The 71072-nt window shown below is 35.1% G+C and overlaps 7 protein-coding genes and 3 pseudogenes across 8 annotated transcripts; 6 read left to right on the forward strand and 4 right to left on the reverse strand.

Annotated features, from left to right (window-relative positions):
• Positions 1-105: 105 nt before the first annotated feature.
• Positions 106-7093, reverse strand: LOC143538220 (twinkle homolog protein, chloroplastic/mitochondrial-like; annotated as a pseudogene).
• A 5311-nt stretch (positions 7094-12404) lies between these two features.
• Positions 12405-13394, forward strand: LOC143538170 (uncharacterized). The gene is made up of 6 exons (XM_077031780.1): positions 12405-12489; positions 12571-12620; positions 12723-12787; positions 12875-12966; positions 13055-13126; positions 13242-13394. The coding sequence occupies exons 1-6, from the start codon at positions 12460-12462 to the stop codon at positions 13278-13280; spliced, it is 348 nt and encodes a 115-aa protein (XP_076887895.1). The 5' UTR covers positions 12405-12459; the 3' UTR covers positions 13281-13394.
• A 3774-nt stretch (positions 13395-17168) lies between these two features.
• LOC143538172 (two-pore potassium channel 3-like) lies at positions 17169-19692 on the forward strand. Its single transcript, XM_077031781.1, has 2 exons — positions 17169-18345; positions 19367-19692. The coding sequence occupies exons 1-2, from the start codon at positions 17210-17212 to the stop codon at positions 19515-19517; spliced, it is 1287 nt and encodes a 428-aa protein (XP_076887896.1). The 5' UTR covers positions 17169-17209; the 3' UTR covers positions 19518-19692.
• A 10114-nt stretch (positions 19693-29806) lies between these two features.
• Positions 29807-35595, forward strand: LOC143538173 (protein REDUCED WALL ACETYLATION 3-like; annotated as a pseudogene). Its single transcript, XR_013136209.1, has 16 exons — positions 29807-29899; positions 30787-30878; positions 30951-31088; positions 31182-31238; positions 31311-31383; positions 31484-31642; positions 31735-31884; positions 32435-32690; positions 33297-33412; positions 33495-33581; positions 34275-34363; positions 34470-34532; positions 34631-34687; positions 34775-34871; positions 34961-35122; positions 35449-35595. The product of XR_013136209.1 is annotated as a protein REDUCED WALL ACETYLATION 3-like (transcript).
• Positions 35596-37275: 1680 nt separating this feature from the next.
• Positions 37276-38821, forward strand: LOC143538174 (putative purine permease 10; annotated as a pseudogene).
• Positions 38822-46300: 7479 nt separating this feature from the next.
• Positions 46301-47572, forward strand: LOC143538177 (putative purine permease 10). The gene is made up of 2 exons (XM_077031784.1): positions 46301-46872; positions 47023-47572. Exons 1-2 carry the CDS (start codon positions 46347-46349, stop codon positions 47517-47519), a joined length of 1023 nt encoding a protein of 340 aa, XP_076887899.1. The 5' UTR covers positions 46301-46346; the 3' UTR covers positions 47520-47572.
• A 1171-nt stretch (positions 47573-48743) lies between these two features.
• Positions 48744-52289, forward strand: LOC143538176 (putative purine permease 10). Its single transcript, XM_077031783.1, has 3 exons — positions 48744-48817; positions 50991-51578; positions 51714-52289. The coding sequence occupies exons 1-3, from the start codon at positions 48781-48783 to the stop codon at positions 52208-52210; spliced, it is 1122 nt and encodes a 373-aa protein (XP_076887898.1). The 5' UTR covers positions 48744-48780; the 3' UTR covers positions 52211-52289.
• A 2005-nt stretch (positions 52290-54294) lies between these two features.
• Positions 54295-59787, reverse strand: LOC143538202 (replication protein A 32 kDa subunit A-like). The gene is made up of 11 exons (XM_077031808.1): positions 59623-59787; positions 58806-58922; positions 58132-58235; positions 58015-58056; positions 57086-57166; positions 56801-56879; positions 56684-56734; positions 56489-56550; positions 55694-55762; positions 55563-55591; positions 54295-54302 (listed from the first exon to the last, which is right to left on the reverse strand). Exons 1-11 carry the CDS (start codon positions 59785-59787, stop codon positions 54295-54297), a joined length of 807 nt encoding a protein of 268 aa, XP_076887923.1.
• Positions 59788-61690: 1903 nt separating this feature from the next.
• On the reverse strand, positions 61691-62622 carry LOC143538178 (replication protein A 32 kDa subunit A-like). The gene is made up of 5 exons (XM_077031785.1): positions 62528-62622; positions 62342-62437; positions 62167-62246; positions 61906-61974; positions 61691-61808 (listed from the first exon to the last, which is right to left on the reverse strand). The coding sequence occupies exons 1-5, from the start codon at positions 62546-62548 to the stop codon at positions 61724-61726; spliced, it is 351 nt and encodes a 116-aa protein (XP_076887900.1). The 5' UTR covers positions 62549-62622; the 3' UTR covers positions 61691-61723.
• A 2623-nt stretch (positions 62623-65245) lies between these two features.
• LOC143538179 (THO complex subunit 7A-like) lies at positions 65246-70491 on the reverse strand. The gene is made up of 2 exons (XM_077031786.1): positions 69901-70491; positions 65246-65433 (listed from the first exon to the last, which is right to left on the reverse strand). Exons 1-2 carry the CDS (start codon positions 70489-70491, stop codon positions 65296-65298), a joined length of 729 nt encoding a protein of 242 aa, XP_076887901.1. The 3' UTR covers positions 65246-65295.
• Between the last annotated feature and the right edge of the window lie 581 nt (positions 70492-71072).

A 71072-nucleotide genomic window follows, 5' to 3' on the forward strand; every position in this document is an offset into this window, starting at 1 on the left:
TGTTAAATATGATTAAAAGGATATAATAAACCAAAATTGGATGTGTTATGCAATGCTATACACTTTGTTGACTTTTGACCTGTTAACCAGAAAAAAAGTACTCACAGGTTGGAAGGTCGTTGATGATCAAGCTCATTGTAAGGGTCAATGACGAGCCCGTTAACACCGTATCTAAGGACTGCAGCTTTGGCAAGCTCAAGCACCCATTTGGTACTTGGTAAGCAATCATTCTCACAACTATTATTATTATCACCTTTAACTTTTAGTAAATAACAATTTAATGAAAAGAAAATTGATAAACATATAATGATGAGTGAACTTACCGTATAAGATGAAAAGTGTCACTCAACCATTTCTTTTCCAACCTCCAATTCCTCTAGACCTCATTCTCTCAACCGATTTTCCATACCTACGGTACAAATATTTTAGGCTTTTAAGCATGTATTATGAAAAACATATTATATTTTATAGGAAATGAGAGCAGTTGATTATAGAGCAGTTGAAACGGGACCCACCTCACGTCAAAAAACGGCTTCTTTATGTGCTTTTCTAGAAGCTTCCTTCCCATGCTCTCTAACCTTAAGGTAGAGATATAAAATTAACCACTTATCAGTAATGTATACTCATCTACATAACTTTTACTATATTCATGGAGGCATGCAAATTACTGCATATAACAAATACTATAATGCAAAAATGAAAGAAAGATGGGGTCGTTTAAAAAGCTCATGACTCTCTTGATATCGGCTTGATCGGTAAACGAGCCAGCCCTAGCCAAATTCGGCTTGCTCGTGGCTCGCTCGTTTGACGAAAAACCTATATTCACACACATGCTCGCAGCATGTGCGCATATATATAGTAACATAAACCCGTATGACATTTTGAATGAAAAGATTAAAAAATCTTTAATACCGAAAATTCTCGTTTCGCTTGTTTCAAAGTAAAACCCAAATTTACCACACACACACACACAAATTATACCCCCAAACTTTTATATATACAAATTATGAATTTTGTTGTTTATAAATTCTGCATTACAAATATTACTTTTGTTGGGTGATCAAAGGGATTGTACAGCAACCACAAGTGCGAGATGTGTGTTTGATCAGAAACAAAGTGATCGGCTCTTTTCATTAATTGTTAATAGAAATAGAGGAAAGCAAAGATTCTTTATAACCATATCAGTATATCTAACCAAGCTCTTCTAAACCCACTTAACATTAACGTACCATATAACTAGAAAACAAGACTCAATAAAACAAATAAAAAAAACATGCTGAACTAAAAGACTCCTGTTGCTGGCAAGAAATAACCAACTCTGACCTGTGACCCGTTAACCGCGCTGACACAGGGCGAACCCAAGCTTAACACTTTAGCTCATTAAGATAAACGAGCTGAGCCCTATATGAAAATAATGAAAAATGCAGTCAAGGAAGAAGCATACATTGTTTTCCATAGAGCAGAGTGCAAATTTCCAACCAACACTTCGATTAAGATTACAGAACAATGCATCAATCCACTCGCTTCTTTCCTGAATTCGGTACTCCCCCGTCACTACGGTCAACTCTCCCGGCACAACCTGTGTGCGGGCCACATCATTACAAGATAATTAACGGGTAATTAAACAAACAAATAACCAATTGCACCTATTTTATTTAGAGGTGGCAATTTCTACTTATAAATTGGTGTAATACTTTACATCTAATGGATAAAATTTAAACCTTGCTTAAATGGAAAAAATATCGCCCAAACTTGCTTAAATTAATAACCACTGTTAATAATATAAGGTTTTATAATCATTCATGGCACTATTATTTATATAAAGTAAAAGAATTGGCAAAAAAGTGTTCTGAATGGGAACATTTCACTTAAACGATTTTGCTAGCTGCAAATAACATCAAGTTTCAAAATCACCCAATTGCTGTAAAACTTTTTATAAATGTCAAAAACCAAGTGACATATATTAATATGAAACTTGCTTTATTGGCACAATATTAAAAACTTGATTACCATTTTATTATTTTATCCCATTCTGGATTAAGATTAAAAGGGCAATTAACGTACATTATATAAATCATCCAACGCTTTCCATCCGGTTGAAATCCCTAGCTCAGTACCAAAACGTTTGATGATAATAAGCATCAATTTCACCAAAGTAATCCTAAAGTTGAGTAAACCTTTAATAGGGTACAACTCAGCAGATTCAATAGCTTCCCTCAATACAGCGGGACCCATGAACATGAGAACCTCATTAGCATCTTTGAAACGTTCATTCTCGTTTTTTACTTGGCCATGTGACTCGCCAGCACCTATTTATTAAAATTTTATTAAAATAAGTTAAGGTGTTATTGTAAATCACGTCCTTTAGTGGTGACAAGCAAGATCAGCATTGGCCTTAATGAAAGTCAACCTTTCTTTGCCGAGGCGCCGTGAAAAGCTCTTCAGCTAAGGCTTGACCAGGAGCATCTCCATCGGTGGCGAGTATTATGCGAGACGCCTACAACATAGCAATAATTATGGTGATCTTAAAACTTTGAAAATTATATATGTGGCAAAATGGGTTGACCCGCGACCACTTTGTTGCTCGTTTTAAAAGTTTTAAAAATAAATATTTTGTTAGATATGATTGCAAAATCTTCATTATTATAACAGTAATCCATACCAATAAATAAACTGACTTAAATGGTTTAATGAATTCTTGAAAGATAAGATAAACCTTTGGTGAATTGTGACCAATTTGACCTGTTCCCTTTTCAGTTACATATTTATTTGACCCGTTAGAGATAGAAACAAGGCCCAAATCGACCAATTCTTAAGTAAAGAGATTTGGTTTGCAGTCTATATATAGATGTAAATCAAAATAAAAAATAGAAAGTAGTAAACATACCTTTTCAAAATACTCTTTGCAGTTCCATAAATATTGGTACTTTTTGTCCTATGCTCATAAAATGAAACACGGTTAACATATTACAAGAAGCAGGGGCAAACAAAATAAAAAATATATCAGAAAAACATTTGTCTATGATTTCAAACCATAATCTATAACACCTACCAAATCTTTATGCTATAACGCATGAAAAGACTAATACTTCACGAAAATATCCATCAAGAAAACACGAAAAATGACAGAATTCAAATTTTAATGTTAAATTAACCTTTTCTAGACACGGCAAATCTTTAGATGAAACTTGTGCAGGAGCACCATCAGGGACACTCACACAGTTCCTGAAACCTGCTTCTTCCATTGCGAGTTTGTCCATTTCACCCTCAACCTATGATGGTAATAAAATAACTAAATCAGTAAACAAAAAAGACAAAAATAAAACGTCAAAGAGTTGTACATTTGTAAATAAATGTGTTACAAGATGAAAATATTACAATGATAATATCACTTGCTCCTTCTATATCATCCAGCCCATATAATATTTTTTCAGTATCAGCTTCCTGCAAATTATAAGTAGAACCATCATAAGCTTCTTTTTTACTAAAAGTGCACCTTTTATCATGCATATATCGATGATACATACATACTGTGTATGTATGTGTGTGTGTGTGCATGCATATATAGAGAGAAGGAATCATGAGAAAACTAAAAAGATGAAAAACCACTAACCATTCAAAAATTTTCACCTCTTTTTATTATAAGGTTAGAAATGCAAGAAAAGAAATAAAAATAAAAAATGTAATTCACGAAGTTACATAAGTAGAAGTTACATATATGTAACTTCGTGTGCTGCATATTTTATTTTACTTTTGTATCTTTTTACGTTTCTAACCTTACAATAAAAAGAAGTGAAAAAATAAAAAATTATTAGTAGTAGTTTTCTCGGTTTTCTCATGATCTCTTTGTGTGCGTGTAGAGAGGGAGAGAGAGAGAGAGAGAGAGAGAGAGAGAGAGAGAGCTAACCTGCCAAAAACTCTTTGGAAGACCCCGGTACTTGCAACTAATAAGTTCCCCCTTTCGTTTATAAGTAAACGCAATATAAAGCTGCCAAAACAATATTGAGCATTAGTTATAGATAGCACTCATATAGGTGTGTAAACAAGCTGCTCGTAGGCTACTCAAGATCGGCTTGTTAAAAGCTCGAATCAAGCCAAGATCAAGCCTGAAAATAAGCTTGATCAATAAACGAGCCCGAGCATGAGCTTCACCTACCGAGCTCGAGTATTATACACTATTTATTATCATATATAAAAATATGAGAAAAATAATTAAATATATACACAATTTTTAATTATATATATAAGAATTATTTAAAAATTATATAATTAATTAATAAATAATAGATGACCTGAGCTCGAGCTTGAGAAGACTACTCACAAGCCGAGCTCAAGCTCAGGCTCGTTTACACCTCATCTGAGTCAACTCAAATTAAACCTATGGCAGGTCTATTTGGGTTTACTCAAATTGAAAAACTGGTCAAATGGGTTACTATTATTAAACGTCTGAGAACTTAAATGGGCTCAAATGGGTTAGCACCATCTATAAGCATTATTTGTCTCAATAATAAACTGATTTTGAATAAAACAACTAAGGAAATTTTATGGGCACTTTAATCCCTTTCACTTTAACCTAACACTTTTATATTTCATTTCTCCCTTTGACCCTAAAGAAAAACATAAATTGACTCACCCATAAGTAAAAGGGTATGTTTTATACCTGATCTTTAGAGTATCTTTGCATGACATTATTTCTCCTTAACGTCTTTTGAGATATCATTCTTTCAGCAAAATATTCATGTAACTGAAACACGCAAATATGATAATATCAAGCATATTATGTTTCTGTATATCTGATTATTCAGGGTCAAAATAGTCATTTACATCGCGACTCAAAGGTTCCAACTCCAATTCTTGAACTGTGATTCTCCTAACGGGTTTCACTTTAGGCGTCATTTTATTCATCATGCTGTAACTTGATTTAATATCCGCTGAACCCTGCAACACCATAAAACAGCTAAACATTTAAAGGAAAAAAGTAGAAAAGAATAAAATATATAAATTTAAGTATTACACGTGTTCTTCCAACCCATCCACATTTGGCTCTAAAACATTTCCAAACAGCTGAATTTCTACAACATTTTCATAATAAGAAGGAAATGAGATGTGTTAGAATTTAGAAAAGTATAAAAAAAATTAATAAGATTTTTGTAAAATGAGGTAACTTACCCATCTTCAGAAATGAGGAAAGCGAGTGACGTCTCCTTGGAGTCCCCACCTTTACACTGTTGAAATAGAAGTAGTTATTTTTATGAACAATTATTATGACGATAAATGACAAAAAGAGCTTATCAAATCTGATAATCAATTATAGCAACTTGAAGTCGCAATAATCACCTTTTGGTGTTTTTGCTCATTTAATGTTAGTTTCATACTTGCTACAAGCCTAAAGCAAACTGAATAATCAAGTAAAAACTAATATTACTTACTCATCTCTCTTTTTCACTCCATTTCAAAGACTTTTCACCCAGAATTTTGTTCTTAATATACTATTAATAAAAAGAGATAATTACTGAAACTATATCAGACATATGATAAATATATTTACGTAATGTTCATTTGTCACACACAAATAACTGACAAAGACTTTGCATACCATGGGGCAGATAAAGCGATATTCGACCCCGGGCCTGCAATGTTTACAGGGAATTCCCATTTCCTCCAATTTAAATTTAAGCTGCTTTAACTGATGCGTATCAACTGTTTCATCATCAGATTTCTCCAAATATTCTTCAGGAACTATAACAAAAGAAGAAGTAACAATATTATTATTATCGGCATTCCAAATGGGAAATACTCAATAACACGTATCGAATAATGTTTTTAGATAAAAAAAACTTCCAAAGTTGCTTTCTTGTAAAAGTAAATAATTCATAAACCAGTAGGTGTCCTTAAATAAGTAACAATATGTGTATGTAACACAACCTTAATACCACAAACCTTAAAAGCACTAATGTTGCAGATGCACAATATATTTGGCAACTTGTGTAATAACATAAGATGATGCGGCTCAACCAGATGTAGTCATCAAGTGATTCTTGAATCAACACCAAAAATTTAATTTAAAAAAAAAACATTGACGTACTCTACATTTGTAACAACTTTGAAGTTAACAGTCTTCACAATCACAATGATCTTAAAACAACTACGGAACCGATGCTAAAGGTTAGAATACTCAAAATCCCTATATCATAAATGTTTACACCAGCATGTCTGTCAGATCATATGGTGATGCTAAATGTATACACCAATGTGCTTGTCACATAATTAGGGTGCAAACAAGCCGAGTTGCTCGTGAGCTACTCGAGATCGGCTCATTAAAAAGCTCAATCGAGCTGAGCTTAAACGAGCCTGAGCTTGAGCCTAAAAGTAACCTCGTTTAACGAAGGAGCTCGAGCTTCGGTTATCAAGCTCGAGCCAGCTTGCGAGACTAAACAGGCCTGTCATTTATTAAATATTATTATTATATATTAATATACATATTAATATATATATATACATATATATATTAATATATATAGTTATGAAAAATTAACTACATAATATATAGTGTGTTATATATAAAATTATAATTGAAAAAAATATAAAAAATAATTAATAAATAGTAAATGAGCCAAGCTCCAAAAACTACTCACGAGCCGAACTTGAGCTTTAGAAATAGATATCAAAGCAAGCCGAGCTTTGTGTAAGTTAAACAAGCCAAGCTCCCGGCTCGGCTCATTTCGACTCCTAACATAATACAGGTCGCATTATGTCAAAACCAGATGTGGCACAGCAGACATCCTATTTGGCTTTGTGACAAATTATAAAAATCAAGTTTAACAAATGCAGTAGGGTTAGAGATAAGTAATATACCTGGTGTGGGGATGGAGGCATGAGTAGAGAAGGATGAATTACGAGACAAAATAAGGAAATTAGGGTTTGAATTTGGGGGAAAACGATAGGAAATGAATCTATTGGCGGGAAAGATGTGGGATTTAGGGTTTGAAAAATTGAAGGAAGAAGTGGGTTTAAAAAGGTTGGAGGCCATAAGAGTAACAGCAGTGTTGGAGACAAGGAGACGATGGAGAGGCTTCCGATGCCGGAGAAGCATGGTTGGTTAGTTACTGTGGAGTGGAAGGTTAAGGTTGTTGAAAGAGGCAGATGACCATTTTGGGTGCCTTGTTAGCTAAACAATCTGGTTAAAATGTTTTGCAAAACTATATTGTTAGCTACCACACTTGGAGTGCATAACTCTTTAGAGTAACGTATTGAGGTGGGTTTAGGTTTCGAACCGAGAATCTAAAGTTTAGTTCAAATATTTCATCGTCAATATTCACCCAAATTGTCACAGGTGAGAATTGAACTTAGGTCTCCATTGGATAACCCAAGTCTCTTAACACTATTAGGGGAGGGCGTGCGCACAAAAGGCGAATCAAGTTTAGCAATTGAAATATAAACAGTGTCAATGTGAGTGTGTCATTGTTTGTATTTCGAAATCAGGTATAGCAATCTCTCTTATCCTAATTTCATTTAGTAAGAGAGATGGCATTTGTGTGTGGAAAAGAGGGGAGAGAGAGAGTTGAAGCAGTCAAGTGGAATGTTGCCTGTTGTTTAAGTGATTTTAACTAATTATCTATTCATATTCATATAATTAATTAAAAATCACTACTTTTTTTCTCTTATTTTCAGTTAAGTAATATTTTTGTCTATATATTTATCATTATTAATTCTCTCTCATCCAATCACAACCATTTGTATAAAATATTAAAAAATTATACCTTGTGAGCAACATAAACCTAAATTTAACTTTCTCACATAACATTATTTTTCTCTTCTGCTCACAACCACTTGTAATCATACCATATAACTTAAAAAACTCACGAACATTTTTATAGGAAAGTGGCTGGGAATGCTCTTTAAAGTAATATATGAGATAAATGACATGAAATTATGAGATTGGTGGGGAATCGATACCTTGAGTAACTACCCCTCTTACCCTTAGTTTTCTTAATGTCATGACCCAGTGCATTGCATCGCGCATGTTGGTTCTGTGTATGAACCCATCGCGTTGCAGCGGTGCACTAATGTGGGTTTGGTTGGTACCATAATAAAACCCAAAATATAAATCCGTCGAATTAACATATAAAAAAAATTAAAATATTTAAAATGACATTTATCGATCGGCATAACTAGGGCGTTGGTAAAACCTAAAGTGTAAGATCCCGTTCCCGGTAACCCTACTTTGGTGCTGAATTTACTTATAAACACAGTTCTAAAATCAGAATTAATTAAAAACTTTTCGCGGAATACTTAATATTAAACATTCTTACATAACATAAGTACTTGTCTTAACAAAATACATTAAGTCTTAAACAATAACATAAACGACACGTGAATCTTCCGTCTTCGATGCCAGTCTCCATCCATTTGCCAGGTGTCCCACCTTAAGCAACATGCCTCATCCTACTCACCTGCGTGCACACTAAAAGTCAGCTACACTGAGTGAGTTCTAGTTAATCAATTAACATACATTACATTCATACCATACTCATACGTGTCCGGAGATACGTATTTATACCTTGTTTACTATCACTTCTTTCGTACTACTTTACATATATGCATACGTTCTTACATACTTTATTTCATGAAACCCTATGGTATACCATAAGCTATTCTATCTTAAACATCATAGATATTATAAGGGTCTAGTCCCTAACATCACAGATATTGTAAGGGTCTGGCCCCTAACATCACAGATATTATGAGGGTCTGGTCCCTAACATTACAGATATTATAAGGGTCTGGTCCTTTCTGTCTCGAATAACCATACCTTTATCATGCGTGCATACCTTACATATCTTCTGGTTATAAATATATATACGTACTCGTTCATACAATCATTATGTAACAATACATTCAATACACAATCATACACGTATCATACACTTACCAATCAAGTAAGTGTATTATCTACTACATAGGAGTATGCACACAGCCCCGGAAACATAACAAATACAGGTGCTAGAACTCACCTGGAGTCGGGTTCTCTCGCTGTTAATGGTAATGTCCTTCCTTAGTTGCGCACGGCTAACTGTACAACACATTACGCGTGTCAATTATCCATTACTACTACTTCCTACATCTAAGTTAGTGAAACCCTCAACTGACGGGGGTCCGGGGGCAGCGCCCCTGGTAGCGGGGTCTAGGGGCGGCAGCCCCTAGCAGGGTTAAAGGGGCAGAGCCCCTGGCTGGGGTTCACTAACAGTCCTTTAACAAAAATGCATCAGAAAATGAATTTTATGAAATTTCGCATGGAAGAATTTCGCTTCGCATGACTTTTTCGCTTCGCATGGAATTTCGCTTCGCATGACTGTGCGATGCGAAAATATTGATTTCACTTCGCATGGCTGTGCGATGTGAAATTCCTGCCTTTCGTCGTTTTTACCATTTTAAAGCCATTTTTCTCCTTATTTCCTCCTTATGACCCAATTCTACTCTTTTTATAGGTTTTGGGTTGTACCAACTTTGTATACCCGTGTTTCTCATAGTCCAGACGTCACCTTTTTGTTCTATAATACACCCGTGAGGCTAAAACTTACCAAGTTCATGTTTTTCTTACATTTCACAACCCGATTTATCATTACATCGGTTTACATGTCGATTATAACCATAAAACTTAACGACCCTTTGGCCGAAGCTTACCTTTTTGTTCCGGATTCGGTTCAGATCTGGACAACCCCAAATATCTGGACGTTTTCTTGATGTTTGAGATACTCGAACACCAAGATCTTCCTTGCTTTAGCCTGGATTTGGATTCGGGTATTGAGAGAAAATGTGTGTGTTCTTGAGTGTGTGTGTATGTGGTGAAAGGGAAGAAAGTGGTGAAAGGAATGAGGGGTTGGGTTTATATAGGGGACTATGAGCCCCACAACCCACTCACACTTCTAATTTCATTTACTATCCAAACATTAACACACCCAATAAAGTTAACGACACACAGTTAATTATAGAAATTTATGTTATTTATAATTATCAGAAAAGCGGATGTTACATAAAGGTTGGAACCCGGGCGTTCGTAAAATCTAACGGATAAGTCGATGCGAATCGGTAAGAATTGATATATACATTACGGTATAACCAATATTGGTAAAACCCAAACGTTAAAACCTAATATTAAATTCGTCAAATAACATATAAAAAGACTAACATATAAACAAAAAAAATATTTCAAACGACGTTTATTCAATCGGAAAAACCTAAGCATTGGTAAAACCTTGTTGTTATTGGGCGTTGCAGCGGTGAGTCAACGTGAATTTAGTCGGTTTATGTTATGTTTGTTACGTTACCATAACTTAGGCAAAAGGATCGATAAAGCCTAGACGTTGGTAAAATCCGGGTGTTGATAAAACCCAAGCGTTGTCCGTCCTGAATGCTACGGCGATGAGTCAACACAAATAATTGTTTGCTTATCAAACTAACAAAAAAGACAAAAATGTATGAATCACTAAGGTGCTATCACTTGACCCAATTAAACTTGGCTGACCAAAATCCTTATTTATTCTAATTAGATAATAGATAATTTGGTACTTATAATATTTTGATTAATAAAAAATTAAGTAAACATATATGAGTTTTATGAGGTGCTTTTTTAAGTACTAAGAAAGGAACTTAACGTTTATTTGGTATGACGTAATGGAACGAAGAATATAAGTTTAGTGAATAATTAGTGAATCATTCAGTGAAAAGTTTGTTTATGTTTGTTCGTTTATTTAAACAAGAAATTTTGTTTTATTACTTAAAGTCTTAAACAAAAGAACATGAACAAAGCCACTGCTCGTTCGATTGTGTTCGTGAGCATTCGGTGACGTGCTCATGAAAGTTCGTTCATGTTATTCATTAAAGCTTTTTGAGTGTTTACTTATTTCATTTAATCATTTTATGTTATTTAATTTATTACCCTAACATAAAGTGGGAATTCATATTTTCACATTTTTCTCATTCTTCGACATTAATCTACAGGCTCCGTTGATTTTATTTGTATTTTAATGAATGAAATCTAACAATAGGTAAGTGTTGGTTAAACACATCGACTACCAAGCACCCCCCAACGCCACCTGCGATTCGCTGAAATTCAAAGCCACAAGTCTCCGTCTCCGAGCGAAACCAATGGTATATTCTCTAATCTTCCTTCGTCAAATCATTGATATGCATATATGTGTAGTGTACGTTTATAATTTATTATATATGGATTATTGTATATAATTCAACAACAAGCTAAAGCTATGTAGGGTTACCATTAGCATTCATACGAATTCCATGAATCTGTTTGCGCTTAATTGCCTTTTATTCGATTCTTCATCGTTAGGGCTGTAACCGCTGCTGTGCAGTAATTTAGGAACATTAATAGAGTGCTAAAATGATGAATTCTAACAACCAAAACCTCATTTTTTTTGTTTTTTTAAATTAAGGATACTTATAAGGCTGCTGTGTTAATGCTGGATTCTCACTTCTCTTTCGTTCGGTTTCTTTCTCATATACAAGATTTCTATGTGTTTCATAAAGAATAATAAATGCAGTCTAACTTATAAACTATAAATTACGAGGTGACTAACATGAGCCCATTATATCTTTGGTTGTATGTTAGCTTATTGATTGATGTTCTTTCTTTCATAATTTACTGAAAATTTTGTCATTTCATAAATCAAATTTTAAGCTGTGTATGGCCCTATCTATGGCTGTATTCGAGCCGATTCGAGCCGCTGGGCTTGAGCTTGAACTTAAACGAGCTGAAAAATCAAGCTCAAGCTCATCGATTAGAGCCGATTATTTTTTTTTCTTTTTATTTATTTATCTGCTTATTTACAGATATTGATATGCAAACAACAAAAGTATAATTTTTAACAATTTATATAATATTATAACTAGAGAATTTAGAACATTATATGTTTTATTTTTGTTCTTTTTTTGTATAATGTTTTAAAGCTCGAGTGGCATAATATTTGTATTATTTTTATTTTTTTTTTCTTATTTTGGTAGGCTATTATTATTATATATTAAAATTTGGGGTTTAATTTAAACGAGCCAAGCCAAACCAAGACAGAACAACGAGCTGAGCCAACCCTGGCTCGAGCTCGTCTAGAAATTGAGCCGAGCTTTTTTCGAGCAAGCCACGAACTTTTTGAATAACCCTAGCCCAATCTACCCTAATTGTAGCATTCATTATGATATTAATTGAATTGGAGGATTCTGAGATTTGTGCTAATATTCTTAGTCAATTATTGTTCTTCTGCTGCAAATCAAATTATGTTTTGATAAACTAATCAATTAGGTTGTTAGTTAAGCATCGATCTCAATCCAACACTATCCATACTTAGAGTTAGTTTCAGCTCATATTACGGTTCGCTGCTATTGACTGATTAATTATGCTTGGTTGTATTGCAGGCTGACCCGGAACTTGAAGCTATAAGACAAAGAAGAATGCAAGAACTCATGGCTCAAAGTGGTGGTGTAAGTCAAAGTATTATTATTAATCGGCTGATTTTGTTCATTTTTTTTGTTTGCAGTAACCATGAAATTTGTGTATAACAGGGAAGTCAGCAAACACCCGAGCAGCAGAAAGCACAGGAGGAAGCAAAAAGGTTATTTCCTTGAATTTGTAACATTATTTGCTTCATATTCTTTTATAAGTTATGTTTTATTAGTTTTGTTAGCTGATTTGAACTTGTTACAAACTCATCCAGCGAGGCAGATGAGCGAAGGCAAATGATGCTTAGTCAGTTATTATCATCTCAAGCACGTGAAAGACGTTAGTTTCGCCTTTGACTTTCCTGCAAAGTTGACTTTTCAAATTTAACAACGCTATTTGACTAAATGTATGTTTGACTTTATGCAGTTGTCCGCATAGCATTAGTGAAACCCGAGAAGGCCCGAGGAGTTGAAGATGTTATTCTAAGGGCTGCCCAAATGGGTCAGATTGTAGAAAAGGTAGTTGAAATTATAAACGGTTTACGTTTTAATTTCATCAGTAAATGTTTTATCGAAAATATTGATTATATGTATAACTAAAATGTAGGTTTCTGAAGAGAAGCTTATATCATTGTTGGAGCAAATAAACACCCAAACAACCAAACAAACCAAAGTTACTGTAAGTTTTATCCCTTAACTTGGATTGTTGTAACCAAACAAACCACATGTTTACTAAATTAGACTGATTAACTGAAAACTGAATTTGAGTTTGTTTGTTATTTAATGCTCTTCAGATTCAGAGGCGTCGAAGTGTGCTTGATGATGATGATTAGGGTTTTTAATGTGAATTTGGTGGTATGTTTGATGGTTGTTATTGACTTGGTTCCTTACCCTTGTGGGTAGTGTTTATTTAACTTGAAAAACTTTTGTTTGTGATTGTTTAAGGCTTAAATATTATGTAATTCTTATGAATATGATTCCATTCAGAGTGTGCATGCTTGTGGTGTGACTGAGTCATTTACCAGTTGGTAACTCTTTTCTTTTTGGTCAATGTAAAGCTGACATTTTTGGTTCGAGTCGGGTTAGGCTAGCCTACATTGTTTTTTTATTTTCAATTTTGTTTCAAATTCGATTATATATAATTGTTCTTACATCATTTCTAACGGTGTGAGGCTATGAGGTGTACATGAGGCGCAAGTCAAACTTGTATATGTGCGCAACTCCTATACATGCGGATTTTGTGCATAGGAAGGTTATACATAATGCTTTTAGGCTGCACAAAGAGGTTATTAATTTATTAAATTGCAGACATTGACTGGTTTATTTTTAGCTTTTTTTTTTTTTAATTTATCTACTAAATCAGGTAGAAATTAAAAGACTAGTAAATATTTTCAGTGTCTCTGCATTACATCACTTTTCTGATCTGTTTTCTCTGGGTAGATTTGGATATTTCCAAAACTTCTTTTTTTGCTAGGATATGATGTATAGAATTGGCAAAGCTTCACATTGATCTGTATGTTTTAAAAATGTTTTGTGATCATCAAGTGGGTAAAACAATATAGCTAATTAGCTCGATTTATGATATAATAATTTAATTGTTTACAAAAAATCTAGGGACATGGAAATTATGGAATGCTGTTGACAATCTATTGACTATGCTTGTCTATGTGGAGGTCGGTTTGGGGCGGTTTTTGGTCAAACCCATAGCCATAATCGATATGCCGGTTAACAGATAACCATAACCAATTAGTTATGGCGGTTTCGGTTAATCGGTTTTGTAGGTTATAGTGAGTCGGTTATGAGTTGGTTAACCGTGACCAAAACATTGTAATTAGAAACAAAACAAGATTTGTTAGAAACCTTAAAACAGTGAATAATCCAAGCAGGGCCGGCTTCAAGTAGGGCCGTCCAAACCACTCGACGCTCGAACTCGCTCGCCGCTTGCTCGGAAAATGCTCGTTCTTTTTTTCGCTCGATTGTAAACGAGCCGCTCTGCTCGGTTCGATTTGTAAATGAGCCAAGCAACGAGCAAAGGTCTGCTCGGTTCGATTCGGCTCGAATATTTTTAATTTCAATTATATATGAACAAATATATAAATATACAGACAACAAACATAAAATATAGGTATACAATTTTTTAAAACCCTTTAAAATTGTTCCTATTCCGTTAATTTTATAGTTTTATTAGTTTGATTCAAGTTTTCAGAATACTAAAAGTTTGTTTACATGTTAGTTATAGCTCACTTCAAACTTCTTTCGCCTAAAAATTTACAACCTATTATACGTTTGTCTAAAAAGTACCAATTTGTTTACAAAATATATTATTTACAGCCTTCAAAACTTGTTTTTTATTGAAAACTTTAAAGTAAAAAGAAATTAAAAATGCTCGAAATCGCTCGATATTCGTTCGAAAAATGATCGGTTCGATTTTGGCTCGTTTTGTTTTTTGCTCGGTTCGAATTTCAGCCGTTCGGTTCGGTTCGGTTGTAAATGAGCCAAGCAACGAGCAAGCCTTCGCTCGGTTCGGCTCGGCTCGTGAACAGCCCTAGCTTGAAGAAAGCAAAACAAATTTTGGGTCGACGGCGAAAATTTTTTTGGGCCTTAATTAAAAGAAGTATTTTGTTGGGTTTAAACAGTCTGATTTTTATATGGGCTTACTTGGTTATAATTTGGGTTGTGTAAAAAATTTTTTTATAAAAAAAGGCTTAAGTATGTCTCAAGTGAGTGTAGAACCCACAATCTCTTAATTGTGGATGATACCCATTTGCCACTAGACCAAGCAAGTAGTTATGTAATTGTGTTTAAACATTAAATATACATATTGTTTTTAATAAAAATACATATAATTAAAAAAAAAAAAAAGAATCTGGGTCTAGCGGGATGTCGGGCCTGTGGCCGTCGACCACCCGACCACACCCATGGGCCGGCCCTGAATCCAAGCTACAATCCGGTATACATCAGTTTTGGTAGTTAGATTACAATAAAAAAATTCAATACACATACAATAGTGAATAATCCAAGTTGCAACATCCGCTCCCTCAACATCATTGATTATGGATTATATCTAAATGATATTTTTGATAATATCTTATTGGAATCAATTGATATTTATAATATTTAATTAAACGAAAGCAACATGCACGGGAAAATTATGGAATATGGCAAATTGATATTAATTAGATTAGATATATTGATTGTGAAGATAAATATGGAACCACCAATATAATCAACGCAATAGACGTAGAGATAGGTTACGGATCATTGTATGAAGCCGAAGAGTCACTAAATCTCCCACTCATGCAATAGTTCCAAGTTTTTGAACCCCTATTTCTTGACTCACAATTAAATTAAATAAATGTAGCGGTTCGGTTATGGCGGGTTTGAATATATCGTTAACCAAAACCGACCGGCAGTTGACGGTTTTCAAAAGTTCATTAACCCGACCCACCGGTTACATCGGTTATCGATTAAAATCGGTTTGGTTATGTCGGTTGTGGTTCGGTTAATGGTTATGATGGTTAATATGCTCACCCCTACTTGGGGCTTATGATGATCCATGGATTCAGATAATACACCTAACCAAAGCAAAATGATTTGCAAGACTAGCAAACCGTTAGCATTGTCATAGTGATAACGAATTTCTTCCTGCAACCAAGCTCCGGTTCAATAACAAGCTTTTGGTTTCCTCAGAAGTTATCGGATTATACTTCGAGACCCTGCATGAGCAATGCATCCTAAAAAAAGTAGAAAAATATTGTATGCCTACATCATTTTACACAAAGCATTCTTTAGAAAATGATTTCCACTTGTTCATCGACAAGTAAATGAAGATGCAATGAAACATTTCATAGCTTATAAACGAATATCGATGAGCATAATTCAAGAGTCCACATAACCAACCTTGATGACTGGTTTTTTAAGGTAAAATTCGGGAAATACCGGTACCGTACCGATCCCGAAAACTCAAAACCTTGGTACCGATTCGGTACCGACGGTACCAAATCAGTACCGATTTCGGTACCATACCGATTTTTGCTCATCCTTAATATCATGTTCATATCATATTCATTATATATTAACCTTTAGCTCATTCAATGATATCAATGTATCGGGTACTTGTGGTTCAGCTTTTTGCCACCTTCTATCGTCCAGCATATCGTATTCCGATCTAGTTCGGCCTTACATGATTCCGGCTCATGATTCGAAGTTTTCGAACTATACCAATATCAGGTATTATCCCTTTCACACACAATGTAGAGAAAACCATTACAAGTATATACATACTTAGTTACATTATTTGACCGCCAAATCAAATATCATACCCCAGACGATGTATATACATACACATCTTTGTAGATTTATATAATGTAAGTAGGCCCACTTGTCCAACAAATCGACCCCACTTTCACTGAAACCTGGACCTTAAAACCCAAAAGGGATACGTCAATACACACCCACATTATTATTATACCAAAACACAAACCATAGTTAAATACAAACCCCACGTTCTACGCCAAAATACATTATTCACAAATACATACAGATGTCAATTATCACTTCTACGTGTTAATAATAATAATCAGCATTTGAATTATTCTATTCTCTCTTCCTCCCGATTTGTCTCCGTCAATCCCGTTTGAATCTTCATCTTCATCATCACTAGCATCTGTCTGATTCTCCTATTACAGCAGCACGGCCGTATTAACATCGGCAACCACCGTATGCCACCACTAACCTCCGCCGATTAAAACCTTTTCCGGCGATGGATAAAGAACCACTACTCTCAACCAACACCCCCAAATCACCATCCATACTCTGCACTCTCCCTGAAGACGATGAAATCTCGATTCCGGTAACCCTAACCCCTTCTGAACTCAAAGACATGCTCATATTCGGCTCTCCCAGAGAACCCGGTATAACACTCGTCGACGCCTTAGCCTTATCTATTAATAATAATATTAATACTCAACGCCCGTTAGTTTCTGATTCAGGTTCATTAGTAAACCCTAATTTTGATCTAGGCCAGCCCACACCCACACCCACAACACCTCAATGGTTATCAGATCCCAATTATTCATTTGGGAAGACTAATTTACACCGCTCCAAAACCGCCCCTGCCATGGCGGCTATTAATGATTTTGAACACCTGTCTGAAGCTAAACCGCCTCAGTCGAGCTCGTCGGCTATCGTTCGACAGGCGGTTTTGCTTTTGATTTTGTATTTGTCGCTTGGTGTGGTTATTTATTGGTATAACAGGGAGCATTTCGTGGCTTCTGAGACTCATGTGGTCGTTGACGCGCTTTATTTTTGCATAGTTACGATGTGCACGATTGGGTACGGGGATATAACACCGAATACGGTTGTGACGAAGCTGTTTTCGATTATGTTTGTGTTGGTTGGATTTGGGTTTATTGATATCTTGCTTAGTGGGATGGTTAGTTATGTTCTTGATTTGCAAGAGACTCATTTATTGCAGTCGTTAAAGAACGGGAACAACGATGTGGATCACCCGTCGTATATTATTGATGTTAAGAAGGGGAGGATGAGGATACGGATGAAAGTGGCGTTAGCTTTAGGGGTTGTGGTTCTTTGTATTGGTGTTGGTGTTGGTGTTATGCATTATGTTGAGAGGCTAAACTGGCTTGATTCGTTTTATCTTTCGGTTATGTCGGTTACTACTGTTGGGTATGGTGATCGGGCGTTTAGGTCGATGGTGGGTCGGATCTTTGCTTCGGTTTGGTTGCTTGTGTCGACTCTTGCGGTGGCTCGAGCCTTTCTTTATTTGGCTGAGGCTCGGGTGGATAAGAGGCATCGGAGGATGGCTAAATGGGTTCTTGACCAAGGGTTGACCGTGTCTCAGTTTTTGGCTGCAGATATTGATAACAACGGCTACGTGAGGTAAACTATTCGTTTTTAATTTGGTCTTTTTTACACTATTCGTATTTAGTTTGTTAATATTTTGTTGAATGTTAGATTCACTATCGGCATATATCATATATCTTATGTATGCGGCATTGTTAGCATACTAGATTATGATACATAGCTTCAAAGTTGTAAAAGAGTATGCAATGCTAAAAATAGGTGGATTTAATTATTTTGAGTTTCGTGTTCAGCATTTTGAAGTCGTTTCTTTTTAGTGATTATATCTACTAAGTGTCAGTAATAATATTTAACTTCAGTTTTCTTCGCATGATCAAGGTTATTATATATGAATGAAATAGGAGTATATAGTAGAATTTTGTGACTCAAATTAAGAAAAAACGATTTACGTGTTGAAGAGAAACTAAACTACTAAAGTATGAAGAGTTTTCTTGGAACAAACCAGTGCAAAAGAGATGAGGAAAGTAGGAATATTTTTAAGCGAATCTACCTTTTCATACCGTTTTAAAGAGTTGTATGAATATATATGATATTGTTTTGTGTCCTGTTTTATTTTGACATATCCATGGTCCTGTTAGACGATTTTTGGTACTGAGAGCGTTTTAGACCTTGTCAAATGCATACACATGATGTGACTCGACTCTCGAGTATGTTCAAAAAGTATGATTAACTATGGTCACCCGTTTCCCTGATAATGCAAAATACAATTCTAATTAACTTTAATGAATCGAATTTATCTATAATATAATATTTCTTCACTCTATTTGTATAATTCTCCAATAAAGAATCTTAACTTATAAAATTTACTAACTTTTAATACTTACGATTGTCTAATAAAAATATAGAAAACCAACCGCCCTTGTAAAATGTCGGTTACACCATGGTCTATAGTTAATGTCAAACATAAGATTCTGGATGTTTATTATAAACCGGCAAAGAAAAAGTACATAGAATATTAGCGCATGATAATTTGTTAACTATCTACTTACTCTGATGCTTGTTTACTAGATTCTAAATTTAAATATCTACATGGTTTCAGCAAATCAGAATTTGTGATATACAAGCTAAAGGAAATGGGAAAGATTTCAGAGAAAGACATATTACAAATATGCAAAATATTTGATCGGCTTGATACCGGAAACTGTGGGAAGATCACGCTAGCTGATCTTATGCATACTCCCCATCACTAGAAACAATCCTGATCATTTGAAAAATCCAAATGGCGGCCTGGCCTGGCCCGTTGGGTGCAGCAGTTGGATCTTGAGAGTTGTAGATAAGTAAAGCCCAGCCTTAGACGGGGCTCTTTATTTATTGTTATAATTTTGGTACCGTTTTATTTATATTGTAGCGAACTGAGGATCAACTCTCGTGATGTGCTTACCGAGTGTATCCTATGCAAGTAAGCAGTGTTAAAATACATGTTTGGAAGTTTTTTTTCTTTCTATTTTTTCAAATCATTTATATTTCCATTAAATTCTAATTGTTTGCTGATGTCTTGTCATAGATTTTGCATAAGCATTGGGACAAGTTGGATAAAAATGTTAGATGTGTTGGATCATAGAAAACTGATGATCCCTGGTTGGATCATACTCGCGCCCTTGAGCTTGGGGTGTTTAGGGCCAGTTTTTGGGTTGTTTGGTGAAAATTTTATAGCTAATTCATATTAGATTTCAAAGACCAGAATTGAGTCCTGTTCCGGTTCGGGTTAACATGAATTATGAGAAAATAAAAATAAAGATCTTAAATATAGAAACGAAACTTTTAAAAGCTCTCTGGTTGCTCCTCACCTCTTTTCAAGCTACCGGATTATCTTATTTGTAAATAGAGGCTTATCAAGCATTTGACCCGAATTTACGGGTATAGGTCTCACCAAACCCAGATAATCCTTAATCGGGCTATAATATCTCATTATATTAAAAATGAATCACACCAAATATTTGATATGAAAATTCTATAAAATAAGAATACACTAAAAATTAATATTTGATTTTTTTAAAAAAAATATTGTTTATAATAAACAATTTTATAGTAAAAAAAATAAACGGGTCATGGATAGCTTTAAAAGGGTTATAATACTTATTTATTTGTGAAACTCTTTCATCATCAAACCTTAAATATATTATTAACTAGGGATGAGCTCGGTACCATACAAGTACCGACTGGTACCTAAAATACTGATCCCAAAATTTACAAATTCTTGGTACCGGTACCGAAATATCCGGTTCGGTATCGGTACGGTACCGGTATTGAAGGTAAAAATTCAGGAAATCCCGGTACCGTACCGGTACCATACTGATCCCGAAACTCAAAACTTTGGTACCGACAGTACCAAATCGGTACCGAATTTGCTCATCCCTATTATTAACTTCCTTACAATATATAAAATTAAAATTCAAAAAAATATATAAATATTATAAATGGAAAAAACAACCCTCGTAATATGGGGGATAAAAGCTAGTAAATTATATATATATATATATATATAACAAATTAAAAATATAAGTTTATTAAGAAATTAATGATTATATAATTCAACATTGAATATTACTGTGGAAAGCTACAAATGCAAGTTCAACTTGAAAACCAAATTAGGAATTCGTTTTGTTGAATCGCTTTCGTACATCGAATTTGTGTTCATTAATTAGAGCGGTTCACTTTGGATTTTCATGTTTTTCCGACTGATTCAAATATGAGTGTTTTTGCTAGAGTTAACGGATTACAAGTAAAATGATTTAGTAGTTTGTGACGCTACACAGCTATATGTCACGCACCACCTAATTACACAACATTTTTCGCATCATCCGGATCATTCCGAAACCATAAAGAAGCATCTAGAACCCCGGTACACTCCGGAACCATCCGGAACGGCCCGGTACACTCCGGAACAGCCCGGCACTCTCGGGAAGACTCCAGAACTCTCCGGAACAGCCCAGCACTCTCTGGAACTCTCCAGAACAACCCGGATCATTGTGGAACAGCCCGGTACTCTCTATAACTCTCCAGAACAGCCTAGTACGTGCTACATCAGCCCAGAAGAACCAAGACACTTCTAGGCCTACGAAGAAGATTCAAGGTGCTAGAAATCTCTAGAAATCATACCTAGATATTTTGTATGGAATAATCTAGAATGGAACTCTCTATATCTTGATGTAGTAGTATAAATAGATGTTATGGGGTCTCATTTGAGATCACCCAAGACTTGTAACACTAAAAGCCTTGTACTCTTATATTCCTAGTAATATAAACCATCTTTCTTGTATACTTGTTTCAAGTATCACAAGCACCTTTCTCTTGTTTATATACAAGAACCAACACTCGTGTTTTCACGAACCAACGTTTCTTTCTAAGTCTTCCGCTGCAAAACACTATAACCTTAACCATTTAGGCTTACTTAGACCAAGTTCTAAGGCCGCAAGCGAGTCAAAAAGATAACTCCGCGACATATAGCTATTGTGCGAAGACTAAGATTGAACTTGCTTGTTAAACAAGTTTCAGAGTAACTTGAGCTCGGTTGACCTTAAGCAAATAGTAATTTTGACTCACTTGACATAAAGTAGATCTATTTTTCTTTTTTTCCCCTCTCTTTTGAGGTGGCATTATATTCACATGCATAAATTACAAGGTGCAAAGAGATATATATATAAAAAAATCTTGAACATCAAAGTATCAAACTTGCACCACTTCTTCCGTCCAACTAAATTTTCTTTGACCTTAACAACATCCATAGGAAAGTTCGAACTTTTACCACCACAGCCACCACCAAACCTCCTTTACCACCACCGCCCATCTCCACCTCCACCTCCACATTCATCACCAAATTTGACCCGCCTCTCCCCATTGTCGACGAACATCACCACCCCTGTGACATCTGCCTAAATCCGACCCGACCCAGGTACCCGTTTTCGAATCCGATTCTTTTTTTATGATTTAAAATTTGATTATTAATCTTTGTAAAATTTAACATTAAATAAATTATATATATATTTTTATATTACTTACTAATGATAATAATTCCTTTCCGCCGTTCCGCCCCCCTTTTTTTTCTTGTCGCCGTCCCGCCCCTCTTTCTTGTCGCCGTCCCGCCTCTCTCTTTCTTGTCGCCGTCCCGCCTCTTTCTCTCTCTTGTTGCCGTCCCGCCCCTCTGCTTAACCCTTAAGCCTGAAACCCCTTTTTCTGGTTCTTCCCGCCTAAGGATGTCTGCGCAGCTCCACGCGCCAGACTCCTTACAAGGAAGCCTGCGTGAAGACCAGCTGTTCCTGCGATACGTGAGGCGAACTGTTCCCGCGACGCGCCAAGGATTGTAGTTCTTCCCGCGACGTGCTAAGGATTGTAGTTCTTCCCGCGACGCGCTAAGGATTTTAGTTCTTCCCGCGACGCGCTAAGGATTGTAGTTCTTCCCGCGGCGCGCGAAGGATTGTTGTTCTTCCCGCGGCGCGCTAAGGATTGTTCTGTCTGCCTTCGCCCTCGCGCGCGCTCGAGTCTTCTTGCGCTAGACCTTAAGTCTTTTCTTCAGTTTAAGTCAGCCTGTATGCTTTTGAAATATCTTATCTTTTGTATGAGCACTGTAGGTCAGTTCCGACATCTGTCCGAAAAGCCACTTTCGGCGCAGCATGCGCACCAATCCTATTGGTTGACAGAAAAAGTGACTGGCATAATCTTTTGAAATCTTCTTTTGCATGTCTTGAACAGTGCTTTATCTGACACCTCCCATGCTTTGATCTGTAACCTGTCAGCTTTCCCCATCCCCTGCAGCTGCCACCATATCTTTTGATATCTTTTGCTTTTGGCTTCTTGTGCTTTTTAATATCTTTTGCTTGATTTGATAAGATCTTTTCCCCTTTTAAGGGATTGTGTTCCCTTGGGTTTTCCTATAAATTAAGCTAATTTCTTGTTTATTAACACTACACACACTACACTTAAACACTCCCCAAATCTCTCTTCCTTTGCTCTCTGCCGAAGATCTTCAGCGACGCCACTCCTCTCTTTGCCTCCGTCTTCTCTTCTGTTCTGCCCAGAATCTCGGTAAATATAAATATATATATTTTGTTTTAATTTGTTTAACTAACAAAAATCAATACTTACTGCATATATTCAAGACATAAAAACCAATCGTTAAACCAATAACCTCTTATTTATAGGTTAACTTGGGCTTGTTAAAAATTTGGATTCTTGCATTATCTTTCAACGCACCGTTTACAAGTGAGTAATCTCGTACTTAATCCCCTTACCGCGTATTGACGACCTCTTTGATCAACTCCAAGGTGCCTCTTGTTTCTCCAAAATAGATCTCCGTTCTGGCTATCACCAGTTGCGTATCCGCGAAGAGGATATTCCCAAGACTGCTTTTCGAACCCGCTACGGTCATTTTGAATTCTTGGTCATGCCCTTCGGTTTAACCAACGCACCCGCTGTCTTCATGGATCTAATGAACCGGGTGTGTAGGCCTTTCTTGGACCAATTCGTGATCGTGTTTATCGATGACGTTTTGGTATATTCCAAAACCAAGGCCGAGCATGAACAACATCTTCAGTTGGTGTTGCAAAAGCTTCGAACCGAACAACTCTATGCCAAACTCTCCAAGTGTGAGTTTTGGTCTGATGAAGTACAGTTTCTTGGTCATGTTGTAAACAAGATGGGTATTCATGTCGACCCATCCAAAATTGAAGCAATCAAGAACTGGATTGCACCGTCCACTCCTACCGAAATCCGTTCCTTTTTGGGCTTAGCTGGTTACTACCGGCGATTCATTTCGAACTTCTCAAAAATCGCCTTGCCTTTAACAGCATTAACGCACAAAGGCAAACCGTATATTTGGGGCTCGAAGCAAGAAGAAGCCTTTCAAACGCTCAAGCAATTGTTGTGCGAAGCTCCTGTTCTAGCGTTACCAGAGGGTACTGACGACTTTGTCGTTTATTGTGATGCCTCCAACCAAGGTCTCGGTTGTGTACTTATGCAACGAGGCAAGGTTATCGCTTATGCGTCTAGGCAACTCAAAATTCATGAAAATAATTATACGACTCACGACCTCGAACTTGGTGCAGTTGTATTTGCCTTAAAAATCTGGAGACACTACCTCTATGGGACTAAGTGCATCATTTACACAGACCATAAAAGCCTTCAGCACATTTTTGATCAAAAGGAACTTAACATGAGGCAACGCCGTTGGAACGAACTCATCAGCGATTACGATTGTGAGATCCGATATCACCCTGGAAAGGCTAATGTGGTAGCCGATGCGCTCAGCCGCAAACCCAGTCAACTCAACTGTATCTTGCCGCGCACGCAGCTTCATTTCGCGCCGATCCAAAACGATCTTGAATCGCGCATTCGCGACGCGCAGCGCGCATCGATCAGCAAAGGCAACCTACGCGCCGAGTTAGCGTGTGGTGCAGAAGCGCATCTAGTCCCTAACCTGAATGGAATTCTCTGTTATCTCAATCGCATCTGGATCCCCAATGATGAGAATCTTCGCTCTGTCATACTGAATGAAGCACACAAAACTCGGTATTCCGTTCATCCTGGTGCTGACAAAATGTACAAAGATTTGCACCTTTCTTATTGGTGGCCCGGTATGAAAAAGGATATTGCTGTGTTCGTAGCTAAATGCCTAACTTGTTCTAAGGTAAAAGCTGAACATCAACGCCCATCTGGTTTGCTCGAACAACCTGAAATTCCTACGTGGAAATGGGAAAGTATAGCAATGGACTTTATCACCAAGTTACCCTTGACCGCAAGCAAACATGATAGCATTTGGGTAATAGTGGATCGATTGACCAAGTCTGCCCACTTTCTGCCCATTCGTGAAACCTACCGTGTTGAACAACTTGCGCATCTTTATGTCAAGGAAATTGTCTGCCGTCATGGTACTCCCTTGAGCATCATATCCGATCGCGATGGCCGTTTTATATCTCGCTTTTGGAAATCTCTCCAATCTGCGTTAGGAACTCGCTTGGACATGAGTACTGCATATCATCCTCAGACTGACGGACAGTCTGAGCGAACCATCCAAACCCTTGAGGATATGCTTCGATCTTGTGTTCTTGATTTTGGAGGTAGTTGGGATTCACACCTACCTCTGATCGAGTTCTCTTATAATAACAGCTATCATTCCAGCATCGGTATGGCCCCATTTGAAGCACTTTACGGTCGAAAGTGCCGCTCGCCGATTTGTTGGAACGAAGTGGGTGAAGTTCAAATCACAGGACCCGAACTAGTTCAAGAGACAACCGATAAAATCGCCAAGATCCGTGATCATCTGCTGACTGCCAGAAGCCGACAGAAGAGTTACGCAGATCGCAGGCGGAAGCCTCTCGAATTTCTAGTTGGTGATCTTGTTCTCCTCAGAGTGTCGCCCTGGAAGGGTGTTGTCCGCTTTGGGAAGAAAGGTAAGCTTGCACCTCGTTATGTTGGTCCGTTCAAGATTCTTGCGAGGGTGGGAAAAGTTGCCTACAAACTGGACCTGCCGCCCGCGCTCAGCAATGTGCATCCGACGTTCCATGTATCCAATCTCAAGAAATGTTTAGCTGACGAGAACCTCCACATACCACTTGATGAAGTTCAAGTTGATGAGTCTATGCATTTCGTTGAGAAGCCTGTTGAGATTATGGATCGCGAGGTAAAGCAAACCAAGCGCAGTCGCATCCCTATTGTCAAAGTTCGTTGGCAGTCCAAGCGCGGAGCCGAGTTCACATGGGAAAGGGAAGATCAGTTGAAGATCAAGTACCCGCACCTTTTCTCTGCGCAACCTACTTCGAGATAAATTTCGGGACGAAATTTCTTAAAGTAGGGGAGACTGTGACATCTGCCTAAATCCGACCCGACCCAGGTACCCGTTTTCGAATCCGATTCTTTTTTTTATGATTTAAAATTTGATTATTAATCTTTGTAAAATTTAACATTAAATAAATTATATATATATTTTTATATTACTTACTAATGATAATAATTCCTTTCCGCCGTTCCGCCCCCCCTTTTTTTCTTGTCGCCGTCCCGCCTCTTTCTCTCTCTTGTTGCCGTCCCGCCCCTCTGCTTAACCCTTAAGCCTGAAACCCCTTTTTCTGGTTCTTCCCGCCTAAGGATGTCTGCGCAGCTCCACGCGCCAGACTCCTTACAAGGAAGCCTGCGTGAAGACCAGCTGTTCCTGCGATACGTGAGGCGAACTGTTCCCGCGACGCGCCAAGGATTGTAGTTCTTCCCGCGACGCGCTAAGGATTGTAGTTCTTCCCGCGGCGCGCGAAGGATTGTTGTTCTTCCCGCGGCGCGCTAAGGATTGTTCTGTCTGCCTTCGCCCTCGCGCGCGCTCGAGTCTTCTCGCGCTAGACCTTAAGTCTTTTCTTCAGTTTAAGTCAGCCTGTATGCTTTTGAAATATCTTATCTTTTGTATGAGCACTGTAGGTCAGTTCCGACATCTGTCCGAAAAGCCACTTTCGGCGCAGCATGCGCACCAATCCTATTGGTTGACAGAAAAAGTGACTGGCATAATCTTTTGAAATCTTCTTTTGCATGTCTTGAACAGTGCTTTATCTGACACCTCCCATGCTTTGATCTGTAACCTGTCAGCTTTCCCCATCCCCTGCAGCTGCCACCATATCTTTTGATATCTTTTGCTTTTGGCTTCTTGTGCTTTTTAATATCTTTTGCTTGATTTGATAAGATCTTTTCCCCTTTAAGGGATTGTGTTCCCTTGGGTTTTCCTATAAATTAAGCTAATTTCTTGTTTATTAACACTACACACACTACACTTAAACACTCCCCAAATCTCTCTTCCTTTGCTCTCTGCCGAAGATCTTCAGCGACGCCACTCCTCTCTTTGCCTCCGTCTTCTCTTCTGTTCTGCCCAGAATCTCGGTAAATATAAATATATATATTTTGTTTTAATTTGTTTAACTAACAAAAATCGATAGTTACTGCATATATTCAAGACATAAAAACCAATCGTTAAACCAATAACCTCTTATTTATAGGTTAACTTGGGCTTGTTAAAAATTTGGATTCTTGCATTATCTTTCAACGCACCGTTTACAAGTGAGTAATCTCGTACTTAATCCCCTTTTATTTTTAACGTTTTGGGATGTTCATGTGTTCGTACAACTTGAGTCTTAAACTTGTTTATGAAATTTATGTGCGCAAAACCCCATGTGTTATGGACGTTTACTTGGCTGTTTATTTGTATGTGTGAATCATTAACCGCTTTGTTCGGCCTATTCCGAAGCTTTCATGGATCCATTAGATGAACACGGGAGACCTATCGTTTACGGTTTTTCTGTTTTGTTTACACATGCACGTATGATTATTTGTTTTTGTGCTCGATTGGGAGCACGGATTGAACTATGAGCTATGATCTATTTAGGCTTGATCACAATCTGATTACACCCTATGTTAAACCCCAGTTAAGCACATGTTGCGCGCAGTGTTTGTTATTATCTATTTATATCTATTAAACTTGATTTCTCACCGACACGCAAGTGTTGACGTTTTATTTTAACACATGTTCAGGTTTGCTGTAGCTGCTTTTGGGAATCTCAAGGACACGTAGGATGTTTTCTTTTTCTTTGGACCTAGATTAAAATGTAACAAGACAAATTATGTTATTTGAATATTTTAAGTTATGATATGATTTATGTTACTTTACGATTTGTGTTCTGCGCGTGCGCAATGGAAATGTATTTTTTAAATATTGACACCCAAATAGTGTCACGAGTAATGAAACAATACGTGGCGCCCCGATGTATAATCCGCCATCGGTCGGGGTGTTACAACCCCCAATAGGGTTCAACAATTTTCCGATCTTCGTCAAACACCTTAATCGATATGCCTTTCTCTAGTCATCCCTCACCCCTTCTTTTCATCGTAAATTCATCATTAACTTGTTCAAAATTAGTGTTTTTAGTTATTGAAGGTTCAAGTAAATAGATCGATAACGAAGAGTTTTGTACGTTAAATTGATGGTGGTGGCCGAACATGCTGGAGGTGGTGGTGGTGGAGTGATGAAATTAGCGCTTGGTGATGTGTTATAAAGGGTGATATATGAATATGTTATTACTATTATTATTATTATTATTACCGAGAGGGCTCATATACAAAATAATCTTTAACATGACAACGTAGGAAACAATACCAATCTATAAAAAATGAGAACATAGGTTACAACACCAATCTACATAAACAATGTTTCATAATATAACAAAGAAAAAAAATCTAATAATAACTAACAAAGAAATCAGAATCAACAACAAAATAATAACAACAAATACGCATAACTACAAAAGAAAAAACCTAATAATGACAACAAAATATAGATCAACAGATGCTTACAATGTCTCATAATTGGAAATTATCAAATACGAACATAAATTAACAAAAAACACTTATTACAACAAAGCTAATAATAACAGCAAACTGGTTTTCATTGCTTCTATGTTAACAAGTATTTGTATTTGATCCAAAAACTTATTATTATTATTATTATTATTAAAGATGTATTTTTCTACATAAGCATGCCATGCGTGTACAAAATGGTCATGTCAGCATTAACACTAACGTCGTTAGTGTTCTGTTAGTTAAGGAGTAACAAGAAAAAAAAAGGTGAAAATTGGGAGTGATTTGTAACATTTCTTTAGTTGGGACTTGGGGGTGTTCCCGATCAATGTGTGATAGCTAGGAGTATTTAAAACATTTCCAATAAACATTTTTTTCAATAATATGTAGTCGTTTAAACCTTCTTTATTTTTCTATAAAAGGGAGATGGGTAGTCATCTAAAGTACTCAAATCCTTACTAATCCCTTCATGCTATGTCAACAAAAATTTATTATAATCTACTACTCTACACTTAAACAAGAGACAACAATTCACTCAACTACCTCAACTCTCTCCTCTCCGCACACACATGCTCCCTCTCTCTCTAGTCCTTCTTTCGCCGTGCACGAGTCACTCAAAACCTTTTACCTCTTTAACTACCCTTAAACAATAGACGGCTATGTACACAACCCGGATAGGAATTGTCGAATACCCAACCCGATTCATGGTAAACGCCAAACGGCATCAATCACATCATGATTTTCTTTTTCTTTTCTTTGTATTTATTAATAATAATAATTAAGCTTTAAACGCTTTAAGGAGGGTTGCCGACGCCGTACCTAATACACGTACGTAATTATATGCATATTGATATTGATATTGATATTGATATTTTAATAACCACCGATTAACTAACGGTTAATTGAATTGCTTCCAATTCGATCTTCTTTTTCATTTTCATATCTTGAAGCAAAGCAAACTAAAGGACGACGTCAACTCCTACCCGACCCAACTCACTCACTTGCTGTTGTGTTGCTTAATTCAGATCTCTCTGTCTTCTTCTTCTTCTTCTTCTTCTTCAACACACACTAGTAGTAGTTAGGGTTTCACTGTCTCCTATCTCTTCTATATACAATACAATACAATACAATATATATTCATTCATTCCTTCTTGGATACATATTATTATTTCAACTCCTCATTTGATTCTTTCAATTTCAATTTCAAATCCGGATCATCAAAATGGTGGTTGCTGGACCTCTAACACCTGGTCAGGTAATTATAATAACAGTAGTAAATCTATCTTATCTTATCTTACATTATTATAAGGTTTTGTGTGGTTAAATTTCATCACTCATCGATCTGTTGTTGTTACTCGGTTTGTTTAGTTAATTAATTAATTAATGCAAATTTCCACGTCGATTTGGATGTGTGATGACTAAGATCCCTCCTTATCTGTCTGCAATAGAGTTGATTTAGCATTTTAGATCTTCTGCATCCGATACAATTGAATTCAACACATCATATGCTTCTTTAATTACTAAACATTAAGTGTGTTTGATTCACAATAATGACGCATCTGAATCGGTCAGCAAACATCTTACCAGTTAAGCTTCAAAATGATGATGCTCAATGAAAATTTCACCCCTTTGTCCTTTCACATGCGTTCATAACTCTCACTCTGCCACTCATGCACCTCCTCCTTGACCCACCACCACACCAGCGTACTCAAGACTTACTGATTCAACACTTATTGGTGCAAAGGTTGCCAAACAGCCTTAGTTTCTCGCTCTTATTTTACAAGCCGATAATCCTATGTCTTATGGTAGTTGTCCCTGATAAGTGTTTTGTAATGATGGTACTCCAAATGAACAAATGCCGATAATCCTGTCATTAAATTTGTAGCTTTGAAATTACCAATCCATGTGAGAAACAGGTGAAAATGAGCACAAACATCGTGGACCAGTTACTATGCATTGCTTTTTGTAATGTATAATTCACAACATCTGAATGAACTAAACATGGGAGTTTAAAAACTCAAAACAATCGCACTAGAACATATAATTTGGTGGCACTTCTTGGTTGTGGTCATGAGCTTAACATTCTGGTTTTCTTTTGATTGCTTTGTGGTTACATCATCTTTCTATTATTTCTTCTTGCAGGTGTCATTTTTACTTGGTGTCATCCCTATATTTGTTTCTTGGATATATTCAGAATGGTTGGAATACAAGAGATCTTCATCCCCATCTAAACTGTAAGCTTCTTAATTTACTATTAACCGCTTCATTAATGTTTTTCATATTTTTACTTTGTGTTTTGCAAGCAGACATTCAGACAATAGCTTGGTTGAATTACAAACTGAAGCAATTAAGGAAGATGATCGGGCTGTTTTGCTGGAAGGAGGCCTAACAAAATCAGCATCAATGAGGCAGCCTGCTGCTTCCGTTAAAACAAACTTGATTAGGTTAGTTAGCAATTTCATGTATTTCTTCTTATTATATATCCTTTCTGTTTTCATTGAAACATTTAGTTACATTATGTATCTCTTGTGTTATAGATTTGTGACAATGGAAGAGTCCTTTTTAATTGAAAACCGAGCAACCCTAAGAGCAATGTAAGTCATATTACTTTCTTAGTTTTAGTATATTTTGACACGACTACATATGACTTTTACTACTTCGTTTAGGTCAGAATTTGGTGGAATTTTGTTTTATTTCTACTTATGTGACCGCACCAGCTTCATTCCTGAATCAACAAAGGTCAGTACCAGCTTATTGTAGTCTTTGGTGCATTTTGACTTGACTTTTTTAATCTTTTTTATTTAATTTTTTATTTGTGACTGTGTATTTTCTTGTACAGAGCTACAATCGTGATCTTTTCATGTTTCTATACGCTCTTCTTATCATTGTTTCAGCAATGACTTCTCTGAAGAAACATAGTGACAAGTCAGCATTCTAGGGGAAATCCATACTTTACCTCAATCGACATCAAACAGAAGAGTGGAAAGGATGGATGCAGGCAAGAATCTTATAATATTGTCATTGCCTGCAATACTTTGTAAAAAAGAAGTTATATTGAAATTGATTTTGTTTTTTCTTGGATTTGAACAGGTTCTTTTCTTAATGTATCATTACTTTGCTGCAACTGAGATATACAACGCAATTCGTGTTTTTATTGCTGCGTATGTCTGGATGACTGGCTTTGGCAACTTCTCATACTATTACATTCGAAAGGATTTCAGTGTCGCACGGTTTTCTCAGGTTGTTGTTATTATTATTATTATTATCATCATCATCATTATTATTATTATTATTATTATCATCATCATTATTATTATTATTATTATTATTATTATTATTATTTACTTTTTGACTGCTAATCCACTTGTATTGTGCTGTCATACGTGATGTTTATTTTGTTTTAGAACCAGTTACATGGATGGTCCATGTGGCTTGACCATATTGCAACTTTAGTCCCCAAGTTTAAAAAATTACACCTTTATTCCAATAGGCAATAGTTTTGCACAAACGTAACACCACTGGTCCATGTAATGGTGTTTTGGTCTTAACTCTTAACAGCCATACTTAACATTCGTCCATTCCAAGGACCAATGGTGTTACGTTTGTCCAACCTATTGGACTGAAGGTGTATTTTTCCAAACTTGGGGACTTAAGTTGTGATATGACCAACAGGGACGGACCCCATTTGTGTAACTAATTATATGTTTTACATATCAAAAGCACATGGTAGCCATATTTCTGTATATAAAGGACACACCTAATTTTAGTAATTCATTTTCTTTTGATGCAGATGATGTGGAGGCTGAACTTTTTTGTGGCATTTTGCTGTATAGTACTCAACAACGACTATATGCTTTATTATATCTGTCCTATGCACACTCTTTTTACTCTTATGGTGTATGGGGCATTTGCTATCGGAAACAAATATAACGAGATACGATCGGTGATGATTGTGAAGATCATTGCATGCTTTCTTGTGGTTATCTCGGTTTGGGAGATTCCAGGAGTTTTTTATTTAATCTGGAGCCCTTTCACATTCCTATTAGGTACATGTTCTTGTAGTGCATGTTAATATGCTCTCTCTTTAAAGTTTTGTGACCAAATATAACTGGACTTTGACATGCAAAAACGAGGATTAATAACATTTAAAATATCATATATACCCAACCAAAACTAAAAATATCATACACCCAATTTTAATGAATTGACCATTCTACCCTTTTTATTATATGGCTTGTTTATACCCTACTTTTTTATTTGGGAATCTGCAGAAAACTTATTATTTTTGACTATTTTTTTTACTTGTGTTCTCTTTTATATTTGTTATAAACGGAAATTGTGGGTAAAAATAAAAAAATACAAGTGAAAGATGGGTAAAAAAAGATTTAAGCTATATGGGTAAATAAAAAAAATTGAAGTTAAAAATGGGCATGCATGAAATTTTAAAGTTTTAGAAAAATAAGGGTAAAATAGTCATTTATTAAATTGTTTATAATGAATTGGGCATATATGATATTTTAACCACCTTTTAAGGGTATATATGATATTTTTAGTTTTGCATGGGTATATATGATATTTTCAACGTTGGTAATGGCATATATGATATTGTCTCTATAAACAATTGCTGAAAGTAGTTTTAATTCCATTTGCAGGTTACATTGATCCTGCAAAACCGGATCTACCTCGGTTGCATGAGTGGCATTTTAGATCTGGTCTAGATCGCTATATATGGATTATTGGAATGATTTATGCTTATCTTCACCCTAATGTAAGTTTTAATAAGTTCTTTTAATTATATGTATTCCTGATAGATAATGTTACTAAGACCATGCAATATGGTATTATCTCAGGTTGAAAAGTGGATGGAAAAACTTGAGGAGTCTGACAGTAAGCAGAAACGTGTTGTTAAGGCATCCATTGTTTCAGTCTCTGTTCTGGTTAGTCTCGACAGTCGAACTAAAAAAAATAAAAAATTCCTAGGGTGTGACTTGTCAAATTGGTTTGGTGGACGGGACAAAGTTGGACAAAAAGTGTTTCCTGGTCAACCCAACCCGGCCCAGCTGGTTTGACCTATACTAAAAATTCCCCATTTCAGTCTGAACCCGTTTTAAACAGTTACCAACCTGCTCAGATACCACCTGTCATGCAACCTCCTAAAATAATCAAAGATTCAGATTATTATTGTAAATTTATAATACTATTTGTTTTAATCGTGTAACCCATTAGGTACTTTATAAAATTATTAAAAAATAGGACAAAAAGGTTTTCCTGGTCAACACAACCCGGCCTGGCTGGTTTGATCCGTGCGAAAGAAATGACCCGTTACAATCTGAACTCGTTTTGAATAGTTACCCAACTTGCTCATCTTACCCCCTGTCATACAACCTGCTAACCTGTTAAAACCAAATCTGAGTTATTGGGTTTGTAATCATGGTTAACACATTAATTATGTATAAAAATAGTAAAAGTTGGACAAAAGGTGTTTCCGGGTCAACCAACTCACCCTGACTGGTTTGACCTGTACCAAAAATGACCCGTTTAATCTGTTCAGCTTGCCACCTGTATAATATTAAGATGTCTATCTGTTCCAGATCTGGTGTTCTCACAATCTCACCTATTTTTTTTTCCAGGCTGGTTATATGTGGTATGAGTACATATACAAGTTGGACAAGGTTACATACAACAAATACCACCCTTACACATCATGGATACCTATAACGTATGTAATTTGTTATTTTTCACCTTCAAATATTTTGGTATTTTGGCATTTTTTTATTGATTATTTATTGAAATACAATTGTTTATTCTTCTACTTCTGCTGTCAGCGTCTACATTTGCTTGAGGAACTTCACTCAACATATTAGAAATTACTCGTTAACTCTCTTCGCGTAAGATTCCTTTAACTTCTTAGTTTTGAAGTTTTACAGTTAATAAAATACATCTATTTATTCAAAATTATACTTTTTCTTTTTCTTGTACATAATAGGTGGCTTGGTAAGATCACTTTGGAGACATACATTTCTCAGTTCCATATCTGGTTAAGGTGACGTTTTTTATAATTAAATTGTAACATCTTATTAAAATTATTAGAAGAAATCATACCTGAAACCAATTTGATTGCAAAATGCAGATCAGACATCCCAAATGCACAGCCGAAGTGGCTTCTCTCGTTTATCCCAAATTACCCGATGCTTAATTTCATGCTTACAACAGCAGTTTATGTATTGGTGAGCAATATTCCTTTCATTTTTCCTAATTAATGACTTTCCAGAAATTCATTAATTTGTTATATCGGTTGTCCCGTGCTTATGTGCAGGTATCGTGTCGGCTCTTTGAGCTAACAAACACTCTGAAAACAGTTTTTATACCCACGAAAAACGACCGACAGCTGCTTTATAATTTTCTGGCTGGTGCAATGATTTTTGGGTGTTTATACACAATTGCGTTTATTGTTGTTCAGATTCCTCAGTAATAACTGGTAAGCCCTTCCATTTTAGGTATGCAGTTTTGTATATGTATTGTATTCTGATATTCACAAACCATTTTTATCACTTTGAAAGTTTTTATAGAAACCAACGATTCTGAAAAAAGAAAATTTAAAATTTTGTTCAAACCACCAAACCACTTAAACCAATCGGTTTGGTTTATCATTATCTAAAAGCTGTAGCTAGTCGTTCGATACAAAATTTTCGTTAACCAGGCCAAACTGGAAAGTGAACATCCCTATTTTAACACTAGGATAAAAAGCTAAAAACTGTTAAATTTATAAGTCTTAACCGGTTTACAACCACGTTCAATAATCAGGAACAATGAAGTTGAAGAAGATACTTCCTGTTTAAAACACGAAACATATACAGATGGAGCAACACTAATTCTAGATTCTGTGCACCAAGTGTCTCCCAACAAATCTTGGAGAAATCATGACCGTTGTTTTCCATTAGTGTGGACATCTTGCCGTTAAAAGTCGTGTTGTCAATTTGTCATAGTTTAAGGTAATTCTTTTGTATTTTTCGGTCTGCGTATTGTAACTTGTTGAGGAGGAAAACCGAACATGTAATGTAGATTTATATGAACACAAAAACATAGGCATTGTCATTGTCATTGTCATTGTCATTGTCATTGTGTGAAGAATGTTGTTCATTTGGAAAATTTTCAAAGTGATGTCAAGTGAAAGCCTTTTGTTACGTAAATACTAAGTGGGAATCTTTAAAACCGTCTCCACGTCTCCTTTGCACACCATGTCGGGGCTCTTTGCCATCTTGTAGCCAAATTGGCTCCAAAAGCACCATCAGACGGCTCTGAGGGTGTTTTGCCTCACAAACGGCTCTCCTACTTCTATGCACATTGTGTTCATCTCCTGCTCTTTTAGCGTGGGCTCAAAGTGCCTCAAAACCTGGTGCTGTGATACTATAATGGGTTTAGATGCAAAAAATAGTTTGAAGTGAAGAATTACGGGAACCATATAAATATACGAGTGTTAGTTATTGACGCAGGGCGGAGGCGAGAAAAAGAACAGAGAATGTATTCTGAAGGATAATTTTTTTTTAATAAATTTCTGAATGCGAAAAACATTACATTAGTTCCCAACTTCCCATTATATATGGATTTCTAATTTTGGCAGGTATGCCAAAATTTTGAAATTACAAGCAATAAAAGGAAAATGACACGGATAGTGGTAAATGAAAGTCTAAATTATTACGGGTGACAACTGAAAAATGTGTCTTATTTTTAGAAAGTTTTTAACGCTATGAATCTTTCATGAAAAGTCTTTTTGGGTGGAAATAGAAGCCTTAATGGTGGATTTTGGGTTGAAAGTTGGGCCAAACTGCCTTAAGAGTGAAAAAATAACTTTGTTTCATCTTTTATAATAAACTTGAATAAGTTTGAATCACTTGAAGTTCACCCAACATCTCCTTTTCAACCCGAAAACACTATCGGAGTAAATACGAAATGCATAATAGTTCTGAAAGTGTTAACAAAACTATAATAAAAGTAGCACGTTTTGATATTTTTAAAACTAAAACTAAGAGAACTATTATATATTTAACAATTTAAACACTTGCAATTTATTTTAGGTGTATCGGATTTATGTAATCCAGACTTTGAAAAATTCAATTTTCAATGAGCAATAACACTGCTAACTTTCATTTCCGTTGCCAAGAGCAGTCAAATTAGGATAATCATCCTAGATATTACACTTGATTTATATTCGATTTCGCTTGTATGTTTCCCCATTTTTTTTAAAATCATCATTGTGAAAAAAATCGAGTAAAAATCAAGTATAAATCTATGATCATTATGCTAATGAAATTGTTTTTTAATAATAAAAGTGAATGTTAAAAACTTAAAATTAGCATTAGTCAAATTGTTATCTGTTAATAATTCATAGTTTGAATTATAAAAATTCAAGTTTCCATTATTTTGCATTTTCTTAATGACAAGTTTTTCGTCATCATTTAAGTTTGACAAATTCAAAAAATTTTGAAAAATAATGTAAAAGTATAACGATGTAAACAAGATAATTTGATTACTCTATATAGATAATTACAATGATAACATAGGAATTAACACCCTTACAATGATAACATAGTAGCACATTTCTCTGTCTCATTTTCCTACTTCATTATCCAAATGAAGGAAGCTCAAGAAGAGGCAACACAAACCAGTGGTACATTTTTCTTTTGCTTACAAAAAATCATGCAATTTTATTTTTACTTTCCATCATAAAAGTTGTTCTTGACCTTGTAGAAATATATAGATTGGCATGGTCTTAGTCAACAATGCGCTTGTTTTTCTTTTCATTGACAAATGATACCAGCATATCTTGAAAAATAAACTATAGTAGTATAACTATAACCAGATTATAAATTTATTGATTTGAATTGAACCGCTAGATAGTTCATGATTTGTCGCATTCCATTGGTTTTTTTGTTTCCTATCATAAGTTGCATTTTAGCTGTTCACTTGTTAAAAGTCGATTAAAAGTGTCATGTGACTTATTTGTTTCCTACTATTTTTGATGTAGCACTAGATGAAATCCAAAATGGTGCAAGAGGGTTTTCAAGGGTTGTACGACACAAATGGTGGATGCAGTTAGCATTGTTCACCACATTTGTACTTTCAGGCCAAGTAGTTGCAACCTTGTTGGGAAAACTTTACTTTAATAGAGGAGCAAAGAGTTTATGGATGGCAACCCTTGTCCAAACTGTTGGCTTTCCACTCATGTTTCCTTTAATCTTGTTCCATTTACCCTCAAAACAACATCAACAAATTATTACCAAAAAACCTTCCCCGGTCACCCTTTTGATGCTTTATATGTTTCTTGGTGTGTTCTTGGCAGTGGATTGCATATTGTACACCACTGGATTGAATTTTCTGCCCGCTTCAACCTACGCGTTGCTCTGTGCGACCCAACTTGCGTTCAACGCCTTCTTTTCGTACTTTTTAAACGGACAAAAGTTTACTCCATTCATTGCCAATTCGTTGCTTCTTATTACCCTTTCGTCTGCGTTACTTATGTTCCAGTGTGATTCTGATTCTGGACAAAACAAAAAAACCTCAAGCAAGTTCATAATCGGGTTTATATGCACCATTGCTGCTTCGGCTGGTATCTTCTTTTAAATCCTCAAAGTTTATTTGCATATTGTTTTGCGAATACTAAATCCAAAGTTTAATTAACTTTGCAGGCTATGGATTAATGCTTTCTACAACTCAACTTGCCTTCCAAAAGATTTTTAAATCACAAAGCTACAAAGTTGTATTCGACTTGATCGTGAAAACATGATAGCAAGTGTTGTAATTGTGGTGGGACTATTTGCTAGCAGCGAATGGAAGGATATAAAAGGAGAAATGGAAGGTTACAAGTCTGGCAAAGTTTCTTACATAATGAATTTGGTATGGACCGCGGTTTCATGGCAGGTTTTCAACATTGGTTCGGTAGGTTTGATATTTGAGGCTTCATCCTTGTTTTCAAATATGATTAGTATTTTAGGCGTCCCGTTGGCACCGGTTTTGGCAGTAGTGTTTTTGCATGAAAACATGAATGGGGTGAAGGTTATCTCAACGCTGTTGGCCATATGGGGGTTTGCCTCGTATTTCTATCAGCAATATCTCGATGACTTGAAGGAAAAGGCAACACGTGAATGTAAATTGCAAACTTGATCTTACAGAAATATGAATTATTAGGCATATGGTTCATCTTCGGGTAATATTTCAACTATGTAACTCATAACTTATACAGACTTAAACTCTATGTACCCCAAACGACATGTGTAACTAGTTTTTTAAAATATTACGAGTCACTAATACGCCATTAGGCATATTTGTATTTCACATTTATTCTCATATTTGACCACTTTTATTGTATTTTCACATGCTAAGATGTCACACCCCGGTCTAAGGCGAAAACGCCAGAGAGTGATGAAATTGAATCGGCATGCATGGCATAAAGGACAAATATTTCATTCATAAAATGATTGTTCAATCAAACATAAAATCATAGGAAACATAACATCAAAACTTTATCTAATGGTCTTCTAGCTAGGCCTTTATTCTTATATCCCCTACGTGATATAAGAAAGCTTGTCTTTTAGTTTTCATTACCTGAAAAAAATGCTATAAAGTGTCAACGTACTATACTATATAGTTGACGAGAGAGAGGTTTAAAGAAAAGAATAAAATAATGTTTGCAATAACTAAGTCATAAATATGTTTTAAGTCATACAAGTAAATTAAATTCAATACATGTGTTCACAACCAACCCTGATGACATGAATATTTTGCCCCTTAGTGTCTGGTTCCTTGACCTAGGGAGATCAAACCGTTATGCTAGACCGTCGGAGGCGTTGGACCCTGTACATCCAGACCCCTACCCTGGAATCCTAGATGGGCTTGTCATAGCAATATATATGTTAACGTATTACTGTGACCTTCGCAAAGTTTATGGTTGTGTATATTGAACGATTAGCAGGACATATGAATATGCAAATTAATAATAGAATATTGATTAAATGCATGTTTTCCATAAATTACATGAGAAAACCATTTATAAACTTTGTGTAAATTAACCATACAACATTGATTTGTATATTTGTATCCATGTTTTCCACCTCATAGTTTATAAAACAAAACTAGAAAAAAGGATTATGCACTCACTTTGTATTCTTGAAATATTCTTAACTTATAAAGACATGAAATTTTTACAAAAAATTTGGTCTGACATGCTTGAATGGTTCGGCACATTCCAGGCTTAGGTGAAAGTGAAGACGGAGACGATGGCGACGATGAAGATGAATATGAGGACGGCGATGAGATGAAGACAAGGGCAATGATGAAGACAAAAACGAGTAGTTTTTTTAATTTTAATGTAGTTTTTATTTATTTAGTGAAATATTATTTGTTTAATTTTTATTATTATAAAAACAAAACAGAAAAAAATTATTAAGTAACGATTGCTTTAATAGTTTTAAGTTTTAACTACACCACGTTCTAAAAAGAAAATGTAAAACGTCCTTATTTACGGAATTTTAACTATAGGGGCCTTAAGAATTAAGATAATAATAATACTATAATGAATTGATGACATAGGAAATAGCACCGTTAAAAACACATATTTATTATGGGTTCTGTTAAATATACCAAGAATATACCAAAGTCAAAGACTTTTAAGAAAATATATACACACATACATGTATATATAAATAACTGTTTCTTTCTCTCTCTTCCTTTTATATAGGTGATGAGTTCCGTGTAATTCTCTCTCCTCTACCGCCACTGCTTGTGTCTTGATGGAGTGGGGTTTGGTAAAGTGACGGGTGGTGACTAATTGGGGAGTGTACGTGGAGGGTTGTGATTGGTGGTGACGGAATAATGGTGACATGCGGATAAAGGAGAGAGAGAGCATGGTATCTTTTGGCCCTTTGTTGGCTTTTTATTTTTTTTTGCTTTTGTTTTGGACTTTTTTGTGTTTGTTAAACTCGTAATCGGTGAGAATCGGTAATAGTTCTGCAGGTGGTGTCGTTTGTTTTGGTGATTACAAGACTATTATTATTTGAAATGATTTTATGTTATTTTTCATATAATATTGTATGTTATATATATGGATGTTAGTTGTTACATAGGAAAAGTAATTATACGAGAATTTACGGGGTTCGGTTTAAACTAACAGACATGTACATAGACTGCAACTAGACAATAGTGAAGCTTGGATGTAGACACTGAGGTGGCCGGACTCAATACGTACAAAAAATATTCATAAATCGAAGTGGCGTGGTTCTAAATTTTCGAAATGAAAAATGATAAATTTACACTGCATATAAATGTTTCGAACGAAAACGAATAAATTTACACCATTGAGCAAAAAACGGGGGTGGTCGAAGACATCCTGGGTCACAATACAAGCTTCGCCCTTGCAATTAGGATATATTATTATTGTTTTGTGACGAGAGAATTACAAATACAAAATCTGTATATATATAGAGATTAGAGACTAACTAGAGTTACAAACTTAGTCAACAAAAAAAAACATAAACGGACCCTAATAAAAGTTATAGAGTCGGTCTATAAGACTATGTGTAGTGGAGGGCTACAAAATAGGAGAATTTTCAACACGTGGCGCCATGTCTGCTGATGAGCGATTTACAATTTAGAGGCGTAGTGGTGTTTTTTTTAAATTAATAGTTAAAGTTTAAACAAAAAGTGATTTGACGCTCCCTCTTTGGTTTCTTACACAGACAATTACAAGCAACTTCAGTTATTCTTGATAAAATATCCACGAGTTCAGAAAAATACTCGTGGACGGCCAAGCTTGAAAAAATCACAACAGAAAAGGCGTGCTGAATTTTGTTCTGCCAGATATAGTTGCTCAAATGTGCCCAATTTTGTTGATCCGATTAAGGAGCCAGCCAGACATAGTTCATTCGAATTTGACCTGAACAATGAACCGTTGATAGACTTGAATGAAGTCCCAGGTGAATGTTTTGGTGAGACCCATTATGTCATGGTAGAGTTACAAGGAGAATCCCCAATGCCTGTTATCACGCCTTATTGGAATCTTAACAATATTAGCCGGTCTGCAGTTAGGTGGGAAACAATGTATAAGTCGCGTCTAGAACTGTACAGCCAACTTTATCGTCCTGAAAGTGGGTTTGTGGATTTAAGTGATTAATTATTTTAGTGTTTTTACATTCATAATGAACTTGTATTTTCATATTTATATATTTGAGTACTTTTTAGAAGACTAGTAATATTCATAATTGTATAATAAAATATTTAATATACTATTATTAATACTAGTATTGCAAAAAACTAATTACAATAGTCTTTAAAAAAACCTAATTAAAAAATAGATATTAGTAGTTTAAATAATTATTATGTAATGATTAGTAGTTATATTTAAATAAAATAGAATAAAAATGATGATTGATATGATTAGTAGTTGATTGAATGATTAGTAGTAGATTAATAGGGTTGACTTGGTATACCAAATAAAAACTTTTGGTATATTTAAAGCCCCCCATTTATTATCATATATCTATGCTTCTCATATCCCTATGCCATTTCATAGCCTCTTTTTCCGCGCTCGCGCCCCTCTCGCGCCTCGGTGGTGTGGTGCTCGCGCCCCGGGGCGCGAGCGGAAGGGCTTTCGCGCCCCTTCTCGCGCTCCGCACCCCTCAGCCTAAAGGTTTTCAATTTTTGTACGTACTTAATTTTACTCATAAAGGTTTTCGATTTCTGTACGTATTAATAATTTTAAGGTTCTAATCATCACGTCTATGAAATCGACTTTTGAAATGCCTTTTGCGAGAAGAATTGATTATATGGGACAAATTAAAGTTCTCAAAGTCATACTTTTGGCAGACTAATGAAATTTTATTATATTTTTAAAAACAAATATATTACATAAACTTTCCAATTGGATAACTGACCCATACATGCTTAATGCGTTAACAAATTTAATTGTCTAAAACTAATAAAAAAATAAACTTTTTTTTACGTAAACCCCAAATTATTTTCTCGCCTTTGATTCAAAACTTTTTATCGATTTTCAAAGACAGCCCTGACGATACGATGATCTTTACTCTTTATTAATAATAAGATCACTTTTGCTGTGCTAGTATAAAATGTATTTTATCTAGTATAAAATGTAAATAAGTAAGGCTGAGGGGTGTGGGGCGCTAACCTGGGCGCGAGAGCCCCTCCGCTCGCGCCCCCAGGCGCTAACCCCACACCACCGGGGCGCGAACCGGGGCGCGAGCGCGAGCCCCCAGGCAGGCGTGAGTGTGGTCGCGGGAGAAGAGAGAGAAAGAGCCGTTGAGCTCGAGAGAAAGAGCCGTTGGAGCTCATTATTTTTTAAAAAAAAAACCTTAAAACATCATATAATACCCCAAATTACTCCCATTTCAACCATATCAAAACACAATTTCACCTTACAAACCCTTATATAATATCCCAAACTCCTATATAATACCCAAAAATGTCTGGAAATTGGTACCCAAACCTAGATTCAGCTTATATTGACGACGATTTATGGTCGTCACCAGACCAACCGATGTTTTATTCGGGGCCGCAAGAAATATCCGGCTTTCAACCATCCAACATACAACCGTCTCCTAACTTTGTTGTTCCAGAGACACAAGAATCACACGGTGATGCTACGGGAGCAAGAAGACGCGTCCACCGGAAAAAACAACTTGCAACGGACGGGCCGGGACCGGCTTCGACTGCGAGGACGAAACGGAAAACCACTCCGTGGTCATCGGATGAGAAGGAAGCCTTGTGTCGGGCTTGGATAGTCATTTCTGAGGATCGGCGTTGCGGTAATTGTTTTAACGTTTTTAAAAATGATTTTTAATAAAAAAGTTAACTGGAAATCTAATTTAATTATTCATTTTGCAGCCAACTACCAAAAAAGCAAGGTTTTTTGGACAAAGGTTAGGGAGACGTTCTATACGCTCGTTGGGAGTACAGAGCGAAACGCCGATATGATTTCGGGTCGGTGGTCCGAAATCAGAAAATTTGTCGGCTTGTTTACTAATCTTTTCAACAGGAACGCCGGTCGTATGAGACCAAGTGGCAGTGATGATTTGGCGGTTTACAATTTCACTATCGAAGAGTGGAGGCAGGAGTGTTTGCGGAGGTATGGGATGGTGAAGACGTGGGACGATTTAAAGTTGTGGGAGAGGTTGAAAAGGTGTACCAAGTGGGTTGAGCTGGTGGCGCCGGACCTTCATGCGTAAGTAGGGCCGAAACGGACTAAAACTAGTTCGTCTGGAGCGTATAGCACTTCCGCCGGGTCGGATTGCCGCGTTGGATTCGACCTAAACATTGCGGGGGAGGAAACGTCTTCACCGCCGAGGAGGCGGCCATTGGGAAGGGACGCCAAGGGGAAAAAACCGGCTGAGGGGGGAGCCGTAAACATCGTCGATCTTGTTGAATCCCTCAATAAATTCAACAAAACCATGGAGGTGGTCTCTAATGATAAAAAGGAAAAAAATCGAATGAGAGATTTGGACTTCCTTACAAGAGACTTCAGTAACCTAAATCCGGTCGATCAAATGCTGATGGAAAAGCAAAATGAACGTATCCGAAAGAGGTTGATCGAAGAAGACCAAGCCGAAGAATAAGAATAATGTTTTTTTAGTACTTTAATTTTTATTTTATTTTTAGATATTAATGTGTTTTTTTTAATGTGTGTTTTTTTTTAATAATTTATGAGTTTTTTTAATAATACGTTTTTTGAATATATTTATAAAAAAATAAAAAAAAAATCCGCTGGAGCCCCTGCTGGAGCCCCTCCACACCAGGGCCAGGGGCTCCAGCGGGGGCTCCAACACCCCCCTTATCCAGTTTCTCTCTCTGCCACACGTCACAATATTATTGGCTGGAGCCCCCACTCGCGTCCCCGTTAGAGCCCCCCACACCCCTCAGCCTAATACACAAATATAAAAGGATAGACATGTATTTTGTCTGTATATATAGAATGAAAGAGACATATATAGCCTAGAAATCAACACCCTCAGGAAGACGAACATTATATCATCTCTCTCTCTCTCTCTCTCTCTCTCTCTCTCTCTCTCCCTCCTATCATGATCTAAATGAAGGAAGCTCAAGAAGAGACCATAAATATCAGTGGTAAGTGTAAAATGAAACCTTTTCTAGCTTTTCTTTTAGAAACAAGCAATCATGCAATAATTACTTTTCTTTCTTTGTTTTATAACAACTTTTTATAATTGCAGTTAGCTCTTACAAAATATCTCTGACACTAATTTTTCCCTTTTTGTTTTCCAAGAATGATGGGTTTAAAGCTTGAAAAAATTGAAAAGAAAACTAAATTACATGTAAAATAAAAAGGGAAAAGAAAATTTACAAAATTAAATTCGCAGTTCCTGACTGCGATTTCAATATTCTTAGACGATAATTACTTATTATTCATTTGTTATTCACAAGTATTTTATTACTTTTTAACCTACAATTCATATATATCTAATAATAATAATAATCAAGAATACACCTTTCTTGTTATACAGACGATCTCCTTAGATAACTCAAGGATAAAACAAGTCAAACGCCATATAGGTTTTCCTGTGATTCGAGTGGAAAACTCAAAATTCGAAACATTTGGAATATGTCTTCAGGTATAATATTAGTTTTAGAAGTATAAGGCGGGCATGAAATTAGATAGTAACCTTTCGATTATCTGAACGCTTTTACTCACATCGAAAACCAAATATGTTAATGTGTTATATATATAATCTTAAATATATATAATAAACAAGTATGAAATAGTATTAACTTAAAATGATTTTAAGTATGTTATATTTCTAAGTTTGAACGATTTTAAGATGAGTTTCAAACTTTCATACAATGTGGGCATGTGAAGACAACCCTTATTGGATAACGGGAACCGACGAGTAGACAAATAATTGGCATATTATTTTATTGTGAGTTATGTAAATGCTATAGTGGAACACGGAGGGGGAATAGAGTGAAAGGGAGAATAAAATGAACACGGGAATCAAATAGATTATTACTATTTATTTGTGTTGTTTGCTTAACCTATAGGAATGAATGAGTTATTACTTTATGTTGTTTGCAAGTCATAAAAAACGTAAGAATCAAATCATAACATATTTTTTTTTATCGGTTAAATACACACATAATTTATTATATCATATTATATTGTCCATATTTAAACATAATATTACACCAGAGAAAAAAAGGTCCTACATGTTATCATTAGGATGCAACCCAACACTCAAGAGTTATATCTTTTTAAGTAACAATAAAAATCAATTATGTCACACCAATTCAAATAAACTATAATTTAACTGATTTGGTTGAGATCTTATCATAATTAAAACCAAAATCCAATCAGAAATGGGTTAGCCACTGACATAAAAATCATTTATGTCAAACCAATTCAATCAAATTATAATTTAATTGATTTGGTTGAGATCTTTGCATAATAAAAGTCAATTATGCCAAAACCAATTCAATCAAACTATTTGAATCCATAAACCAAATAGACCCGGTTAACCAAAAGAATACGCTGAGATATTATAAGGGTCCGTATTATAATTCAAGATTGCATTGTGAATTGTACAACATGCTAAATTTGTTTTCTTCATGCTCCAATAGATGTAGATAGGACAGCTGAAATCCAAAATGATGGAAGAGGGATTGTACAATACAAGTGGTGGTTGATGATAGCATTGTTCACCTTTTTTGTACTATCAGGCCAATCAGTTGCCACAATGTTGGGAAGATTGTACTTCAACAAAGGAGGAAATAGTAAATGGATGGCAACTCTTGTTCAAATCGCTGGCTTCCCACTCATGTTTCCTTTATTATTGTTCTATTTACCCTCAAAACAACAACAACATCAACAACAAATTATTACAAAAAACAACCCCTCTTGGGTTACTCTTTTCATGCTCTATATGTTTCTTGGTGCATTCTTGGCTGTAGACTGCATGTTATACACCTATGGATTGAACTTTTTGCCTGTTTCAACCTACTCATTGATTTGCGCTAGTCAACTTGCGTTCAATGCGTTCTTTTCATACTTTTTAAACGGACAGAAGCTCACTCCATTAATTACGAATTCGCTAGTTCTACTTAGCTTTTCATCTGCATTACTTGTGTTCCAAGGTGATTCCGAACAAACTGCCAAAATGTCTAAAACCAAGTACATAATCGGGTTTGTGTGCACGGTTGCTGCTTCTGCAGGTATCGCGTTATAATACCATCATCTCTGTATATTGTTCATCTTTTAAAAGATTCCTTACTTATAGAAAATGGGACATGAGTATGTTTAATGTTCTACATTTGATTGTATTTTGTTTGTTTGATCTATAAAAACAAAGTTTGCATTTGCAGGGTATGGATTAATGCTTTCCACAACTCAACTCGCCTTCCAGAAGATTTTAAAATCACAAAGCTACAAAGTGGTATTCGATATGATCGTGTACCAAAACATGATAGCAAGTGTTGCAATTGTGGTGGGACTATTTGCTAGTGGTGAATGGAAGGATATAAAAGGAGAAATGGAAGGTTATGAGTCTGGCAAAGTGTCATACATAATGAATCTAGTATGGACTTCGGTTTCATGGCAGGTTTTCTCAATCGGTTGTGTGGGTTTGATCTTTGAGGTTTCATCCTTGTTTTCGAATGTGATTAGTACTTTAGGGATCCCGATTGTGCCTGTTTTGGCAGTAGTGTTTTTCCATGAAAAGATGAATGGAGTGAAGGTTATTGCAATGTTATTAGCCTTATGGGGATTTGCCTCGTATATCTATCAACATTATCTTGACGACTTGAAGGAAAAAGCCGAGGCTAGAATTGCAAAGCGTCTAGTTGACCTCAGAGAAGTATGAACTAGTCGATGTATGGTGCACGTTTTGATATTATTTTTCTAAATCATGTAACTAGAATGCACATATATATCAAAATTAAAGGACAACTACCTTGATATACACAAACTTAAAACAATGTGAACCGTTTATCTAATTATGTATGTCAGATGATCAAGTTAGCAGGTCGTGACGTGTTGCAATTAAGTTGTTAACAAGTTCAAGAGGTTGTAAACAAACTCACAAGATGTATAAAGTTGTAAACAAGCTAAAATGGTTGTGATCAGGTTGACAGTTGAATTATAAAATATATCCGTCTACTTTTATAATCATTTTAAGTAGGACAGTTCGACCGCTTTGAAAAACAGAGAATGCAAATTGTAATAGAACATCCTTAAAGAAAGGAAAAATGGTTTTAGGTACGATATTGGACTATAAAACCAATACCAGCTAAAAGTATGAGTTTGATATATTAAGTTGATAAAATCATACATTTTGTAGCATTAGCTACTACATCAGGTGGACCCACATATAGAGCCCAATGGGTTCACGAGAACCCATCAAATTTAAAGGTTTAAGTTGAAGTGATTTATAAAATTCTTGAGTAAACTGATAAGAATCTTAAAAAATTAAGGTGTTTTCGTTTAATTGATTGCTTTAAATTTTAATAAGACCAACTTCACTCATAACGTTTTCAATTTTATGTACGTATTAATAAGTTTAAGGTTCTAATCATCACGTCAATGAAATCGACTTTTGAAATGTCTTTTGCAAGAAGAAACTGATTATATGGGACAAATTAAAGTTCTCAAAGTCATAATTTTGGCAGACTAATGAAATTTTATTATATTTTTAAAAGCAAATATATACATAAACATTCCAATTGGATAATTGACCCATATACATGCTTATGCGTTAACAAATTTAATTGTTTAAAACTAATAAAAGAATAAACTTTTTTACGTAAAACCTAAATTATTTTCTCGCCTTTGTTTCAAAACTTTTTAACGAATTTCAGAGACAGCCCCGGAGATAAGGTGATCTTTACTCCTTATTAATAACAAGATCAGTTTTGCTCATGTACTAGTATAAAAATGTACGTATATTATTTAGTAGTAATAGTAATATATGTAATACACAAATATAGAAGGATAGACATGTATTTTGTTTGTATATATAGAATGAAAGAGATATAGCATAGAAATCAACACGCTCACGAACACCTACTTTATAGCATATCTCTCTCTCTCTCTCTCTCTCTCTCTCTCTCTCTCCTATCATCCAGATGAAGGAAGCTCAAGAAGAGACCATAAATACCGGCGGTAAGTGTTAAATAAAACCTTTTCTAGCTTTTCTTTTAGAAACAAACAAGCATGCAATAATTACTTTTCTTTTCTTTGTTTTATAAGAAGTTTTTATAAGAGCAGTACGCTTTTGCAAAATATCTATCACACACAATTTTTCTTTTTTGTTTTCTAAAAGTGATGAGTTTAAATTGAAAAGAAAACTAAATTACATGTAAAATAAAAGGGGGAAAGAAAATTTACAAAAATGAATTCGCCGTTCCTAACTGCGAGATCAAATTCTTAGACGATAATAATTTATTAGTTATTTGTTATTCACAAATATGTTATTACTTTTTAACCTACAATTCATATAATAACTCTAATAATAATCAAGAATAAGACCACTAATTTTGTAAGGAAAACGAGCCCCACTTCTAAGGTAACAATGTTTTGGGTTGGTTCATTGTGTACACAACGGTGTGTGTGGTTGTTTGGGGGTTGAGGATGGTTGACCATTGACCAACCAATTTTTATTTTTCATTTATATAAAAGATTTTAAAAATAATAACTGTGTAATGAATGAAAGGAATTTATGACACGTTTTATCACTACGCCAACTTTTACAAAACTAGTCATTGTTGACTAAGATGGACAAGTAATTCAAATGGAAAATTAAAATCCGAAACATTTAGAACATGTATTCAGGTATAAAATTCATTTTTAGAAGTATGAGAAAGGTTTGATATTAGATAGTGATCTTCCGATTACCTAAACTCTTTTACTCGCATCAAAAACCAAATATGTTAATGTGGCTTATATAATCCTAAAATATTTATAATAAGTATGAAATAGTATTAATTAAAAATGATTTTTAAAGTATTTTATATTTCAAGTTTGAAACGATTTTAAGGTAACGGGAACCGACAAGTACACAAATAATTGGCATAGAACTGTGACTACCAATATCTTATCCATGAATTTTCGTTATTAGCGGTGTTATGCTCTAGTTATTTTTTTTTATTGTGAGTTATTTAAATGCTATAGTGAAATATTGAGGGGAAATAGAATGGAAAAAGAAATAGAATTGATAAGGAGATGAAATAAATTATTATTTTTTATTTGTTTTTTTTATTAATCTTTATGAGAAAGAAATAAGCTATTAACTTATGTTGTTTGTTAGTCTTAAAAAAACGTAAAAGTGAAATAAAAATGATAAAAAAAACTTTTATCTCAAAAATTTTTAAAAAAATTACCGAAATAAAAAAATTGCAATGGCGACGATGATGTTGGGGTCGACGACGGCGATGGGGGTGGTAGTGGCGCCAACGGTGTTGGTGGTGGTCAGGCAACGACCATGGTGGTGGTGGTGGCAATGGCGATGGTAATTAGGCGGAGGCGGCATAGTGGGTGGTCTGGTGGCAGTGGTGTCGGCGTTGCTGGTCGTCAGCCAGCGATGGCCAGGTGGTTGCGAGGTGATGTTGTTGAGAGAGTATAATGAAAAAGAATTGAAATAAAAAAGTGGGTGAGAATGAATGGTTTTGATATAATGAGATTCCTCGTGTAATTGTTGATTACATTCCATTGATCAACTAAATACCTCCTTTTTCATTTCTCTCACAATGGCTCGTTGCGTTCCCTATGTCTTTTCTATATACCAAATGTTACCTTAAGTCCTTAACATTAAATCAAGCTTACTATCAGTGATTTTTAATCATATTTTTGTCTAATATATTTTTATAATTTAAATACACATATTTTATTATATCATATTGTCCAGAAACATAGGGAAAAAAAAGTTTTTACATGTTATCGCTCGGATACAACCTAACACTCAAGAATTATGTCTTTTAAAGTAACAATAAAAATCAATTATGTTAAACCAATTCAAACAAATTATAATTTAATTAATTTGGTTGAGATCTTTGCATAACTAAAAAAACGAAATCCAATCAAAAATGGGTTAGTCACAAACATAAAAATCAATTATGTCAAACAATTTCAATCAAATTATAATTTAATTGATTTGGTTTGGTTATCATAATTTAAAACCAAAATCCAATAAGATATGGGTTATCCTAACTATTTGAACTCATAAACCAAATAGACCTGACCCGGTTAACCAAAAGAATACACTAAGATATTATAACCCAAGATTGCATTGTGATTTGTACAACATGCTAAATTTGTTTTCTTTTTCATGTTCCAACAGATGTAGATAGGATAGTTAAAATCCAAAATGATGCAAGATGGGTTCTACAGTACAAGTGGTGGGTGCTGATAGCATTGTTCACTTTTTTTGTACTTTCAGGGTCATCTGTTGCAATAATGTTAGGAAGACTTTACTTTAACAGAGGAGGAAACAGCAAATGGATGGCAACTCTTGTGCAAACTGTTGGATTCCCACTCATGTTTCCTTTAATCTTGTTCTATTTACCCTCAAAACAACAACAGCAACAACAAATTATTACCAAAAATAGCCCATCTTGGGTTACTCTTTTCATGCTCTATATGTTTGTTGGTGCATTCTTGGCTGCAGACTGCATGTTATACACCTATGGATTGAACTTTTTGCCTGTTTCAACCTACTCATTGATTTGCACAAGTCAACTTGCGTTCAATGCGTTCTTTTCATACTTTTTAAACAGACAGAAGCTCACTCCATTCATTATCAATTCGCTCGTTCTACTTAGCTTTTCATCTGCATTACTTGTGTTCCAAGGTGATTCCGAACAAACTGCCAAAATCTCTAAAAGCAAGTATATAATTGGGTTTGTGTGCACGGTTGCTGCTTCTGCAGGTATCGCGTTGTAATACCATCATCTCTATATACTGTTCAACTTTTAAAAGATTCCTTATTTATAGAAAATGGGACAGGCTACATTCGATTATATTTTGTTTGTTTGATCTATAAAAACAAAGTTTGCATTTGCAGGATATGCATTAATGCTTTCCACAACTCAACTCGCCTTCCAGAAGATTTTAAAATCGCAAAGCTACAAAGTGGTATTTGATATGATCGTGTACCAAAACTTGATAGCAAGTGTTGCAATTGTGGTGGGACTATTTGCAAGTGGTGAATGGAAGGATATAAAAGGAGAAATGGAAGGTTATGAATCTGGCAAAGTGTCATACTTAATGAATCTAGTATGGACCGCGGTTTCGTGGCAGATTTTCACCATCGGTTGCATAGGTTTGATCTTTGAGGTTTCATCCTTGTTTTCAAATGTGATTAGTACCCTAGGGATCCCGATTGTGCCCGTTTTGGCAGTAGTGTTTTTCCATGAAAAGATGAATGGAGTGAAGGTTATTGCAATGTTACTGGCCATATGGGGATTTGCCTCGTATATCTATCAGCATTATCTTGACGACTTGAAGGAAAAAGCCGAGGCTAGAATTGCAAAGCGTCAAGTTGACCTCGCAGAAATATGAATTAGTCGATTTATGGTGCACGTTTTGTTATTGTTTTTCTAAACCATGTAAGTAGAAAGACACATATATATCAAAATTAAAGGACATCTACCTTAATATACACAAACTTAAAACAATGTGAATCGTTTATCTAATTATGTATGTCAGATGATCAAGTTAGCTGGTTGTGAAGTGCTATAATTAAGTTGTTAACAAGTTAAAGAGGTTGTAAACATGCTAAATGGGTTGTAATCAGGTTGACGGGTTGAATTATAAATTAAATCTGTCTACTTTTTTAATTATTTTAAAAAGGATAGTCCGATTGCTTTGAAAAACAGAGAATGCAAACTGTAAGAGAACATCCTTAAAGAAAGGGAAAATGGTTTTAGATATGACATTGGACTATAAAACCAATACCGGCCAAAAGTAACGTTTGACATGACATATTAAGTTGATAAAATCATACATTTTGTAGCATTAACAACTGCATCAGGTGGACTCACATATAGAGCCCAATGAGTCCATGAGAACCCATCAAATGTAAAATTTTTAAGCAGAAGTGATGTATAAAATTCTTGAGTAAACTGATAAGAATTTTAGAAGTAAATCCATAGCAAAAAGGTTCAAGGTTGATGTAGTAGTAAAACACTTTTCCCATAAACCTTTTACCTTGTTTAGGTTTGAGTCTTGGTAAAACCGGTTTTTTGGTAGTTTTATTATTATTATTATTATTATTATTATTATTATTATTATTAAATAAACCATCGCTTGTTTTCATGGTTACATTGTAATTTGTAGGTAAACTTTTATTTATCTGTAAATCGCAAGGCGTCTTTCATTATTCATCGTCTTGTATTTTTTTTACCAGCAAGCCCAATAAAAGTAAAGCAAAACATCAAAAAGCTACTCTAGCTACAAATATAGGTTCGGTTCACCACTCGCTGGCGCTGTGTGTTGCTACAAATATAGGTTCGGTTCGCCACTCGCTGGCGCTGTGTGTTGCTTTGTAGCGAAATTCATCAATTATTGTTGAGTATATGAAGGCTTCTTCTTCAAGTGTTATGGATTTCCTGAAAAGAACTAATAATAATAATAATAATAATAATAATAATAATAATAAAAGATTACACACTCACACAACACATAGAGATTAGAGTTATTCAAGTACATGATCTTGTTGATAGGAAGCTTTAAATTCCGTGCCAACTCATTCAGGGGCGTGCTCGTTTTACAAAATGTAATGGAATTGGAATTATTATAGGATTTGGAATTTGAAGGAATTGGATTTGCAATCTAAACATTCAAATAGGAATTGGAATTTAAAGAAATTGAATCCAATTTCATTCTTAATATGTTCGTTTGACAAATGAATTAGAATCGGGGTTTAACAGCGGAAACATTTTAGTTTTTTTTTACTCTTTTTGTTTTTGATTTATATTTTGAGTTACGAATTTTTTATTATTATTTTTGAATATTTTTTTGAGGGATTTTAAAAACTCATCAAAAAAATATCCAAAAATAATAATAAAAAATTCATAACTCAAAATATAAATCGATAACAAAAAAGGTAAAAAAACTAAAATATTTTATTCGTTGTTCTCGTTAAAAAAAAACTCGAGAAAAGATTCCAACGAATTCATTTGAAATCCTCCACATTTTGGAAGGATTTAGAATCTCTTTATTTAAAAGAATTTGAAGGAATTGAATTCAAGTCCTAATTCCAAATCCTTAACAGCCGAACACACCAAAATAGAATTAAGATTCCAATTCCAACAAAACGAACACGTGCATGGGATTTTAATTCCAATTCCTTTGAATTCCCACGAATTCTGTGAAACGCGCCCTAGATGTATGCCATATTCATTACCGCTACAAAATTAAAGTTTTGATTTTTGAAGGGTTCAAAAGAGTTGAAATCTGATCGGCGGGTTGAACTTCTAAATTATATTCGTTTATGTTTTAATATTTTTAAAATCGGGCATGCCGACCGGTTTAGTTTTTGCACACCCACGACTCATTTGATAAACACGGAATGCATATGTTATAGAACATGTTTAAAAGAAACTTAAAAATGGTTATAGATGCCACATTGCAATATAAAACCACTAGTCCCCTACCAACCAAAAAAACAGTTAACATATAGTCGATAAAATATTAAAATCATTCGGTCATTTGCATCAACTGCAGCCCGGTTGCTCCAGGGGCGTACCTAGCTCTTTAGCAGGGGTAACCTCCACTACCTCTCAACTTTTCGTCGATTGTGTAAAAAATTATTTTTTTGGTATGTTTTCGTATTTCGTTACCCCTGAAAAAAATATGACGTTACCCCTATTTGTTTAAAAAGAAAACCCAACCAAAGTTTAAAGCCCAAACCAATTAAAACCCATTAACCATTTTTCAAAAATAATACTCGTTCGGAAATTGGAAACTAGCCAGACATCAAACAGTGTTGCACCAGACACCACCACTCGACACCATTTTGAGGTTGAAGTTTTTAATATGATTTTGGATATGCAAATTCAAGAACATGAAAATAGATTTAGTGAGGTCTCGACAAGTTTGTTAGAAAATATGTCTAGTTTAAATCCTTACAATTCATTTTCTAAGTTTGATATATCTAAGATAGTGTCATTTTATGAGATACGTCTGAATGATTTTAGTAATGAAGAAAGATGGTGTATTTCGCGTTATAATCTTACGACATTTTATCATACTTTAAAGAAAGATGATAAACTTGCAAAAATGAGTATAATGTGTGACTTTGCTTGTGTAATGGTGGAAACGGGAAAACACACCACTTTTCCTTTGGTTTATCAAATATTGAAGCTAGCTTAGTTTTACCGGTTGCAACCGCAACCATTGAAAGATGTTTCTAAATGAAGCTTATCAAGATGGATTTGTGCAACCGAATGGGTGATGAGTATTTGAACAATGCTTTAATTTGTGCGATCGAAAGAGAAACGCTTGATAAAGTAAAAGAAGAGGACGTAATGTCTCAATTTCAAGCTTTTCAAAAACCGAATTGGAGAAATTTGCACCATATGTGTTTAAATTTATTTATTATCGTGTTTCTATACATCAAGGGCGGCTATGAGGCAGGGCCAGGATAGGCATGAATTTTTATTTTTTAATTATATATATTTTTAAAAAAATGTATTTTTAATGTTTAAACCCAATTACACAACTAATTTAAGGGCCAGTTTTTTTTCGCCTTCGGCCTAAAAAATTTTCACAATTCTTGGCGAAGGCCTTAGTTTACATTGTGTGAAATATGGTAGAAAAAAATTTTTAAACATTACCCCTAAAATTGATGTCTGGATCCGCCACTCCGTTGCTTTTTGGTGAAAATCGTTGATTGTTGAGTATATCATACCTTCATCTTCAAGCTTTCTTACCGATTCCCTAAAAAAACCAATGATAATTATTTTTCATGTTAAACATTAAAGAAAACAATAATTAAAGTAAGACACACAAAAGACATGAAGATTAGAGTTGTCAAATTACATGATCTTTTTGATAGGAAGGTTTATATTCCGTAACAGCTCATCTAGATGTATGCCACGTTCTTCACTTCTACAAAATTAAACCAGTGATATATACTACAATCAGATAACAAAACGGTTACGAAAACTGCATTTGGATTCATTTTGGTCAACTCAAACTGAACAACGGATGAACTTATGATTAGGTGCAAACGAGCTGAGCCTGAGCTTGACTAGGCTCAAGCTCGGTTCGTTTTGAGATGTATTTCTAAAGCTCAAGCTCCACTCATTAGTAATATTTTAAGCTCAAGCTTGGTTCGATTATTATTTATTACTTAATTTATAATGTAGTTATAAATATTTTTAGATGTAGTCTTTATTTATAAAATTTAGTTCTTGCTGTCATAATTTTATACAAAACAAATATTATTAAATAAACATGTATTAAAGATAGATAAAAATTATATCAGTCATGGGCTCATTTAGGTTTGCGAGCCGGCTCAAACTCAATTGGTGAAGCTCGGGGTCATTTATTGAACAAGCTAATTTTTTGTGCTTGAGCTCAGACTCAAGCTAGTTTACCTCGGCTCGATTCGAGCTGTTCAGATGATCTCAAGCAACTCGTGAACAGCTTAGCTCGTTTACACCTCTACTGGTGTTACTCAAATTACACAACGGGTCAAAACAGACTCTACTTTTTATAAAACTTGTTAACTTAGAATGGTCCAAAAAGATAAACACCACACATGACCTGTTTTGACCCGATCCGCCCGCCCATTTCGCTATAACACTATGTGCAAATAAAACAAAAACATACTTGTTTGCCGGAAGCTGGAGATAATCAAGAACTATTTGGTTAGCATTTGAAGGTTCAGATTGCTGAAAGTGAAACAAGCAATCTTGTTCATCAAGAAAGTGATACTAAAGTTATTATTATTATTATTATTATTATTATTATTATTATTATTATTAATGATTGTGCATCCAAGATCTTTATTCCAAGTTATCATACCTGACTTGGTGTGTTTGGAGTTGAGTTTATTATGTTATCACTGTCCCCATTCTGTATCATATTCAAATCAAACCATTATCTTTGTGATACTATAATATGTAATTTGATATCATGTACCTGAACTTTGGCCGGACGCATATTTTCGTGTATAGATGCAATGAAATGGAAAGTGATCCCATTAAAATTTTTCACAGGCCTGAAAATAAATGTTCATATTTTCATCCAGATAGTTTAAAATATTATCTACACTAAAAATGCATCAACTTGCTTGCAAAAGTGTAATGATCTTGTTAACAACATTGAAAGCCTAGGCATTTTCACTATGAATTTGATGTATAATATAACAAGTCAATATTATAAAATGCACAAACAAGTTAGTGTAAAATTAGTATGAAAAGATACCTGACAGAGAAAACAGCAACATGTGTTTCACCTTTAAAGCTTCTCACTTGTCCACGAACATGAACATAAATCCCGTCTCGTCTCTGTCAAACATCAAAAACTTTCAACAAAATAAACAAATAATTCATCTTCATAAAAAGAATGTTTTTGAAATATGGCCGCCTTTTACGTGTGACCGCTTCGAGCCCCTTCTTCTGACTGGGTGCTTGAAATTTTCAAAATTCTTTCGTATGCATGTGTGTGTATATATTCAAAACAATTACCATTAAACAATTTGCATTTAAACCAACAAACTTTTTTTAAACCCACTGATGTTTTAAAAAAAACCATATATGAGAACATTTATATATGGGGCCCATCTTTTTGGAACTCATATATAAGAGCTAATTGAAAAAAAAAACCATATATAAGAGCTCATTCTTTATTGTTATCAGGCATCATGTGGGAAAAAAAAAACTCATATATATGTGTGAATTCTCAGGTGGGCAAAAATGAAATTGCACTAATTTTGACGTTATTTTACTAATCTCGTGAAAATAACGTTAAAAGTGGCGGAAGGTTAATCAGGCATCATGTGGTGACGCTGATAGCCGAAAGACAAGGGTACACGCACCAATCGGCCGATGTCCCGGTGATTGAGTGTTATGTGCCTTATGTCCAAGGCTTGATGCAAAACTACTATCGAGCCGGGGGTCTCACCGGAAGCAGCCTCTCTATTCCTTCGGGGTAGAGGTAAGGTTGTCTACATCTTACCCTCCTCAGACCCTACCATAGCTTTGCTATCGGTGGGATTTACTGAGTACGATGATGATGAATTCTTTATTGTTATCATGATTATCATCGATATGAATAAAATTATATACGGGGCCCATTTTTTTGGAATCCGGAATCTCGGAGACGCCTGATTTGAATCCTACCAAGTAACTCACCTTATTTTCGGCGTTTGCAGTCTATAATATGGTTCATTGAGCCTAAAAAAAGGTACGTTAAACTATTAATTTCAAAAACATTTATATATAATAATAATAATATATGCATAGGTTTACCATGTCTTGCCCTTGCAGTCCAATTTTCCAGTTCCATAATCTAAAGTGAAGGTTGCATCAGCGTACCATTCCACCATATTAAACACCATCCCCACAATACTAACCTAAAATCAAATATTCAATTCCAAACCATATTAATTAAACTCATTACATCACCAAAACAAAATCTAAAACCGGTGTTTGGTTTGCGGAATTCGATGGAATTGGAATTTAAATCACTTTTCTTGGGAGTGTTTGGTTCACAGAATTCGATGGAACCGGATTCTAATTCCGTTTTCAATATATTTGGTTGGCAAATGAATTGGAAGTGGAATTTTTCCATCAAATTCCCCCCAACATTTCTCCCAACGTAAATGAAATTTCTGACGTGTCCGGTTCGGGTTTCACGTCAGGCGTCAGTTTCGTGTCAGGCACAGATTTTCAATGAGCCCGACACCGGGTAACGCGTTCAACGTCGGTTAAAGCGTCTGTCGCCGGTTAACGCATCCGACATCGGTTAACACGTGTGAATCCAATTGCTATAAATTCCAATTCTTTTGGTAATTCAATTCCATAAAAAAAATTCCACAAACCAAACATCCACTAAATTTCAATTAACTTAAAAACTAAATAGATCATGACATAGTAAATTAAAAGCATATTCATTAAAGAAACAAAATTAAATGAAAACATACATTAACATAATCACAGGAAACATGTAAGTTAGATTCATCGTCGCCGGAGTGATGGTTGCCTACTGCGATGGCGGTGGCGGTGGCGGTGGCGGTGGCCAGAAAATATAAGTTCGTTATCTACAATTAATTTTTCTGCGGAAATGGTTTCATTCATTTTCAAACTTAAATGGTATGTGTGATAATTATAAAAAATTAGATTTTTTTTGGTAAATATGATTTTCTTGATTCATAATGAAATCCTTTATGGAAAATAAAATCTTTTCTTTTGTAAAAAGAACTAGAGTGGTTGTAAATTGATCAAGCTCAATCTTTCTAGAGCCAATTTTTAAGTAATAACATTTGAATACCATGTGTGGATTCATAAGAAGAATTTGCTGATGCAGCGGGAACTCGGTTGGTATCAGTTTGTACCATGTTAAAATACGTGTATAGGATATTATTTATGTAAATTAAATAGACTTGTGGGTATAATAAGTAAATATTGTTGCATCGATTTCAAAGTTAAGTTTTTGGTATATGTTAAAGACACGTCTATATGTTATAATAATATAAAAATAAAAATGTTTTTGATATGTAAAGTAAAAGATATGGATAAAATTGTTTAAAAAAATTGATCTTTGTATTATTCACAAACAAACTAAATATTTATAATGAAACAACTTGACCTGATCTATGACAGAGAACATACTCAAATGAAATACAAAAAAAATATACAATGTATTCATAAGGATATTCAAATCAGAATCTTAATTATTCTCTAATAATATTTTAGGGTTGTCTATAATGAGCAAGTTAGTGAAAATGAACGTTATTTCACCTTGACTTTTAAGATCATTATCTTGTATATGATTAGATGACTAGAAAAGCATATCTTCTTCTTGCCTAGTTTTTTGTATTGATCATTCTTTATCGAAAGTTTTAGGCCGGCTAACGTATTCAAACTGACTGATGCAGGAGAGCTTGTAGAGGCTAAAAGTGACATAATTTTGACATGTGGTTAATTTATTTGGGGGGGCTTTAAATATACCAAAAGTTTTTATTTGGTATACCAAGTCAACCCTATTAATCAACTACTAATCATTCAATCAACTACTAATCATATCAATCATCATTTTTATTCTATTTTATTTAAATATAACTACTAATCATTACATAATAATTATTTAAACTACTAATATCTATTTTTTAATTAGGTTTTTTAAAGACTATTGTAATTAGTTTTTTGCAATACTAGTATTAATAATAGTATATTAAATATTTTATTATACAATTATGAATTATTACTAGTCTTCTATTGAATATTTCCCTTCTAATTCGAATGGGCAGTCAGTTTTTTTTTGTGCCAGAAACTTTACTTGAATCCTTAAATTTATATTTTCCGCCACGATCACACATGATTACAACTTTATACACGAACCCATTAGGATATTTGTTCGATCTTTTAGTGACGACGACAACACCAAGAGAGCGTGCCAAGTTTTGTACCCAATTCATCAATTCTTCATGGGACCCGAACACCTAAAAATTAATAAAAAGTTAATAAAAAGAATAGATAATACACTTAATAATAAAAAGTTAATAAAAAATGTGTATATATAAGTTAATAAAAAAGAATAAATGATACACCTAATAATAAAAAAGTTAATAAAAACATGTATATATAAGTTAATAATAAAAAGTTAATAAAAACATGTGTACATAAGTTAATAATAATAAGAATAAATTATGCACCTAATAATAAAAAGTTAATAAAAAACTTAATAATAAAAAGTTAATAATATATTAGTTAATAAAAAAATAAATAATACACTTAATAATTAAAAGTTGAATTTTTGGGAGATGTGTTCATGATTGGTTCACCAAAGTTATGTCATTGAATTTTGTGAAATTTGGAAATTGAGCAAAAAAGCTTCTTGGAATCAAACATCATTAATGACTTTGGTATACTTTTGGTATATTTAACAGAACCCTTTATTTGAATCAAATTGAATTGGAATTTTCGAATTCGATTCAGTTAATATGATTACTTTAAATATTTTCTTATTTGTATAACCCGATAACATACAGGATGAGCACCTCTAATTTGGGAATTTTACGACTTTAATCTTAGTTACACAATCGTGTTTTTCTCCACATGGCTACTTATTAACCAACCGTTGAAATGGAGCAATGTTTTTAGTGAAAACCTTGAAATTTTGATTAATGCTTTCCACAGCACAACTCGCTTTCTGGAAAGTGGTATTCACCAAAAAATGATAGCAAGTGTTGCAATTGTGGTGGGATTGTGATATATAAGAGAAATGGAAGTTTATGAATCTTGTAAAGTGTGATGAATCTAGTATGAACCGTGGTTTCATGGCATGTTTTCTTAATCGGTTGTGTGATTTTGATCTTTTTGAGGTTTCATCCTTGTTTTTTAATTTTATCCCATTGTGCCTGTTTTGGCTGTAGTACCATGAAAGCTGAATGAAGTTAAGGTTATTGCAATGTTGGACATTTGGGAATTTGCCTCATATATATATCTACCAACATTATGATGACTTGGAAGGAAAAAGCCAAGGCTAAAATTGCAAACCATCAAATTGATCTTAGAGAAATATGAATCGGTCAACACACGTCACATGGTGCATCTTTGTTTGAAACGGTCTAAAAAAGTTGAAATCAAATTGACGGGTTGAACTTTTAAATTATATATTCATTTACTTTTTTAATATTTTTTAAATTGTGCACGCCGACTAGTTTAGTTTTAGTACACCCACGACTCGTTTGATAAACAGAGAATGCATATGCGATTGAACATGTTTAAAAGAAACTTAAAATGGTTATAGCGACTACATTGCAATATAAAACCACTACCAACCAAAAAAACAGTTAACATATAGAGTCGATAAAATATTAAAATCATACAGTCATTTGCATCAGCCGCAGCTTGTTGCTTTGTAGTGAAAATCGTCGATTGTTGAGTATATCATACCTTCATCTTGAAGTGTTCTTACCGATTCCCTAAAAAATAAATGATAATTTTTCATGTTAAACGTTTAAAAAAACAATAATTAAGGTAAAAAAACACAAACACATAAGATTAGAGTTGTCAAGTTACCCGATCTTGTTGATAGGAAGCTTTAGCTTCTGTGCCAGTTCATCGGTATGTATGCCCTTTTCATTACCACTGCAAAAGCAAGCGATTGAAACGGTCAGATAACAAAATGTACAAAAAATTGCATATGGGTTCACTTGGGTCAACTCATATTAGACTACAGGTCAACTTAGGTCTACTCAAATTATGGAACGGGTCAAAGCAATTATTGATGATGTATACAATACTATTAAACTACACATGTAAAACTGAAACAAAACATACAAGTTTGCAGGAAGTTGGAGATAGGCAAGAACCATTTGATCAACGCCTTTGACTCCGTCAAGATTGAAAGGTATAGATTGCTGAAAGTGAAACAAACAATCTTGTTCATCAAGAAAATGAAGATCAAATCATTATCATGATTATGAGATAAGACGTGGATTTAATGTTATGATACCTGACTTGACTGAGTGGACATAAGACCATTTGTCCCATTTTGAATGGGTGTTTTTGGAGTTAAGTTTATGGTATCACTATCCCCATTCTGTATCTTCTGCAAAGTCATAACCTTGAGTTGTTAAGTCATAATCAAAACAAATCATTATCTTTTTGAAGTTGAGATGTGCAATGTGATATCGAACACCTGAACTTTGGAGGTTCGCATCTGATGGTGTATAGATGCAATGAAATGGAAGGTGATCTCATCAAAATTTGTCACAGGCCTAAAAGTAAAAGATCCAACAAAAACATATATTTCATCCAAATAACTTAAAATATAACGTTCATTCAATCTTGAAAGAACATCATCTACACTAGTTCATCTGCATACATGTGTAACAATGTTGTTATCACCATCTAAAACCTAGACACTTTTACCATGAACTTGATGTAAAATTAAAAACCAATTTGGCTCATGTGAGCACCATCTGACAGTAATATTACTATTACAATAAGTTAATAAACAAGTTACTGTAAGATTATTATGGAAGACATACCTAACAGAAAAAACATCAACAGGCTTTACATTATCAAAATTACTCGGGAATTAAACACCCGAGTTTCAGTTTTACAAAACAATGATATTAATAATACAAGGATTTATATTATTCCAAAAATGAGCCATATCGAGCGATCTTCTATGACTCCAGTCATTGTATACCATCTATTGTCATCTAATTACCTGCAAGGGTGGGAAAAACACATCAGCTATATGCTGGTGAAACGTTGACTCGATAAAACATTTATAACAGTCGTTAAATACAAACATAGTTTTCTGTTTCACAAACTCAGCAGGAATGCTTGTCCATTCTCAGGATTTGTACCACTGCCCTACACGCGCAACTCAAAGGTTCTCCGAGTACATAGCACCTGTTCAGAGATAACCTTCCCCTAGGTTATGTAACCCTTAAGGAGAACTGGTTATGACTGACTTGGTTTTGTATGCAAATTATCAGTTATGTTTGGATCCAGACACATGTGTATTTTGTCTGAGTTGCTTTTTTATTATCTATTTTGTATTATAACGATTTTAGAGATTATATCTCATGCAAATATTTATCAGACTCTTTGTAATAAACAACCAATCTATTACAAGAGTAAGATCAGTTCAGACAGAAAAAGTTAACGTGTTCACCTTATATTATCCGTTGGAAATATCAACCTCCTTGGCTTCAGTTATGCTATTAACCTATATATCAAATAGGTTTGCATAAGTACCTAGTTGGTATTATTCAGCAAACTTTAAGCCTGTTTCATTTTCAGCAGACTCGAGGTCTGATCAGTAGACTTGAAGTCTGATTCAGTTCAGTAGATTCGAGGTCTGATCAGCAGACTCTTAGGTTTGACCTAATCCTTAGTATAATTATAGTCGTTTTATGAAAATACTTTTGGATTTACTTATGACGTTTGGTATAGCACGCTTTGGCTTAATAAAGGATATCACGTTGGCAAACTTCTCCATGTAAGCAAACGGGTCCCGCGGTTGATTGGGATGTATACGAATTGCTTTCCTTAGGCAAGAAGAGTCTACTAATGATATCCCCCTTCCAGTTACTATGTGCCCGTCAAAATAATAGTTTTGATAACATTACTTCACATGGAAGTAACATTTTTACTTTGATAAACATTAATCGGAAAACGTTTATAGTTTAACGACTATACCCTTAAATAGGTTCTAGCAACTATATAACGAAGTAACTTATCCATGATCCTACCTTAGTCGGCTAGACGGAATCAAGAACTAAGAGAATCAGCAGCAGTTCAGCTCGTGTTTCGATTACGAGATCAGCAACTTGTTAAACAGCGTAACAACACCCCTTTTCTTCGCGAGAACAGCCCTCGGAACCCCGGAACAACCTTGACACCATTTCCTATGTTATGTGTGTGAAATGAGTGTGAAATGGTGATGGCATGGGCTGAACCTGTAGCTGCCCTTTTTATACTTGAGTTTCCAGGCCGTCGCGTAGGGCAACGCCCAATTTACCAGAGGCTGCCACATGTTGACACGTGGTTGGCCACGTGTCCCGGGTTACTTAACCTGGTCATCGCGTAGCGCGATGGACCAGTCAGGTTGGCCGTTGCGTAGCGCGGCGCCCCCCTTTTTCTTGAATTGAGTGATGCTTTGTCGCGTAGCGTGACAAGGTTTAACAGGAGACCATCGCATAGCACGATGGGTCTCAAAACTCAAGTTTTTCATTTTCAGTCCTACTTCCATATTTGGCATTTTTAGTCCTATTTCCAGATTTGACATTTTTAGTCCCTTAACTTCTAAAATTTGCACTTTTAGCCTAAAATTAGATGGGGTTTTTTCACGGTGTTACATGATTGGAAATTGGAAACTGATATTAGAAAGAAACGATTGCTTAATTACAGTATTGATTTCGGAATATGTATATTTTGTGGTAATTGCGTGGAGTATTGTCCAACAAATTGTTTTATCAATGACTGAAGAATATGAACTTTCTACTTATGATCATCACGAATTGAATTATAATCAAATTGCTTTGGGTCGGTTACCAATGTCAATAATTGAAGATTACACAATTCGAACCATTTTAAATTTGTCTGAAATAAAAACTTAAGAACTCATTTTGATCTAAAAGAATTCAGGTTTTTGGGCCATAATTCATGTTATTGGGCCATAATTCATGAACCCAGTTACCATAGGAAACTATTTGTTCAGCTGAATAATTGATTATGCAAATATAAAACAATCCAAATGCGATAACTGGTGACTTAAGTAAACGATTTAAACGAGTTGACGGCTTGTAAACAGGCTGTAAGTCAGTAGTTGTCAAAAATCAGCGAATTAAATATGAAACTTAAATAAAAATCTAAAAATTAACATTTTCATCGATCTGGAGCAGTAATTGTGACTGACATAAGATACAGGTGATAGAAACTAGACACACATTAATCAATAGCCATAGCTTCTGCACTCCCACCAGCAGCATCCTCCACAATGTTCTTGTTCTCATAAATAGCCGCCATTCGCATTTCCTCAACCATATTTCTTTGCTCTTCCTCAATGGTGTTTTGTAACTCGTCGACCTGCAATTAACATATAGCAAGACAGCTACATTTCAGCTATAAGACTTGTATCAGTTTAACTTATGACGTAAAACATAATTTTTTAAAGTTACAGAATAAGCAGGTCAACCCGTGATCCGTGAACCATCTAAGAATACCTGAACCTACTTAAACTAAACTAAAGCGGTGAAACCAAACATGTAACGTATTTAGATTATGTTTGACTTCAAAGCTCAAAGGTTAAGCTCAAGCCAGTTTTAAGAAACCAAACAAACGGTTTTGACTTTTAAGCTTAAAAATCTCAAGATTAGGAATTTACATTTGGACCCATGCACAGATGACTAACAGCATTGATTTCACTTACATTGACCAAATGAAAGATTAACTACTTGCGAATTAAAAAACAGGTGTAATTTATTTATGATATTGTAGAATGTCTTCGCCCAAAGAAACAATTGGTAGCACCAAGACTCCAAGAAAGATCATGTTCAGTTAGGGGTGTAAACAAGCCAGCTGGCTCATGGTGAGCTACTCGAGACCAGATCGTTAAAAGCTCGAATGAAGCCAAATTTAAACGAGCTCAAGTCTTAAAATAAACCTGTTTAATAAATGAGCCCGAGACCACTTACCGAAAATTATTTATATAATTTTTTATTATAAAAATTTTATATAATATATATATATATAGGGGTGGGATCTAGAGAGAACTCCTCTTAAAGAGAGAACTAATAAAAAATATTTTTAACTTTTAAAAAAAAAAAAATTTTGCGATTTTTTTTTCTTTCCTCATTCTAATAAGATGATATTGTTCCTAAAAAAAACCGTCGATGTAATGCATATGTGCACATGACCCTCTATACTAGCACATGACCCTAACCTATCCTTACTCAAACTCCTAATAATAAGCAACAAAGTAAATAATTCCCTAACCATTATCTCTAACTCTTAATAATTAACAAAACAGCTAACCCGATAAGACCAAATCTATAACTAATGCCGATAATTATCTGCTTTCTCTTCAGCTCCGTCTTATCCAACTATCCCAAAGACATTGACCCGTTTCACATATGAAATTAAGATTAATTCCAACAGCTAGAATATCTTTTATACCCTACTAATTGTTAAAAATTAACACCCAGGTCGGCAAAAAAACATGCTCAGTTTAAATATTTTCTATATTATAGGACATAGGTGCCAAGATGAATAAAAGGTGCATTTAATTTGTACGCTTTGGGTAAAGGTGTGAACGAGCCGAGCCGCTCACAAGCTGCTCAAGCTCGGATCTACAAAGGCCGAGCTTTTTAAAGCTCATTTGTTTATCAAGCCAAAGCTCAATCCTTGTAAGGGAAGCTCATCTAGGCTCGTCGAGCCTTAACGAGCCTTGGGTGTTTATAATTTTTACCTCTTTTAGACTTCTATGTATTAATTTCACATTGCACAACCGAACTCAAGCCGAGCTTTGGCTCGTTTATGATATACTACACGAGCTTGAGCTGACATTCGGCCTGTCAAAGTTATTCTCAAAATATATAAAATAATTAAAGACGTATATAGATTAATTAATAAATAATAAACGAGCAGAGCTCAAGCTTAATAAAACAACTCACGAGCTGAGCCCGAGCTCTAAAGTCAAAATGAGCCAAGCTTGAGCCTAGTCGAGCTCGGCTCGGCTCGCTTACACCCTAGTTTCAGGAATGCAGGAATATAAATGAAATAAGATATTATGCTTGTTTTAAGGGGATGGGTTTCTTTAAACCTATTGTGAGGGGTGGGTTTTCTCTCTCCTTTTCTTTAAAAACCTATACCCATTTACAAACAAAACACCACCTTAGTATTACCTTATATTTCAAGTACATGAGAGTTGAGTGACCATCATTATGAAAACAAACACAAACTAAATGAATCAACATGGAGAGGCCATATAGTCATGGACCCTTAGGACAACAATAAATGAACCAGCATTCAAGTGTTTTAGGAGTCTGCAACAGGTGCTTCTAGCGAGCATGGTTTTATATTGACGCATAAACTAGTAAATCTATTTTAAATTTCTGATATATTGTTGATGGAGAATAAACGGATTGTTCTATTATTCTTGTATATCATGTGGCGTTATAACAAAAGATAACTAATTATCTGACCAAACATTTAACTTTTATATTAATTTGATGATATGCTTAGATCAGGAATTATAATACATACTCGACAAATTTTTACACCTTATGTAACAAGTTGTTTGTCATGTTTATTACCTCTTCTGTAAATTCATAAATAATCTTAGGACCTCATCTCCATTCCTAACTCAACCAAGGTTACATTCCTAAATCCTTGTAATCAACATAATAGGTTGTTGCAATATCCATCACCCTTTTGCAGCAGCATCCTTAACACAAAACCCTATAAAGTTTTTTTCCCCTTAACAATCAGTTATTTTATAGAATTGTTCATTACATGAAATTTATCATATAACATCCTTATACAACCTGAATTAAGGTTGACAGCCAAATGTATAAGAAAAGTTGGAGTACCATAATGAGCACAATCATGCAAAGATGCATACACCACTAGTATAGTTCCAACCAAGAGTTCAAATTCTCCTGACAGTAGCCATTTTACCTTAGCATGCTGAGAAATACAGATCGCGTTTAGACCTAGATTTAGAAAAGTGTGTGCGAGGTGCTTTATTTTATGCGGCGAGAGAATACAAAAAGCGGTCTGAAGCAGCACTTCAGAGGTGGAAGCGTGAGGCGTGCACAACACTTCCTGTGATCTGGTCAAAGTTGAATTCAGAAGATGCTAATGAGATGCTAAGACTTAGAGTTCCATTAATTACGTTGTCGAGAGCTCCCTGTTCTTCATTTTCAGAGGCCTTGCATAGTGAAACAATGTGAAACCCTACTTTTTTAAGTTTAAAGATGAAAGAAAAGCGTGGGAGAGAGTTTTTACGTTTTAGACACGAGGAAAACATGGACCAAAAATATGAAACTAAACACTTTACTGCAGGCTTTTTTTGCACTGCACGACACTCCAGTTATTCAATTTTTCTAGTGGAAGTAAAGAGTTTAAACAATAAAATAACAGTAAAGTTAACTAACTTAACTTTTTTCCTTTTTATATGGTATTTATTTAATTCAACATTTTTTAAATTTTACTTAAATGCGAAAAAAAAATTCAACTGAGGCCTTCCGTCATAAAACTAAGAAGGATAGGAAAACATGTTAGCGATTGGGAACATGCAACGTTAAAGATCAATAACTTTTATGGGTATCTAAAGGCGATCTATCTAACTCAACAGGCCAACACCTAGAGAACTCAGAATGAAACACGAGTAGGATTACATGTGTCTTTTTGGGATCATCCCATTACTTTAACCTCTCATACATATTTGGCTGGAAAACTTGATTCAAGTGAAACGATTGTTAAGATATAAATTTCAGATTATGAACAGTTCAAAAAATAGCCAACTGCAAAGGAGAAAACCTTTTCAGAGTTTGTTGTTAGGAATGATACTGCAAAAAGCAACTACATGATGAATATTGCATTGCAACAACCTACAATCTTATTTGTGTTGATTACAAGGATTTATATATATATATATATAACAATGATTGTACAAACAAATGGGGTCCAAAATTACTTATGAATTTACAAAAGAGGTAACGAAGATAACATATAGTTGCTAGATAAGGCAAAAGAATTTGCCATGATAGTTTCGTAAAAGCTCCTTGCTGAGTTACAAGGAGAAAAAAGACCTTAAGGCCCAAGATGGTCCAGAGATGAGCAGGTATGCTAAGTCATGATCACATATGCAAGAACATGTAATAACATATCATTAAATTAGAAGTAGTATGTCTCTTTTGGGTATGTAAAGGTGGATAGGAAGACACAACCACTTATAAACTAACATAAAACTGTCACTATGCCATAGGAGCATTTGTTCTAATAGAGAAGAGGAAGCACCTATGTCCTAAAAAAAAGCAAGTACACACCAAATTCTCACAATAAAGATATATATGGTACCAAGGTTCCCCTTTTCATTCACAATAATCTTATGATTCTTCTCAAGCGAAATTCCCATTTTAACTAACAGTAAAATAGTAATACAATTTTGGAGACAATTACAGTTAAACTATCCACGCCCAAACTCTCTTGGTCTCTTCAGCATACTAAATGTAATCTTCTTTACTATATAAACAGTAGTTTATACATGAACTAGTATTCGATTATTGTCAGGTAAATACAGGCTTTCAAAATGCATATAACTTACTTTCTACCAAACTAGAAATTTGGTGCAAATGAGATTTTTCTACCATTTACATAGAAGCTACATGTATCTAATTCGGGTTTGAAACATAACCTCAAGCTATGCTAATTATACTTCTTCAATTTCTATGACACATATAATCAACTAGTGCACTATTACAGTATTGACACAAGTTAAACTATAGCCTAGATTACAAACATCACACAGAGTATCAAAAGAGTACATACCACATGCAACAGAAGCGCGAACTGCTTCTTCCGAAGCTCCAACGTCCTCGAACTGGCAGTATTCTCCGCTTCCAAAGCGGCGATCTCCTTTTCCAACTCATCAATCACCTTCTGCGTCTCAGACCTCGGCGGCTGCGCAGCAATCAGCTTCCTAACCGTCTCGCACTCCTCCTTATGCTTCCGCTCAACCTTACTCGCCTCAAGTAGCTTCTTCAACTCCTCAATATCCTCCTGAGCCTCCACTATCTTCCGATTAATCTCATCATTCAACTCATTGAAATTCTCCTTCTCGCGCACATTCGCATCGATAACCGCCTTCGTCTTCACCAACGGAAGCTCAAATGTCCTCAACTCCTGCAGAAACGCCTTCGCGAGGCGCTCGCAGTCCGCGTAATTGTCCGCCGCCTTCTCGGTTTCCACTGCGAAGGCCGTGAACTTCTTTTGGAGCTTTTTCAACGGCGGTTCGCCTCGCGTGGTGGTGGTTCGAGTAAGAAGGCGTTGTTTGATGATGACGTCATCCTCTAGGGCTCCAAACGCGTAATGTGCGGCGGTGGATTCTCCTCTGCCGGTAACTTTCCGTGATTTCAACATGTCGGTCAGGTGATTAGGAGACGGAGTATATTCCGGCGGTGGGAGGAGAGAGTCAAGCGGTGGAGATTGCCATCGCTTGGTATAATATAACGTTTTATTTCCCCTTTTTTCTCTGGTCAAATACCGAAACCGATTTGTAATTCTCAACGAAACCCGTTCCAAACTGAAACCAGCCAAAACCGATTAAAAAAAATTAGTTAAAAGCTGGTTTCAACCGAAACTGATCGTAAAATAGTTTTGACTTTTGTTGACCAGGCTGAATAGGTTTCAACATACACCGGTTTTCAGTTTTAAACCGATGATGTATAAATCAGTTTGGATTAGAACTAGGGATGAGCTCGGTACCGTACCGATACCGGTATCGAAAATACCGATCCCGAAAATCGCCAAATCTTGGTACCGGTATCGGTACAGAAATATTCGGTTCAGTACCGGTACGGTACCGGTATTTAAGGTAAAATTCGGGAAATACCGGTACCGTACCAGTCCCGAAAACTCAAAACCTTGGTACCAATTCGGTACTGACGGTACCAAATCGGTACCGATTTCGGTACCGGTACCAGTTCGGTACCGGTACCATG

Source organism: Bidens hawaiensis, unplaced genomic scaffold (genome assembly GCF_021521415.1).
Source record: "Bidens hawaiensis isolate Kalapana, Puna unplaced genomic scaffold, B.hawaiensis_p1.1 tig00011510_1, whole genome shotgun sequence".
NCBI lineage: Eukaryota > Viridiplantae > Streptophyta > Magnoliopsida > Asterales > Asteraceae > Bidens > Bidens hawaiensis.

What these genes read in the sequence shown, in the direction of transcription:
- LOC143538170 (XM_077031780.1), top strand. Translation starts at nt 12,460, where the DNA reads ATGCAAGAACTCATGGCTCAAAGTGGTGGT. An exon ending in TGGGTCAGATTGTAGAAAAG is followed by an intron (nt 12,967 to 13,054) that starts GTAGTTGAAATT and finishes ACTAAAATGTAG; the next exon opens with GTTTCTGAAGAGAAGCTTAT. An exon ending in CCAAACAAACCAAAGTTACT is followed by an intron (nt 13,127 to 13,241) that starts GTAAGTTTTATC and finishes AATGCTCTTCAG; the next exon opens with ATTCAGAGGCGTCGAAGTGT.
- LOC143538172 (XM_077031781.1), top strand. Translation starts at nt 17,210, where the DNA reads ATGGATAAAGAACCACTACTCTCAACCAACACCCCCAAATCACCATCC. An exon ending in GATAACAACGGCTACGTGAG is followed by an intron (nt 18,346 to 19,366) that starts GTAAACTATTCG and finishes ACATGGTTTCAG; the next exon opens with CAAATCAGAATTTGTGATAT.
- LOC143538177 (XM_077031784.1), top strand. Translation starts at nt 46,347, where the DNA reads ATGATAGCATTGTTCACCTTTTTTGTACTATCAGGCCAATCAGTTGCC. An exon ending in CACGGTTGCTGCTTCTGCAG is followed by an intron (nt 46,873 to 47,022) that starts GTATCGCGTTAT and finishes TTGCATTTGCAG; the next exon opens with GGTATGGATTAATGCTTTCC.
- LOC143538176 (XM_077031783.1), top strand. Translation starts at nt 48,781, where the DNA reads ATGAAGGAAGCTCAAGAAGAGACCATAAATACCGGCG. An exon ending in AGAGACCATAAATACCGGCG is followed by an intron (nt 48,818 to 50,990) that starts GTAAGTGTTAAA and finishes ATGTTCCAACAG; the next exon opens with ATGTAGATAGGATAGTTAAA. An exon ending in CACGGTTGCTGCTTCTGCAG is followed by an intron (nt 51,579 to 51,713) that starts GTATCGCGTTGT and finishes TTGCATTTGCAG; the next exon opens with GATATGCATTAATGCTTTCC.
- LOC143538202 (XM_077031808.1), bottom strand. Translation starts at nt 59,787, where the DNA reads ATGTCACTTTTAGCCTCTACAAGCTCTCCTGCATCAGTCAGTTTGAAT. An exon ending in CTGCAAACGCCGAAAATAAG is followed by an intron (nt 57,167 to 58,014) that starts GTGAGTTACTTG and finishes TGTTTGACAGAG; the next exon opens with ACGAGACGGGATTTATGTTC. An exon ending in CTTCCTATCAAAAAGATCAT is followed by an intron (nt 55,592 to 55,693) that starts GTAATTTGACAA and finishes TGGTTTTTTTAG; the next exon opens with GGAATCGGTAAGAAAGCTTG.
- LOC143538178 (XM_077031785.1), bottom strand. Translation starts at nt 62,548, where the DNA reads ATGCGAACCTCCAAAGTTCAG. An exon ending in CTCCAACTTCCTGCAAACTT is followed by an intron (nt 61,975 to 62,166) that starts GTATGTTTTGTT and finishes TTGCTTTTGCAG; the next exon opens with TGGTAATGAAAAGGGCATAC. An exon ending in CTTCCTATCAACAAGATCGG is followed by an intron (nt 61,809 to 61,905) that starts GTAACTTGACAA and finishes TTTATTTTTTAG; the next exon opens with GGAATCGGTAAGAACACTTC.
- LOC143538179 (XM_077031786.1), bottom strand. Translation starts at nt 70,491, where the DNA reads ATGTTGAAATCACGGAAAGTTACCGGCAGAGGAGAATCCACCGCCGCA. An exon ending in TCGCGCTTCTGTTGCATGTG is followed by an intron (nt 65,434 to 69,900) that starts GTATGTACTCTT and finishes TGTTAATTGCAG; the next exon opens with GTCGACGAGTTACAAAACAC.